Below are 69,717 nucleotides of genomic sequence, written 5' to 3' on the forward strand. Positions count from 1 at the left end.
CAGGCGGCTTTTTTCTCAGGCAGATTCAAGTGGGGGCTGGATGGCCATCCACTGCTCTGGACGTCTGTGCAGCAGCCCAGCAGAAGGGGGGTTTATCTTTTAGCCAAAGATCCTGCGCTGATTCTTCCTGTGTCTGACTGGCCCCGTCTGTCTCTTGTCATCATCTCTCCCCTCCAACCCTAGCCAATCACTGTGCTCTGCTGGCCCAGGCCTGAACCATGTGCTCCTGCCTCCTCCGAAGCAGGGCTGGAGAGAGCAGGCTGGCTACACCTCTGGCTTGGGAGGGATGGGAAAGTGCTTCCCCGGCAGAAAGCAGGGTGCAGTGCCCAGGGAGGAAATGGAGGTTGGGTAGGTGTACCAGCTAAGACAAGGCACAGCTGTTGGAACAAAGACTCCCAGCATGTGGTATGGCTTAAAGAAGAGAGAAGGGTGTTTCTTCCTCACCTAGCAGCTCTGGGTTGGCAGGTAGTTCTCCTCCATACAATCACTCAGGGACTGGGACCTCCTTTTTTAATAAATGTATTTATTTATTTATTTTTGGCTGCTTTGGGTCTTCGTTGCTGCACGCGGGCTCTCTCTAGTTGTGGTGAGCGGGGGCTACTCTTCGTTGCGGTGCACGGGCTTCTCATGGCGGTGGCTTCTCGTTGGGGAGCACAGGCTCTAGGCGTGCGGGCTTCAGTAGTTGTGGCTCGTGGGCTCTAGAGTGCAGGCTCAGTAGTTGTGGCGCACGGGCTTAGTTGCTTCGCGGTATGTGGGATCTTCCTGGACCAGGGCTCGAACCCGTGTGCCCTACGTTGGCAGGCAGATACTTAACCACTGCGCCACCAGGGAAGTCCTGGAACCTCTTTCATCTGTTGCCCTGGGACCTTGTGAACATGGGCATGGTTGGAGCTGGGGTTCTGGTTTTCAGCCAGTAAGAGAATTGTTCTGGTTTGGTTTCCTCCAGAAGCTGCTTCTGAGTCAAGAGTTCAAGTTCAAGTTGCTGGCTTAGCAGGTGATCCCAGAAAGCAACAGATGTAGGAAGGTGGGGAAGTGGGACAGGAAAAGAAAGACAACGAATGCAAGGGCTGTAACCGGAGGCTGTACTGATGTGGGCAGTTGGAGCTTAATCCAAGAGGGGATTGCTGGGAGACTGTTCCCCCACAGGAGGGGCATAGCAAGCCATGGTCCACTAGCTCCCCATGCCTGGGGGTTTGGTTGAGGGTGCTGGCACTGGAGGCATTCCTTTCTGGGCGCTTCCAACCTGCCCTGTGCACTGGCCAGGCATGCTTCCTGTGCCAGGAAAAGCCCTCAGGCAGAGTTCAAGGGCTTGGCCGTGAGCAATCTTATGTACCAACCCCATACAGCAGATGCTGAGGGGACATGGGTGGGGCAGCCCTGGGTCTGGTACAGGTGTGGACGTGTCACACCCACCCTCTGAAGCTGCTGCCCGGACGTGGCACACAGCCCTTCCACTCACATTCCAGGGTGAGGATTTTGCCATGGTACCTGGCAGACAGAAAAATGCAGCTCCTCAGCCACAGGCTCTTGTATGCCAGAGCCGGGGACGGATTATGGGAGCAACTCTGCGGTCTCTGGCGTGGCAGGCAGAGCCAGCTGACGATCACCCGAGCCTCTGACCCCCTCCTCCTCCCAACCCTGTTTGTTTGTCCTGCTCTCAGCCAGTTGTCAGGAAATCCAGCTACAGTCTCCAGGGTCATGATTTAGGGCACTGGGTCTCAGGTTGGCAGCCCTGGAACCTTAAGTCTGTAAGTGGTGAGGGTGGAGATGGATGAGCTATTGTCAGTATCTTCTGTCCCTCATTGGAAACCATCTACTAGCTTGTACGACGTCTACCCAGCAACGTCTTTGCTTTTGGTTGGTGTTAGGTCAGCACCTAGTATGGAAACTGATTCTTGTGCTCGTCAGAAGTGCCCCTGGTGGTTTGTTTCAGAGAGAGGGATCTGTTATCAACCTATGTGCTTTATTTGGTTGATGTCTTAGGTTGGGTTCCTTGAAGCAGCAGTGATTTACTGGGGGAGGCTCTCAGGAGAAACCAATAAGGAGGTGAGGGATGCAAGTTACAACAGAGAGAAACCAGGCAAGGCTGTGGGTTCCGCTGGAGTCTAGCCTCAGCCCGATCCCAGGGGGAGCTCTGGAGTGTGAGGTGCCATAGACAGTGTCCCACCGCGAGGCCAGGGGCCGGCCGTTGGCTGTGGCTTATCCCTGGGCCGGGGAGGGGGGAGGCAGGACCACCGGCTGTTCAGCAGCCAACCCTTTTGGAACCTGGGGGTGGTTCACGTGGAGGTTTCCAGGGTGAGGGAGGGAGAAATCACAGGAGTGGATTCTTAGGGGTGAAGGAGATTTGAGGTCCAATAGCTATACTTTGATAAGGGCCCTCTTTGGGAGCTAAAGGAGTGAATCACTTACTGCAAATTATGTGGTGTTTGGGGGGGAAATAAAAAATGTTTTAAAATGTATGCAGAGAAATGTCTTCCCCCCAGATTCGTTTCTCATCTGCCAGACCTCCTCTACTGTCATCATCAGCCACTCTTAGCTTCTTGTGTACCTTTCTTGGGTTTCTTTACTCATATAGAAGCAAATAGGAATATATGTATCCTTGTTCCCCACTGCTGTTTTTAAAATTAACATATAGCATTATGCGTACTCTTTGGAACCTTGCATTTTTCTTTTTTGAATTTTATTTATTTTTTATTGAAGTATAGTTCATTTACAGTGTTGTGTTGGTTTCTGGTGTACAGCAAAGTGATTCAGTTATACATATATATTCTTTTTCATATTCTTTTCCATTACAGTTCATTAAAAGGTATTGAATATAGTTCCCTGTGCTATACAATAGGACCGTGTTGTTTATCTATTTTATATATAGTAGTTTGTATCTGCTAATCCCAAACCCCTAATTTATCCTTCCCCCCTCCATTTTTCTTTTAATAATACATCTAGTAGCTCTTTCCATAGTAGTACAAAAAAGTGATCTCATTCTTCTTTATAGCTATCTATTATTGTATTGTATGGACGTACCATAACTTAGGTTATCTGTCTTCTACTGATGGACATTTATGTTGTTTCCAAAGTTTTGCTACTACGAAGAATGCTACAGTGAGATTTGTGATTTCACATATGTGCAGACATATCTGTGGGATAAATTCCCAGAAATGCAATTGTTAGGGCTAAGGGTGGACCTGCCATAACATTGATCAATATGGCCCAATTGCCCAGCATGGAGACGTACCAATTTGATTAGCAGTCCCACCAACAAAGTGTGAGACGGCCCTTCTCCCCACCACCCTGCTGACCTTATATTGCCATGGTTTGGGATCTGAACCAATCTGATAGGGAGAAATAGTTTCTCAGTGTAATTTTGTTTTACGTTTTTCTTATTCTGTGTGAAAGAGGTTGCATAGCTTTTCACATGATTAAGGGCTGTTTGTAGTTCCTTTTCCTGGGAGCTGCCCAAATGCCCAGTTTTCTGTGGGGTGGTTGGTCTTTTTTTCTGCCCAACCTGTAGGAATTTGTTTGTTTTGAATATATCAGGAAGTTTTGTTCTTTGTGGTCGAAGTTGCTGGTTTTCTCCCTGATCGTTGTCATTTATTCTTCAATTTTGCTCATGCTGTTTTTTTTGTTTTGTTTTTTGTTTTTGGGCCAAGCAGAAGTTTTGTGATGTTTATGTAGTTTGAATTGATCCATCTTTTTCTTTTATGGCTGCTGGAGACCGAGTCATACTTAGAAAGGCCTTCCCACTCCAAGGTTGTACCGGAATCCTGTCATGCTTTTTTCTAGGACTTTAACGGTTTCATTTTATCACGTATAAATCTTTGATCCATTTGGACTATTTCCTGGCGTATAGTGGGAGGTATGGATCCAACTTTATCATTTTCCAGATGGCTGACAAGAGATATTTTTTAACAGGGAGCTGGTCCAAAACACACCAGAAAACACTGTCTTCAGGAAAAGGTCTTATGCCTCAGCAGAAGGTATTGCAAATTATAGTGAGGAGCAGTTTTCTTTAATTAGCAGAGATTCATTTGTTCAGCGAGTATTAACTGAGCGCCCACTGTGTGTTCGGTACTTTTCTAAATACTGAGGCTGGAAGAAATGGACCCAAGTCCTTGCTCTCCGGGAGCGCCCATTCTACTGGGGGGAGACAGATAAGAAATAAGCAAATATAGACTGTGTTATTTTGTTTGTTTTCTGATTTTTTTGGGTTTTTTGGCTGCACCGTGCAGCTTGTGGGATCTTAGTTCCCCGACCAGGGGTTGGATCCAGGCCCAGGGCAGTGAAAGCACCAAGTCCTAACCACTGGACCGCCAGGGAATTCCCCTATGTTAACTAGTATAGAAAAAATAAAATTTGGTGTTCCAGTTACTATGGCTATAAAAACTGTGTCAAAACTTCGGGGCTCTCTGGGGCAGGCATTGGGACAGGGATGGCTCTCCTCTGCTCCAGGGCGTCTGGGCCCGTGGACTGTCTGAGGGCTTGTTCACTCGTGCATCTGGGGGCCGATGCTGGCTGTCACCTGGGGTCTGGATTCCCCTCGCCGTGGGCCTCTCCTTACAGGGTCTCTCTGTGGGTTTCCTCCAACGTGGTGGGTTCCCAGGGGCGTGTTCTGAAGCCTCCGGAGTCCTGCAGGGTCACTTCTGCCGCATTTTATGTCAGAAGCGAGTCCCTAAGGCTGGTTCACATTGAGGGGAGGGAAATGAGTCTCCCTTTTGATGGGAGGAGTGGTTCTAGAAGAGCTTATGGGAACCATCCATGTTGCTACGGCCCTTTTTAGAAAATGGAATCTGCCACCTACAGCAAGGAGGCTGGGACCAGGATGGACAGGCGATGTTGGTGGGGAGTGTTGGTGTTTTGTTTTTGGGGGGCAGGGACGTGTGGCTTGGAAGAGGTCAGGACAGAGGGAAGAGCAAAGGCCGAGGCCGGGAAGCAGGAGCGCGTGCGGCCTGCCTGAGAGCAGGGGGTGAGGAGAGCTGGGGCGAGTGTTGACAGGTCAGGGAGGTTGGGGGCAGCAGGCGGCCACTGCAGGCGATCTGAAGACATCAGCTTTTCTTCTGAATGAATCAGGAAACCATTGAGAGCTTTGAGCTGAAGAGTAACAAGATCTCACTTAGGTTTGAGCGGACTGGCTGTGGCTGCTTTGGGAACAGATTTGGAGGTGGGAGGCCTGGGTGGAGGTGGGGAGGCCAGCTAGAAGGCCACTGCAGAAATAAAGGCAGGACACAAGGAACGTTTGGACCAGGGTGATGGTGGAGGGAGGTGGCAGGAATGTCCAGATGCCGGATATGTTTTTTTTTTTCCGGTTCGCGGGCCTCTCACTGTTGTGGCCTCTCCTGTTGTGGAGCACAGGCTCCGGACGCGCAGGCTCAGCGGCCATGGCTCATGGGCCCAGCCGCTCCGCGGCATGTGGGATCTTCCCGGACCGGGGCACAAACCCGTGTCCCCTGCATTGGCAGGCGGACTCTCAACCACTGCGCCACCGGAAGCCCCGGATGTGTATTTGAAAGTAGTGCTAACGGGGTTTGTTGATGAGTTGGACGTGGGTTATCGACAGACCATACAGCTTTCTTTGTCTGGGGCAGTTCCAGCATATATATGAACGACACGATCATCACCCTGGTGATGAGAAAGAGAGAGGAGTCAAGGATGGCTCCAGAGTTTTTGTGCAAGCGTCGCAGTGCCACTTACTGAGGTGGGGCCGACCAAGCGAGAGGAGCTGGGTTGGGGAAGGGTGGGGTCAGGAGTTCCGGTTTTGAGCTTTTCAAGCTGCTGGTGAGCCATCCACGTTGCCTGGGAAGGTGGGAGCTCCCTCCTGAGGTCGGAGGTGGAGATGGGAACCTGAGCCTCGCTGGAGCAGAGAGCGAGAAGCCACAAGGCTGGATGCTGTCCTTCCAGCGAAGGGAAGCACCGCCGGCACGTGGGCACGCCGGCGTGGAGGTTAGGGAGTGGAGGGGGGACCCAGTGATGGGGACTTAAAAGGAGCTGTCATCGGACAGGAGGGACGCGGTGGAGGCAGTGGGGCGGGTGCACCTTCACGGGTGTTTTCCGTCACCGGTGAGCACCTGCTCATCCCTTTGAACGAAAATCTTTCTCAGTTGTGTGTATTTCCTCATCTTCAACGAAGGACTGTGAACACAATCCGATCTGTTACGAGTGACCCGGTCACTTTATAAACGTCGCCTGTGGTCACACCATTTGTGTGCAAGCCTTGGCGAGGCGCCGTGGCCCACCGGCTGCTTGTTCCCGCGCCCTGCAGCCCAGGCCGTCCCACCTGCCGCTGCACGAAGCATCTGCCCTCCCCCGGCCGTCACTTTCTCCTTGTCCTCTCACCGCGCCTCTTGCTTTCATCCAGGACTTGTCTGATGACCGGCTCGTGGGGCACCCTGGAATCACAGGTGACGTGGGGGCTGTCCTGTGACCTTTGGTCCCTGTTTAGGCTGCTTTCCTTACCTCTTCATTTTCCCTGGATAATTGCTTCCTGGAACGTGACTTTTGGATAAGCGGAGTGAACTGTAAAAGTTATTCTGATTCACCTGGTTATACAGCAGCAACTAACATAACAGTGTAAAGCAATTATGCCTCAATAACGATGTTAAAAAAAAAGTTATTCTGCTGCCAACTTAATTATGTTGTTCACTGTTTACTAGGCAGCCCCACCCCACGTGTCTCAAATGTCGTGTTAGACCCGGGGTGGGGGGCTGCAGGGAGTGACCCATTAGTTCACTTGTACAAGTATTAGTCGTGGGCCTACAGACAAAGCAGGCAAAAAACCCTGCCTGTCTGTTTACAGTACATTTTGATTTACAGAAGGTAGGACATAAATAAATTAGTGAAACATGGAGCGTGTAGGGGGCGCTCAGTGCTGTGGAGTCACACAGCAGAGAAGGTGCCTGCGAGAGCCGGGTGGTAGGGGGCTGTGGGTGAAACAGGTGGTCCTGGGCCTTGGTGGGAAGGTGACAGGGAGTCTGCACCCAAAAGCTTGGGATCCAGTAGCATCGAGATCACATGACTGTTGTGGGTCACGGCATGTCTGGTGCTTCCCGTCATGCCGAGGTCAACTCCCTGCTCCCCTTCCATGGCCCGCAGGCCTCCCCCTGACCCCGTGGCCCAGCGCTCAGCTCCAGCCTCGGTGACTTTGCTTTCCTCTCACACCCCAGGCACAGTCCTGCCTCAGGACATTTGCATGCCCTTGACTGCAACATGTCTCTCTCCTTCACTTTATTCTGGTCTCTGCTCGAATGTTGCACAATCGATGAGGCCTTCTGGGTGGCCGGCCCCCAGTGCTCTGCCCCCTGTGCAGCCCCCTCCCACGCCGAATCTGTGTTGGCCCCGTGACACTAACCAACACTGTGTCAGATGTGATGCTGTGCTACTCCAGGCCTAAGCCTAAAGATGGCCTGGCAGCTTCTGCTTTTGAATTTGGGGAGCCTTGAGCTGCCACGTGAGATGTCCGACTACCCTGCTGGAAAGGCTGTGGGAAAGGCCACATGGACAGGCCACCCAGAGAGGGAACAGCCCTGAGACTGCATGGAGAGAGGGGCCCAGTTCTCCTGACATCCCAGCAGAGCCCTGGCTTCTCGCCATCCTGCCAGGACACAGATGTGTGAATGAATCACCCTGGTTGTTCCCACCCAGGGAAGCCTGAGATGACTGTAGCCCCAGCGAAACTCCACAGGGTGGGGGGGGGGAGGGGGCAGAAGAACCACCCAGCTGAGCCCAGTCAGTCCACAGAATCTTTTTTTTTTTTTTAACATCTTTATTGGGGTATAATTGCTTTACAATGGTGTGTTAGTTTCTGCTTTATAACAAAGTGAATCAGTTATACGTATATGTTCCCATATCTCTTCCCTCTTGCGTCTCCCTCCCTCCCACCCTCCCTATCCCACCCCTCCAGGCGGTCACAAAGCACCGAGCTGATATCCCTGAGTCCACAGAATCTTGAACGATAATAAATTGATTGTTTTCATCACTTAGTTTTGATGAGGCTGCAAATAACTGGAACCCTGCCCCTGGCCACCCACTCAAATTGCAGCCTCTGTCTCTATTTCCTTTCTTCTGCATTATTTTTCTTCACAGCCCTTAAATTTCCTGACATTTATACATGCATTTGTTTACTATCCATCTCTCCCACTGCCCTGCAATCTCCATGAGGTGGGAATCTTGTTCGTTCTGCACACGGCTTTATCCCTGGAGCTGAGGACAGTGGCTGGTTCATAACAAGCCCTCCATACATACTTATTGAATGGATGAGTGGATTAGTATCCCCTCTTCTGAGATCAAAATGGCCTTGGTTTTAGAATGACCCTTTTCCTCTAAGAAAAAAAATCCAATCCCCACTCATAAGGGCACACACTGTTCTGTGAGTACCTCCTGTAATGGACCTTAGACATGAGAATCTGCACATTTTTATTGAACGCCTGCTACATGGAAGGCTGCTTGGAAAACTAACAGATAAACATTGAAAAGTAAAACAGCAACTTTAAACGAATCCAGTTGTGTTTGGAGAATCCCCTGTGTTCCCAAAGAGGGGACAAGGAGCAGTAGGTGATGGGAAGCCAGCCAGAGGAAGGGGCGGAGGTACCAGGCACCAGGTACCAGGTAGGAGATGCATGGAGGGCTGCTCATGCCTCCCAGGGCCCGCCCTGCACACCCCGCCACGGAATAATCCCCCGGAGAGGCCTCTCGGGCCCCAGAGTCCGGCCTCCTCTGCAGAGGGCCTGAGTCCTGCGGCTGCCACCACGGTCCACACAGTTGCTATTTCGGGTCTCTCCTTGGTTCCATCCGCCTGACGTTTTCTCATCGGATTCCAAGCCCAGTGCACCATTTTAGCTGACGTGGGGGAGTGTTTCGTGGGGACAGCAGATGGATGGGATGACAGCTAGCAGGCTGGTGAGGACAGCTGGGAAGTGCTTCTGCTGTGCCTGAGCTGTTGGCTGTGCACGTGCCCATTGGAGTCTGGACGTGCCTTGGGAGCAGCAGCCTGTGCTGGGGACGCCATGCGAGCTGCTTCCATGTCCTGTGCTGCTGAGCATGTTCGTCCATTCATCCAGTCGACCAACTAATTTACGGACTGACCCCGCAGCACACCTGAGACAGTGGCTTATTTGCCCCCAGGAAGTGTGAGGTGGTTGTGGGGAAGTGAAACGTAAGAGAAGAAAGCCCGGGGTTAACCGGGAGCAGGTTACCGCCGTGGGCAACCGGGCCTCAGCCCCACTGCGGGGCTCGGGGCACCCCAAGGGGTGGGGAAGCTGGGCTCTTCACCCACCACCTCCTATGCTCCACTGGCTGAGGGTGGACCCCCGGGCGTTACCCTCGTGGAATTCGGTCTGCCTGCAGCCCAACGAAACCTCCAGGCAGAAATTCTCAGGTTCTTACTAAGATGCCTTAGTCAGCTTGGGCTGGTACAACAAAGTACCATAAATAGGGTAGCTTAGAAACAACAGAGATGTATTTCTCACAGTTCTGGAGGCTGCAAGTCCAAGATCAGCGTGGTAGCATGGTTGGGTTCTAGTGAGGGTCCTTTTCCGGGTTGTAGACAAATTCTCGCCCAATTCTCGTGTCCTCACATGGCAGGAAGAAAGCAAGCCAGCTCTTCTTCCTGTAAGGCCACTAATTCCATCATGAGGGCTCCACCCTCATGACCTAATCACCTGCCTAAGGCCCCACTTCTAAACAACATCGCTTTGGGATTGAGGCTTCAACATACGAGTTTGAGGGGACACGGCCCATTGCACCACGGTTTCGAACAGCGAGCGCTGAGGGGACGCAGACAGGGCGAGGCGGGGTTTGCTACACCGACCAGCACTGCCTGCGCGTCCGCTGCAGGTGAGGTGTGGTGCCAGACCTGGGGGTAGAAGAAACACAAACCGTCTAGTGGGGGCAGTGGCTGTATGAGCAGATGAGGTGGACACTAACGCAGAGGCCTGGTTCAGACACCACGGGAGGCAGACCACACTGAGGGCCGCGAGGAGCTTCGCAGGGAAGGGGACGTGAGCCACCTCTTGACAGCCGCATGAAGTTCAGGGTCATGTGCGCGTGGTCAGCCGCTCACAGCGTCTCTGCCTCACGTGGCGGGTGCCTTCTGTGAGGCTGGACGGCTGGGATACTTGCTCCCCCAGGCATTCAGCAAAGGGGGCTGGACTCAGGCAGCCCCACATCCCAGGGTGACACCTTTGGTGCCAGGTGGGGAGGGACAGCAGCCCAGTGGCCCTGGTGACCAATCAGAGGGTCCTGGCATTGGAAGTGGTCGGAGAGGCCCCTGGCCCTGCCTCCTTGCCCAAGTCGTGTCTGGCTAGCTCCTTGCTTTTTTTTTTTTTTTTTTTTTTTTTAGCTCCTTGCTTTTAAGACCACACGGGTGGGGAGTGTGCCCACGCTTTGTCACCTGTGCCAGTGATTAAGGAGCAGACCATCCCTTCCTTGTGCCCACATCTTCATGCCTGGCCTCAGGGAATATCCTTATGACCTGCTCTGTTTACACAGTAGCTTACAGATTAAGAAGCAAAGTGACATACACGCTCATGATCGGTTCTTACAGCCACTCCGTAAGGCAGGTAAGAAGTTATTAGCTTTGGGAAACCAAGGTTTCCCAAATGCCAACGGATGGGCCCGAGGTGACGTAGCCAGGACGTGGCAGGTCCAGGAGGCACAGCCGGGTCCTTGTCGCATGTGTCTCCCTCGTTTTAGAGCCCCCCAGAGGCCCAAGGGCCGTCACGAGGGTGGGAGAGGGCTAAACAGGCCATTCTCTCCCTCTGGTCTCTGGTCGGGCCTCAGCATTTCCCAGATGGCTTGAGACCATATTGTGTGCTGCCCATGTGCTGCTCTAAATAACACGAGCACGCAGTGAAAAAGGCCTCTCTTCTCTCCGTATTGAGAAGAAAACCGCTGTAGGCTGTACCTTTTGGCCCTTCTTTTGCTCGAATACCTTCTTTAACCAAGAGAAAGCAGGCCTCAGATTTGGCCTTCGGAAAGCAAGGGAACTGAGTTAGAATGAATAGCATTGTTTTGTTTTTCTTGTATTTATTATACGGCTGCCTTCTGTTTACAGCAAGTCATAGCTGTTTTTCAAGGTGGTAGTGAGATACAGTTTGCTTTTGAAGTAAATTTCTTTAAATAAGAAGAGTGAACCTGTTGAAAGAAAAACATCGTGTAAATAATTGTCTAAGTGGGGACCTCCCTGGTGGCACAGTGGTTAAGAGTCCGCCTGCCAATGCAGGGGACACGGGTTCGAGCCCTGGCCCGGGAAGATCCCACATGCTGCGGAGCAACTAAGCCTGCGCACCGCAATGAAGAGTAGCCCCCGCTCACTGCAACTAGAGAAAGCCCGCGCACAGCGCCAAAGACCCAACGCAGCCAAAGATAAATAAATACAATAAATAAATTTATTAAAAAAAATTGTCTAATGGCCCTCACATATGGTAAAAGACCTGGTGGTGGCACAGGAGTGACTGAAGTTTAGGAAATACTCGTATCCAATAGAGATTAAACGTCTTCATTATTCATAACAATAAAACAGCTACTACTGAGTATCAGTTATATGCCAGGGACTTTAAATTTGTTATTTCTAATCTTTATAAAAACCCTATGAAGTAGTTATTTTTTTAAATAATCTTTTACTTTTCTTTTTTTGTTTTATTTTTTGGCTGCATTGGGTCTTTGTTGCTGAGCATGGGCTTTTTCTAGTTTCAGCAAGTGGGGGCTACTCTTCGTTGCAGTGCGCAGGCTTCTCATTGTGGTGGCTTCTCTTGTTGCAGAGCATGGGCTCTAGGCACGCGGGCTTCAGTAGTTGTGGCGTGTGGGCTCAGTAGTTGTGGCACACAGGCTTCATTGCTCCGCGGCATGTGGGATCTTCCCAGACCAGGGATCGAACCCATGATTCCTTGCATTGGCAGGTGGATTCTTAACCACTGGACCACCAGGGAAGTCCTAGACTTTGTTTTCTTTTTTTAACTTTCACTATCCCATTCATTTAGTGACAGTACTGACTTAAAGACATGTTATATGACATTTCAGCAACACTGCTTTTTTGACACCCTTAATCTTCCGTGGAACATTTTTGTACAGATCCATTAACAGGTATCTCTGTCTTTGATGAACAGTATCTAACATTTTCGTGCACTCATCTTCCTCAGCTGTGATCTTAGAACTCTTCACAGCAGACAGTCCAAGGCCCTGGCTTGGAAGGACGTTTCACTGGGGCTCAGCTCAGCCCTCGGAGGCAGTTTGCGGGCACACCTCTGACGCCTACCTGCTCCTGAGCCTTCTCCCCTGGAGGATGAGGGTCGCTCAAGGAAAGCCTGCCCGGCTGGAGCTACAGAATCCCGCCACTTTATAAACAGCCTCGTTCCTAATCTACCTCCCTGCTCCTTTCTGAGCCAGCGACCCAGTCCACTGGCTGGAAGATTCTGTCCAGAACTGTGCAGACGGGTCTCCATGCCGCTGCACCAGGAAAAGTGAGGACAAAATCACAAGCTGCCTCAAAAGGGGAGAAGAGAAGAACTCTCACGCAGTTGCTTCAATTCAAACCAGCTGTGAGTGACTAAAATGCCCAGTTTATCCCGAGGTATACGTGGGTCCACTCACATTTGGCTCTAGGCCCCCAACTGCAGTCCACTTCTCCCACCACTAGATGGCAATCCCGTTTTTTAAAATTAATTAATTTATTTATGTATTTATTTTTGGCTGCGTTGGGTCTTCGCTGCTGCGTGCGGGCCTTCTTTAATTGCGTCCAGCGGGGGCTGCTCTTCGTTGCGGTGCGCGGGCTTCTCATTGCAGTGGCTTCTCGTTGCAGAGCACGGGCTCCAGGTGTGCAGCCTTCAGTAGTTGTGGCATGCAGGCTCAGTAGTTGTGGTGCACGGGCTTAGTTGCTCCGCGGCATGTGGGATCTTCCCGGACCAGGGCTCGAACCCGTGTCCCCTGCATTGGCAGGCGGGTTCTTAACCACTGTGCCACCAGGGAAGCCCGGCAATCGTGGTTTTTTGTTTTGTTTTGTTTTTGTTTTTGCGGTACGCGGGCCTCTCACTGTTGTGGCCTCTCCCGTTGCGGAGCGCAGGCTCCGGACGCGCAGGCTCAGCAGTCATGGCTCACGGGCCTAGCCGCTCCATGGTATGTGGGATCTTCCCGGAGCGGGGCACGAACCTGTGTCCCCTGCATCGGCAGGCGGACTCCCAACCACTGCGCCACCAGGGAAGCCCGTCAGCAATCGTGTTTTAAAGCAGATTTTATTCAAGCAATAACACTGAAGTTAAAAAGTAAAAAATAACTGTTTTCACCCCATTATGTTGGAATAAGTCTTAAACCCTTTTGTGAGTGAAGATGAGGGAAAGCAGGACGTTTCAGCAGCCACTGGTGGGCGCGTGAGCTGACATCGCACTTGTCGGGGGACTGGGCAGTGATGCTCACGCCCTGCACGTCCTGGGACCTGGCAGACATGGCAGGTCTCACCCTTGATAAGGACGAGGACGGCCAACACGTACTGTGTTCCTGCTGTGTGCCAGGCACGAAGCCTCATTTAATCCCCACAACTCTAAGAAGTACTATTATTTCCCCTCAATTTACAAATGAGGAAGTCAGCCGCAGAAAGGTCAGGTAACTCGCCCAAGGTCACAGAGCTCGCAAGTGGCAGAGCCACAATCCACACCCTGCTTCCACTGCGCCGCACACGGCTCGTGTTCCAGGAAACAGGTACACCTGGGGGTGCTCACTGAAGCACTGTCTGCAGCAGGGAAACACTGTTGGTCTAACAGCCCACAGGCGAGACCGTAAAGCACAAGGGGACAAGGCAGGGCGCTTGGGAGCCGTGCGCTAGATTTAGTGGTGGTCAACCTGGATGATCTCAGAGACTGATGTTGAGACACAGCAGTAAAAACCAAGCACAGAAATTAGAACTGTGTTATTCATGACGACCAGCACAGGTATAAGTAGTAAGACCATAAAAGGATACGCTCGAAATAGCGCACCCCGTTTATGATGGTGTTTGTCTCAGGGGAGAGGCAAGTGGGATTAGGGAAAACGGCTTTTATCTGTAGTGTCTATTATCTTTTTTCTCTCTCTCTTCCTCCCTCCCTCTTGAGCAAAAAGGAAAAAACTCAAACCCTACTCTAACTCAGAAAAGCATTTTATGATTGATCTTCACAAACACATTTCTTTTTTAAAATATTTATTTGGCTGCGCCGCGTCTTAACTGCGGCATGCCGGATCTTAGTTGCGGCACGCAGGATCTTAGTTAAGGCATGTGGGATCTAGTTCCTCGACCAGGGATTTAACCCGGGCCCCATGCACTGGGAGCGTGGAGTCTTACTCACTGGACCGCAGGGAAGTCCCCACGAACGCAGTTCTTACACCTGACAGCTGTGACTGTCAAGGCAACAGGTGAGCCTTTGCTCAGGCAGGGTATCTCCCCAGAGATTCCCCCAGGCTCCCTCCTCGGGTGTAAACAGCTCATGAGTTCAGCAGGTTAGGCCTCCAGCCACAGCACATCTTTGTTAACCTGGAAAAGAAGGATGGAGGGAAAGGAAGGGAGCCCGGGAGTCAGTTCTGCCTTTTACTTAGTAATTGGTTTGCTTTAAGACGGTGCTTCTCTTTAGGACACCAGCTCCAAACAACTGAGGTGTTTCTTTAAACATAAAAGTTCCAACTGTTCCCTTGCTTCGCTTTTTGTGTGTAGGAGGAGGGTAGGGTAGGTTACAATCAAATGTTTAATTGCTCAGGTGGAAAGGTCAGTGATTAAAACAAATTTCCCCCCTCCAACTTCTTCTAAAGCTGTAGGCAAATTGGTTACCTAGAAACACAATGACTTATGACTAACCGGCCTCCTGTATTGACCAGGGTCAACACATATGAAACCATAGGTCATTCGTTGACAAGTTTTCCTAGAACTCTGAAAGGTTTATAGAGGTTAATGTTCCCAGATTAACGGGGGCTAATGGCTCTGAACAAGAAGCCAGGTCTGAGGGAAAAAAAATCGAAAACTGGTTTTTAGTGCCAGCATGGAGCTTTTGCCAGCTGCGAAATGCATTAATAAGAATGTGTAGGGAATTCCCTGGTGGTCCAGTGGTTATGACTCTGCACTTTCACTGCTGGGGCCTGGGTTCAATCCCTAGTCGGGGAACTAAGATCCCACAAGCCACACAGCGGGGGCGGGGGGGAGGCGGGGAAGAAGTGTAGAATTGCAGAGGAAAGGTGGAATAGCTTGGCGTGCAGATTAGCTTTGACTCTAACGGATTGCCTCAAAGCTCAGGACGGTAAGGCTCTGTTCTGCACTTCTGTGAGGAGGCCTCAGAAGAGCAATCTATACTTCCTTTTACAAATACTTTAATTATCCTGTTGCAAATCCTGTTTCCCTTCCCTGGAGTTTAATATGCCACATCGCTTAGGGGAACAAGTGGTTCCAAGTATTAGGAACACCCACGGTAGTTCTGGACGAGCTGTGACTCCGTGAGAAACTTCCTCTTCTGCCGTAGTAGCGAGACAAGCTCTTTTCAGTTGACCTCCCCCGCTCAGGGGAATGAGAGCCTCCTTCACTGGAGAGCCTGAGGCGTGTGGTGGATGCAGGGAGGAACCGGTGCAGTTCCGGAGGCCTTAACTGTTTTCACTCCCACCACGCCTTCCCGGTCGGACTGAGGGTCTTTCATGGAACAATTCGCGCCACCTCAGCTTGGGAGACTTGGGACAGAGTGACAGGTCCGAGGTGTGTTTATCTTAAGCCGAGAGAACCTGCTGGGTCTGGGCTCCCCAACTCTAGGGTGAGGCTTGGTGGAGCAGTGGCCACACCTGCTGGGACAGCTCCGAATGTTCTCACTTGGTTTCTGACTTTGGAAATTACAGGCTACAGGAATATACGCTGCTTGAAAAATATGTGAGGTGTGTGGAGTCAACACCAGGTCTCCCTCAATCCTCCCCCCTCCTACCCGAAGCTTACTTTCCATGTGAGGTGACCGTGGTCAAGGGCACCTCCTTCGTGTGTGCATGTACATACAACACACCCCAGAGCTACTGGGTCAATGGTAAAATTCTGAATTTAGAAACAAAATCTAAACAATTCCAGGTTTGTGAAATCACTCTAAATGCACAAATTTAAATGAAAAGCAAAACCAAAAGCCTCATTCCTTAATCACATCTTATATTTTCTTATAATTAATGGCTAACGAAGGAAAAAAGTGTTTGTAGCACCCTACTATTTTAAGACAGCAACTGTAACTTAAATGCTAATCTACTCCATAAAACAGGGAGCCTTCCCCCAGGGCTGTAGTGGGCGTTTATTAAGTCTCCCGAACCCAGGGGCAACTAGTCAGTTTTATTACTTATTAAACATAGGAAAAAATTACATGTTATTATTGTTTCCCATAGCTGGAAAATTCCACAAACAATACATTTTCTACATGTACACAATCCCTTGACTCAAACCAGAAGCTAGCTACCAAAATACCTACAATTACGATCTCAGACTGGAGCCTGGCTGCTTCTGAGGGTTATTTGGTGGGATGCCAAGGGGCATTGCCCACGATAATGTGAGTGTGCTCCATCTGTCCAGAGAGCAATGTCTACTTGAGGCTAAGGAATCATGTTTATTTTTCAAAAATGTCAAATGGAAGCTTTTTCCCCCAAATTAAATACAGGGAACCACATACATAAAACAAGTTTTAGGAGCCGGCACTGGCAGCAATAGTTGGCTGATACAAATTCTCACTGCACACATACCCTAGGGGTGCGCACAGCCCTACCCCCCCCCACCCCCCGGCGTACCCAGGGGAAATGCTTGGCACACCAAGCCTCACCGCCCTGAATCTCTCAGTTCAAAGACTGGGCGCCCTGCCTGGGACACAGAAAGGTCTATGGGGGTCCAAGAGCCGCCAACATTGTGCCAGTGTTGCTTGCCTTTTTTCGGGTAAATGCTAGTCAGAGGTAGCAGAGCTGGTCTTTTATGTGCTAAAGTCCAGCTCTTTAAATTTAACTTTTCTGGCTTTGCCTTTTTGGTTGCAATAAATTTCAACAAATTACTAGTTCTGCTTGTGTTACTCCAGCTCTCAGACCCTGTGGCACCTCGTTCCAGATCACAGGAAACAGTGATACATGTTCCCAAACTCTGAGAAAGCCCTGAACGTTCCCACACAGCTTCCTGCCCTTTAATCTAGTTTCTGAATATTCTGGTTCTTTTCCTTCTTTGTATATTCTTCTAGTCGAAGAAGCCACTTTGCCCAGTACTGGGAGCAGAGCTCTGCGTCCATGAAATGTGGGTGGGCAGGGGACCCGTCTTTGTAGGCAACCACGATCAAGCCGCACTGAACCTAGGAAGGAACACAGGGCAATTCCAGCATCTCCACCGTAGCAAGAGAGTTGAGGTCCATTTCCTTCTTACTCCAGGGCACACTCAGAACAAAACAATCTACAGTAACAGCTCCTAACTCAATTTCTAAGGTGGGTTGATGAAAGACTGGCCCAGGATACACAAGAACACAAAGATGACAGTTAAGATGCTAAAGAATGGACTGTGATCGTTAAAGATTAACAACAACAAAAAGCCCCGGAAGAGGGGGAAAGTGCTTTCTGAAGTGGTAGGACAGCAACAGAGTAAGCAGTGGGTTACAAACAGAATAAAACCCTAAGGAGGGAAGGAGCTATAACCCAGCATCGAGCAAAGCTTTAAGTAAGCAGAGGCCCGCATCCTGACCTGAAAGCTGTAGTTGATGTCATGGTTTATGGCACCAACATACGCCACGACTTGCAGCGGGTTGTCAAATGTATTCTGGATGAAAGGCTTTCGCTTCTCGGATGTCTTCCAATCAATCACACACAGCTTGCCCCTAAAGAGAAACCAGAGGAAGCCCTTGAAGTAACAGTGCACACTAAAACGCTATTAGGCTAAGCCTCTTCTTACACACAGTTTGCTACTTGTCACCCAACGACTTGCTTCAATTCCCCACATTCCAAGAAGTCGGCTCTCCTGAGCTTTACTTAGGGTTGAAGAGGTGTGACGTTCTCTTTCCTTTGAGCCCCTCATTCAGGTCAGCCACGAGGTATGACGGAAGATGCTTCCTAAGTGCACCCATGGGAGCTGCAGGTGTGGGCCCAGGTGCGAGTGCTGGGAAACAACTTCTCCAGCACAAGCTTCTAAACTTTCTAGACGTTTCTTTGGACCTCCATGGTTTAACATTTGACAAAGGAATTGAAACTATTATTATCTTAGTTGATTTGGCTTCAAACGTCTATCAGAACGAACCACAACAGACCAGTAGCAAAGTCCCCATCGTAAAGGACTAAGCATCGTGGTGCCTCAGAAACCAAAGCTGGAGTTCAAATCCATCAACACTTAACAGGCACCAACTATATGCAGAAATATAAATAAGAAGACCTTGGTCCCTGTCCTAAAAGTTTACACACAGGGTAGGGATATTCCTATTAGGGATATTGGGAAAATAGAAAAATTCCTGCCACTTTTTTTTAGTTAAATAACCAGTACATCCCCCACCCCGACCCCATCCCGGTGGACTTTTACACTTGCCAAGCACAGGTGTCAAAAGGGTCGCAGGGTGGGTGCACTGAGAACCGGTGATTCTCAAAGGGCTCTATCTGCTCACTTCAGCTTCAAAACCAGCAGTGTAGAGGGAGATCTGCACAGTTACCTTCCTGTCACCGTAGCACTAGATTACAACTTATGCAAGGTATTTATAAAATCTATAAAGTCTAGAATAGCGCCGTCTAAAGAAATAAAATGCGAGCTACACACATTATTTAAAATTTTCTAGTAGCTACATCCAAAAAGAATAAAAAAGTGAAATTTTAATATTTTATTTACCCCAACGTATCCAAAATATCATTTCAATATATAATTAATATTAAAAAGTTATTAATGAGATATTTTACATTCTCTTTTGTACAAAGTCATTGAAATCTAGTTTGTATATTTACAGCATACCTCTGTTTGGACTGGCCACGGTCACGTGCTTAATGATGGCCTTTTATGGCTAAAGGCTACTCTACTGGACGGTGCAGGTATAGAGGTAACATGTCATCTTTATAACTGTTTTCTATTGCTGTAGAGCTTGACAATCTATGCAAATGAAGAGAGGGCCCCAGCATCCCCAGGGCACTACCATTCCCAGTTCTCTCTCTTGAAAAAAATCAAAATACCCTACAGTAAAGACTTCTGCCACGTACCACTGTTTCTAGCAATGTACTATAACTTGTAGAACTTAATAACATGGAAAAAAAACTTAGTAGTATAAACCCAAATTAAAATTGTAATGAGACTGTCCACAAATAGCTCTTTAACAAATAAAAAGAGCTAATTTATTTTGCTCAGCCTAATTTATTTTGAAATGCAGGCTGAAATGACAAAACAGTGTTAAAACGCGTGTTCCCTGTGGCCCCGCAATTTCCCTTTTAGGTCTGTACCATAGAGCAACGGTTTGCTATCCTGGGTGCAAGTGACACATGCCTGGAAAATTTAAGAAGTATTCACGCCCAGGCCCACTTCAGATCAACGGAATTTATCCAAACCTCACATATCATTCACCAAAACAAACAAACCAACGAACCCGTGCGCCTGCCGAGAGAAATTCACGACAGAATAGGAGGAGACACGGTCATTGCTGTAGTTTGTAACTGAAAAACTAGAATAACCTGAGTGCTCCCAACAGGGAACTGGATATGGTTCATTCATACCCAACAGCAGTTAAAAAGAGAGAATAGGATCAAGAGAGAATAGGATCAAAATAATGTTGCTCACATTTACTGAGTAGATAGTGTGCATTTTAAGTACCGTACAGGGAATGTCTCATTTAACGTCTATAACAAACCTATGAGGTAGGCACTATTATTTGCCCTATTTTACAGATAAACAAATTGAGGTACAGAGAAGCCAAAGCCAAGTAAGTAGCCCAGGGTTAAGAAGAAAACCCAGAAACCAAACTCAGGCAGCCTGTCTCCAGAGCCCAGTAACTTTTAACTAGAGTTCCAAGGGTTTCACTCACAGATTTTCCCCTTATCCTGTTGTATCGCTCATATGCTTTTTTCTTTCCTTTTTTTGGGAATAGGGGTATCTGCAGGCTATATCTACCCTTGAAATTTGGAGTAAGTGGTGAAAACAGTAACAGAGCAGCAATTTAAAAGCCACGGGAAGCTTTATTAAGCTCAGAGTTCCTATCCATGTCAAACATGGCCTGGAAGCCAGGCAAAGAGTTGATTTTCAGGGCCAACAGATCAAGGTGCTATTTTTAGGGAAACAGGAAGGAGAATGCAGGAATCAAATTGGATCTCATGGCTGGTACTTTGCTAGGGGTGGGTGGGGGGAGGGGAGGAGAACATGCTGGAAAAAAGGCCATCCTAGGGATACTGGAAAGTTGTTACCTTTTCTCCACGAAACACTTTGACTTCGGAATGTAGATTTACAAGGATGAGATGGCTCTTACCTGATGTGGCTTTATAGAGGCCACACCTTGAAGCAGGAATTAAAAGGAAAAACTAGCACTGGAAGGGAACCATGTGTCCCACCCAGAATGAATTCACCTCCACACTTGATGTAAAAAATTGAATACTTACTGATAATCAGCTACACAGTCCAGCAGACCTACATACTTTAGGGTCTCATGTTTAACAGCGCTTTCCAGAGCCTGCACTCCACTGACATCTCTCAGAACATGCTGGATACTTTGGATGTAGCCAGATTTGAGGAGATTTTCATCAGGCTCTTTCAAGTTCCCCTGGGGTGACAGTATGCTTTCCAAGGCTTCATGAAACCGTTTCCCTTGTAAAAACATGTCTGAAAAGAAAATCAGGGGAAAAGGAAGACAACAGCAATAACAAAAAAACCCCAAACAAAGCTAATACTAATGAACAGATACTCTATAAAACTCTCAACGATCAAATTAAAAATTACATGAATTACCTTTAAGTGACAACTCCTAAGACACCGTATTTCAGCCTCTTGTGAAATACACTAAGAATGCACTTTGAAAACAAAAGGGACTAGTAGAGCTTAGATAATAAAATAGATTAAAATGAAATATTTCTAGTAGCATTAGGTCAAAGCTAGAATTGAAGATCTGGGCTTACAGGACCACACCTAGTGAATTCACACAGAATTTAGTGTGAATTTAAGTGTCCGTTTAACTTAGGTAACCAGTAAGTTAACTAGCTGTGATAAATATTAGGGAACTGTGCTTGTTTACAGTTCTTTTTAGAACCAAATCTTAATTATGAACATAGATGGAGGCATCCTTTTACCAACAGGCTTAGTGACTGGCAAAGAGTGAAAATCAAGGCACACACAAATTAATGTTGTGGGATTTGGGGCAGAGGGGAGGAAAATATATGACATTCTTCTCCTGCACTTTCTTTTAGGGCAAGAACAGCCTACGACAGTGGCTCTGTCCTGAATTTTTTTTCCTCGTACACTTTTTTTTTTTTGGCCTCCATGTAGCATGTGGGTTCTTGGTTCCCTGACCAGCGATCGAACCCGTGCCCCTTGCAATGGAAGCGTGGAGTCTTAACCATTGGACCGCCAGGGAAGTCCCTTCTCATACACTTTTAAGAAAAGACACAAACATATTCAACAAATGCAAGAAACACTACATATTCACTTGACTTTTGATAAGGGAAGGAGAGAAAGAAAGAAAAAGAGTGTATTGCTGTGCTAAGCAGTGGCCTTGGTGCTTTCAAACTGTTAACTTTCAAACACAACAACCTGGCAAGATAAGGATCGTCACCCCCATTTTAATGAAGAAGGCCTAGGCAGTGCTGTTAATCTGCCTCAAAGCAAAATGCTGGCCAGGGGCCTGGCACCAGAGCCCAAGGTCATTCTGGTCCCTCACACAGCAGAGTGAGAGATGAAAAATCAGGGACCGTCAGGAAGATACACACAGAAACAGAGCTTGGAGACAGACCCACAGAAAATGAGGAAAACCATCTCATCTAATGAGGTAATGTCAAACCATATTACCTTTGTCAAGTATTTTTTACAAAGATTTTGAAAGGTCAGTTCTACCATTGGCAAAAAGTGGAATTGCTTCAGGGAAATTGGAAAGTGAAGTGAAATTCAACTGAGGAAATAAGTTATTCTACTCCAAATTTACTTGGCTTAATTGGACTTATTAGCACATAAAAGGCCTACAGATTTAAGCCTTATGGAATTAAAACCTAGGGAAAAGAAGAGCAGTATTTATCTACAGACTAGTTTTACTGAAGCAGAACACAAACATATTAAAAACATGAAGGAAAAAAATTTGTTTATCAACAGCCAAGCAAATAGACAACTCATTCCCCACTGCAGTCTTAACCCCAGGGAGGTCTTCATATTTAAGGGGCAACAAACATGGGATCTGGGTTACAGAATCCCTTAGGACTGTAAAGCTGAGAACATTAAACGTGATTAAACTTGTGAAAATAAATCTTAAAAGATTCAAGAGTTATCGCAGATAGCATCAAGTCAGAGTATTCACTCAATAAATTAAAGGAATAAAAGTGAAATGTTTTCAAGTCCCAGTAAATAAAACGTATTTAAAAAAAAAAATGAGTTTCCTATATTCTGACTGACAGCGTGGATATTTTAGAATTTAAAAAGTCAGTGTAGGACTTCCCTGGTGGCGCAGTGGTTAAGAATTCGCCTGCCAACGCAGGGAACACAGGTTCGAGCCCTGGCCGGGGAAGATCCCACATGCTGTGGAGCAACGAAGCCCGTGCGCCACAACTACTGAGCCTTTGCTCTAGAGCCCTCAAGCCACAACTACTGAGCCCACGTGCTACAACTACTGAAGCCTGTGTGCCTAGAGCCCGTGATTCGCAACAAGAGAAGCCACTGCAATGAGAAGCCCGCGCACCGCAATGAAGAGTAGCCCCCGCTCACCGCAACTAGAGAAAGCCCGCGCGCAGCAATGAAGACCCAACGCAGCCAAAAGTAAATAAAATAAATAAATTTATATAAAAATAAAAGGTAATTAGCTCCTGCATATAGTCCTTGCCCCAGGGAGCCAAGGAATTTACATGGGGCTCCGGCCTTGACCATTTTTGCCATGTCCAAGTGCCACCTAAATACTTAATATTTTTTCTTTAAAACACGTGACCACAGGTTTACTGTGTTACGCATACACACAGGTTTTTTCTAAGATGCCTCAAAATAAGTGCATTGCTCTTAAATTAAAAATTAAAGTTCTTGTGTACCACGAGGGGTACATGTACTGCTCTCTGGGAAGCATGGCCTAAGGAATGCTCAGTGTAAAACTTAGCTTCAACAACTATAATCCCGATGGGGGACCAGCTAATTCTCCTGTACCATTGGTCTTTTCTTTCATCTTGCTTTTGAATGCAATCTATTTTAAGAAAGCTATTCTCCTCACTTGTCTAGGAAGTTAGTGAGTTAGGAGTTGAAGGCTGAAGTTTATCAATTCTCAGTTCCTAATGAAGAACATCTGATCATCTCAATTTACTAAGACCTAAATACAGATCACATGTTCTGGCTTTTTGCCCATCTTTAAATTTATGAGTCAGTCTCTGCTGATAAGCAGAGCAAGGGGGTATTTACTAGATTCTGAACAGAATGCCTAGCGAACAACTAGAATTCCATTATGAAACGACTGACTCTCCCATAATCAAACGAAACAGGCAATTCTAATACTTAAGTTTGTAGCTTATAAAATAAATGCATTTCATACATCTTTAGTCAAAGTACCTGATCTCTGTGCTTCAATTTTATCTGTGAAATGGGGATAATAGTATCTGTGCTTCCTAGAGTTGTCATGAGGATTAAATGAGTTAATATATAAAAAATGCTGTTAATACTAATTATCATTTGAAAGTAGTTCCTCACTAGTTAACGTTAGAAAAAGAACAACTCATCCTTTTGACACTGGTGCTCTGTATTCTGGAAAACATAATAACCATACAGAATCAGGATTAAGAAAATTACTTGAAGTATATTCTGCAAAGCCATCCTCTCCCAGTTCCAGAATCATCCGACGTTTCCACCTCTCCAAACAGGAAATCTGTTCTGAGGTCATGGTCTGCTGAAGGATTCGGGTCACACTTGGTATCGTATTCCTTTGCAAAGGGATTTTCAAAGGAATTGTAGGATCACTTGCTGCATTTGGTTTTCCGCTTTTCTCTGGATTGAAGAGAGGACACCAGTTTCGTGGAACTCCTGCTTCTTCTTGCTTTGGGGCCTTACACTTCCTCACAGGTCCGTAGAGTAAAGCATCTTCCTCAAACAAAGACTGTGGCGCCTGAGCATGGCCTCTGAATGACAAGACAGACCTTACTAAATCAGAGTACTTTTCTTGGTCCACTTCTTCATAGGGGTTCACTTTTTTCTTCCGGCCACACAAATAAGAGGAAGTGGAGAAGACCACACGGGGGGCTGGTTCTACAGAAAACCCCTTTGAACTTTTAAGCTGCCTGCAGATGGTCTGAAATACCTTCATCTTCAGATTTGTTTCACTTCCCTCTCGTCTACTTGTAATGTCGAGGACCTTTTTAATTTTCGCTTTCCTATCAAAGAGAAAAGTGGTGTTAGATATCAAATGTGTTAAATATTTGAACCATCAAAGCGAAAGCTGCAACTGTATGATATTGCACATTAAAATTGTATTCGGTACGCTTTTTCGACATGTTTAACAGAGGAAAACAAACCTGACTCCATACTGAATCTATTACTTTAGCTCTAACCTTTGTGCCCTGTTGCAGGGGGCTTAGTTTTTTCGGCTCTGCACCTTTTGGAAAAGTACGTTGCCTATAGCCTGAAATACACAGGAGAACCCATTCTCAAGGCTCTGACCTTTAAAGGTATTAACACTTTTCCAATCATATAGAGATTAAAAAGTTGCAGAACAGAAAATAACGATCTTGTCGCAGGTATACAGGAACACTGTGACCAGACCTGCGTGGACAGCTGTAAGAACAAAGGATTCTGGCACCAAGAAGTGGGCAACAAGCAGCCACACCCCCTCCCCTTTTAGTATAAAAGAAGCCTGAACTCTAACTGGGGAAGATAGTTCTTTGGGACACAAGTCCACCATCTTCTCTGGCTGCTGGCTTTCTGAATAAGGTCTCTATACTTTGCCCTAACAGCTCATCTGTCAATTTATTGGCTTGTCCTGCAGCCGAGCTTGGACTCGGTAATACTCGGACAAAACTATTTCTAAAGGACCGGCACCTGTTAAACGTGAAGTAGACAGCTTGGGGCCACATGTCCCCAGCTATGGAGCCATGTGCCGGCCACGAAGGTAGGCGTGTGTGAGACAAAGAAACACAGGACGCTCGAGGGGCGGCGACAGGCAGTTAACAGTGCCTCCACTCATCCCTAAACACCAGATTCTCTGCTACGTATCCTGCGTGGAGAGTTCTCATCTAACCCCTCACACCCTCCAAGGTGGGCACCACTGCGACCCGGCCCGCTCAAGACGCGGCACTCGCGCTCCTGAAGGGTCTCCGTTGACCTGCCGGCCAGAGGCCATCAGCAGGGCCCACCGCCCAATCCCCGCTCCGGCGGAGGCGCAGCCCCAGCGGGGACAGGACGGCGGCGGCCCCTCGGGCGGGCGTCAGAGTTAGGGAGGGCCAGCAGGGGAGGTACCTCGGAAGCCGGCGCGCTCTGCTTGGTCCAAGGGCGCGACAATCCCGCGAGCAGGTACTTTCGTCAATCCCGCGCTTTGCTCCAGACTTAGGCCCCGCCCCAGGCACGGCGGCCCCAGCATACACTGCGGTGCTCACGCCCCACCCCAGCCCCTCGTGCACCTCAGTGGACACTCGAGCGATCCGTGGGGAGACCCTCCCCGCACGCAGAAGCGCGGGCGCTTCCAAATCTCGCCTTCTCTCTCTCTCACGAGATTTCGTTTACGTCAGAGCTCGTCGCCATCTTGGACTCTGACTGAATAATAAATTCTCTCCCCCCAAGAGCGCGCAGCCTTTCTTGAGAAGCGCCTCGTTGGCAGAGTGTAAGGGGCACCGCGTCCCCGTGGCGGCCGGTGGTTGGCGGCTTCTGCGTGGCTCGGAGCGAGGGTAGGCCCCGCGTAGCTTCTTTGCCCGGCTCCAAGATGGACGGCAGCGGGGACGGGGGAGGCTGCCCTGGGGGAGCACGTGGGGCGCCGCTCGCCTTTCCTGGGGCTGCTGGGACGGTGGAGGAGTCGCGAGGCCTCCCGCCGCCGTCGGGCAGAGAGGCTGGCGGAGGCGGGGCCGCGGCCGCCCCCGAGACGAGCCCTGGCGGCGGCGGCGGTCCAGCCTCTTCTCTCCTCGCACAGCCAGGCGGCCACGCTCGAGGCCCGCGTCGCCATGGCCGCGGTTCCCGAGTTGCTGCAGCAGCAGGAGGAGGACCGCAGCAAGGTGAGGCCCTGGCCGCCCTCGGCCCCCGGGCCGGGAGGCCCCGGCCGTCACCCAGACTCCCACGCTCCTTGCCCTAGTTCCCGGGAGGGGCTCGCGGGGCAGGGGCCGGAGACGCGGGAGCGCGCGCTCGGCGTGGAAAGTTGCTAAAACTTCTCGGGGGAGACCGCGCAGTGCACGCGTGACCCGCTCTGCAGCAAACGACGGAGCTCGAAACCGCACCCCAGCCCTTCCAAAATACTGGGGAGATTCAGTCGAGTCAGGTATCGAGAGTGTCTCTTGCAACTTCATAAGCGCTCAGTGCGCCGCTCCGGGAGGGAGTGCTGTCATTTTTAGGAGGTGCTCAAATAGTTGAACTTAAGTTTCGCTCTTAAGATTTGCGTGTTGATGTAAGGTACCCCCATGCCGCTTGGATCTTGAGGTCTAAAAGGTGACTAATGCAGTCAATTTATGTCGCCATAACCGATTGAAGATTGAGGTAAGCCTCCACTTTGATTGGTCCTTTACTTATAAGTTAGTTTGAAATATACAGGGGTTGGTATGAGCCGCAACGTTTTGTGCAGAATCGTCAACAGAAACGTTTTTCTAACAGAAAATCAAAATAATCTAGAAATTCGAGGCGCTCTGACATTTAAGTAACGTGGAAGGCATCTCTTAAGAAATCAAAGGCATTTTTGATCCACAGCTCTTTGGAGAGACCTTTTCATCTAGTGGTGCTAAAGGTCGCACACGGCTGCGGGATTGTTCAGCAAGGGGGTCACTGCTGTATTAGTTACTGAAATGAAGTGTGAGGATAGGGTCTTGGTTGGGGTATTTTTATTTCTTTCAAAGTGGAAAGAAGTAATTTTTTTTCCTTCCCTAAAGCCGGAAGTGGGAACTTGAGAACCATTCTTTCTAGAACATTCCAAAGGTAGTTTTCTCTCTAGACGTTTAGATGGCTGAATAGAAATTTGGGTAGATGGATTCCCCCCCTCCATCCCCTACCTTCCATCTTCCTTCTTGGTCCAGAATTTATTTTAGACAGCTCTTTAAAACTTCAACCGATCTTCCTATTTGTTAGTATAGTATACCTGTGGTTGGTTTTTAAAATAACTTCCCCACCATTCTGATCCTTGAGCAAAAGAGGATTCTGAAGGCTCCTGGTTTTAGTGACTACAGGAAAGGATTATATAGAATTATCTTCCTGCTTTTCTTTTAATTGCAGAAATAAGGAAATAGTAAACTTAATAAAATATTACTGTAACACGTGGCTTCATTTTTCTTCCTGGTATCCGATACTAGTCCTGGGATGTGGATCAAGTCTAGATGATTTTTACTGTTCACCAAAGGGGAGTTTGGGACAAGAGTGGAATAACAGGAGGGCAAATCTTGGGCAAACTGTTCTCTTGCTGTAATTCAACTTTGTTAGTTAACTGAAATATTTTACGTTTTTGCCCGCCCCGCCTCTCGCACTGGCTGCATCAATGTTCTAAGGTGTCTGGAGTTTTTAAAGGTTGGGGGGAGAAATGGAGATTATGCAGAACCTTGTTCCCATAAGATATTTACCCAGGCTTCCTGTTTGCCAAATGGTCCTTTAAACAGTGGGCATCGCGTTTAGGCTCCCACTCACAGACTCAGTGTATGTCTATTGTGATGAGTCTTGGTCCCGTTAGTCTTGCCAACCTACGGCAAATGGAGTGTGAGTCCTGATTGTCTCCTGGGATTTTTATTATTCTTAACTTGTTAGTGGACTGAAGCAAATGATCACACAGGAGAATCTGTAAGGGCCCTCCCCAGCCTAGTGCTGTTACTTTCACCTTAACTTTCACTAGTTGGGTTACATGGGCTTTGGGTGGACAGTGTTTCCTTCCCAGAGCCAGTCATTAATGTTTTACATTTATGCTGCTGCTCTGGTTTGCAGATTGTTAACTGGTGTGGAAGATGTCTCTAGGGACACCACTCTCCACCAGCCTAGATGAAGAGTGTTAACATTTATGTTAGTATAGGAACAGTCCTGAATTTTCACCAATACTGCAGCAAGTCCAGAGTAACTGATTCGTGTGGACTGAAGTTTTGTACTATGTTTATGGCTCGACTTCTTAAATTCGGGAAGTGTGGCTTCTGAAAGCTGCCCAAGCCTTAGTTCTGGATCAGTAACTTGCAGACAGTGTCTGAAGATCCCCATTTGTGAATACTACTATAGCAGGTCATGATCTGCCCACTTTTTTTTTTGGCTGTAGGAAGAAATGGCTTAGGGCAACTATGAGAGAATTTTCTGGATTCTGAGATCCAAATTATCATTTGCTATGAGACGTAGTAAGTGACTAACATCTAATGTAGAGCTTCAGTTTAAACCAGGGTTTCTTAACCTGAGCATTACTGATTGACATTTTGGGCTTGATAATTTTTTGTTGTGGGGAATTGTCCTTCCTGCATATTGTAGCAGTATTCCTGGCCTTTATTGGGTGAGTGTAGCTCCCTTCCCTTCATCAGTGCCAGTCAAAAATAAATGCAGACACTGTCAAATGTCCCTTGGTTGAGAATCACCAATTTAAACTTTCTAAAATGGTGTGATATGGGTGGGTCAGATCGTTGACTGTCTTTGGTAGAATTAGCCTTCCCCCCAGTATTGAGGAGCCTTACCAAAAAATGGTAAAGGGTTCTGGGCAGTTGAGAGTTACAAACTCTGCTGTGTTTACCATGTTGGAGTTCACTGCCCCCTTTGGACAGTGGAAACCTGAGGCTCGGATGCCACAGTACTCACAAAGCATTGTGGGGCAGAATTGAAGATCACTGAGAAATGTGCTACAGGGTGGAACTTGGTTTAAAAATCCTGCTTTTTTGCTGTGTTGTCCTGATTGCTTGAGGATATTAGGATGTACTTCTGTAGGTCAGTAGTACCACTGGCCAGTGGTGAAAGGCACATACAGTGAAGTTAGGCTGTATTTAGGGAAACAACCTTTTAATGAACCCAGTTATTCAGAGAAAAGTATTTTTGCGCTTTATAAGTTCTGCCTTTTATTTTTGAAATAGCGAAGGGATAGTGGGAAATCTTGTCTTGCATGAATAGCAAATTTGTTTTTTACAGGTTCAAATTGAGAAGTTTCTCTACATCTTTACATGAGAAACTAGCTCCCCCCCCAAAAGAAAAAAAAAAAGATACTTCACCTCCAACACCTGTATATTTTCTGATTGGCCATTGAGTTAACTCTTAAGAAGAGAGATTTCCCCCTAAAAGGGGGATATGGAATTTCTCAACTGTTTCATACCCCAAAGGCAAACTGTAAATACACAGGGAGGAGTGAAGTTGTAGTTTGAGGTTCAGGAGAGACTGAACTTTAGTTTAGAGATTGGGTTCTTGGCTTGACTCCCCGCCTTCCTTTTAGAAATTTGGTGTAACTTTTTCAGGCACTGCTATATGGTCTGGAGAGAAAAGTGTAGTTTTCTCAAAATAGTTGCTTATGTTAATCTGTGGTATGCGTTTTCTGCCAGAAGAGTTTATGGTTTACTTGTTTTTGAGGGGCAGATCCCTAAGCCTTTGGGTCTAGTTAGTGTAAATGGTGAGGAGCACAAATGCAAATGTCACCAGCCTTAAGGCTTTCACCTGATCTTTAATGAAGAGCAGTACAAAGCTTACATGTTGTGCTAGTGGGGACCAGGTATCTGGTGAGGGATGAAGGGCTGAAATATTTATATCTGAAAGATCTGTGAAATGTGTGGTGCCTCTGACTAGCGTACAAGGAATCCCACCAGGAAGCAGGCAAGCTTTTCTTCTCTCCACGCTGCCATTTGTATCTTTAACTCATGACACAAGCTCAAGCTCAGCTCCATCCACGTTGCTGAATCATCTTTGTTGGTGAAGGTAAATTTTATTCTCAAATCTTTTTCTATTTCATCTTGGGTTGATCATAAAGTAAGACTGCTTTGTAGTAAGGAGCTGTGGACTTGATAGACCAGGAACTTTTGGAAGGGAGACTTGATGAAATCTAGTAGTAGGTGAAGGGCTTTAGCTTTGAATGGAGGAAATTAGTTTTTTGTTTGTGGCAGCTGCTTCCTCTGTAGCAGTGGTATGTTGATTCCCAATAGAATTTCTGTGCTAGATCATTATAGATCATGTGGTTCAGCGTTTCACTTTGTGAACTCCTGAAAATAATCCAGGTATCTTGCAATTAGATGGATTGTAATTAGATGAATTTCACAATGAATTTTATTTTAGCCAATAATTCAACTTAATCTCTTTCTGGTTCCATGTTGGGATTCCACTGGCTCGTGGGCTTGCAGCCTTGTGAAATGATGATTCAGTTTATCCATTCGCTGAGTGCGCTGCACTGACCTTCTTCCAAGCCTGGATTTCTGTTCTAGGAGCTCTGGGCTGCGTAGCCTCCAAATGCCCTGCAGTCTGCAGTGTTCTACTGTGGACAGCTTGTGTGTTGGTGGACTACCGGTAAGAATGGTTGGTGTCAGCAGGGATGGGTCCCTGTGGGTCTCATCTCACCAAGATGAGTGGTGGAAATCTGATCACTTGCTGCAGTTCTTTATCTAGTTGTTAAGCTTGTGGCTAATTTCCATAACTATTATCTATGTTAGTAGACTGAGATCTAGAAGTCTTTGGTTCTGTTGTCCTTGAGGACTATGATACGATACTGGCAGGCCTGAATTATAGGAAGGGGGGGAGCCAGTGGCGGGGGGGGGGGGGGGGAAGGTGAGCACATATACCTGTAAAAGCAGCTCATGTATTGCACACAGTCAGTTCAATTGTTTTTCATGCACCAGTGCCTCAGGGATAAGTGGGATAGAACACAGGCAAGTTTTGGTTACCTTCAGGGTGGGAGAAGGTAGTGAGAAATAATTCAGTACCATTACAGTATTTGAGCCATAAAAAGGGGTTCGGAGAAAGATACAGTATTAGAATTTCTTACAGAGCACTTCCTTCCTGTGAGCTGAAACAGTAACAAAGTAATATATGTTTCATAAGTATGTATCATGTGAGTCAGTTTTCAGAAATTACTGCAAATCCAGTGTGTCTGCTGCAGAGCATTTTTGGATTTATTTCCTCACTAGTGAGTATTGGATTAGGCAAGGTATCCGTACCTGTCTAGCTGAAATATGGCCTGGTTGCTTCTTGCCTGTTCTGGCTCCATGCTGTTTACAGACCATTCAAAGATTATTTGTCATATTGGCCCTCTCCCTGGTAGGGGTCTTTAGTACCTTAGCCATTGGGTGAAGGGAAAGCAAAGCAGAATCCTTAGGAGAGAAACAGTTTGAAGGAGAGGCACACTGATGTAGCATGTGCTGGTTAAGTACATTTCTGCTTCGGTACTGGAGAATGGAAAGTCATTTCAGTGTATACATGCAGGCTTTTCTTCTATCTGCAGTAGTTTCCTTGCAACATTCAAATTAAGATGGAAATATAGGGGCTGGCATATTCAATTTCTTGCATGTATACAAAACTGGTTAGACTTAAGTGGCTATTCAACTAGACGCCATTCTAGCAGATCAGAGTGACTGTGGAGATGATTTCTTCTCATTGTGTTTGTCATTTGGCTATATGGCAGTAATGTAAACTGGAGTCTGCAGCTGCCATAACGTTTTTTATACTTTATGTATCTTCTTCTGTGGGTTCTGAATTTCTGAATCTGGCTTTCTGTGTCGTCCAGCCACAGAGGTGCTCTTTGCCATCTGTGTGCCACTTAACCTTTTGAAGAGGAGGCTTTGCAATGGCGTTAAAGTTGTGTACCAAAGTGAGTCATAAGTGAGATCTGGACAAAAAGTGGTCTTTAGCAGCTCAGAGCTTTGCAGATCTGTCCTGTGGCCAGTGTCAGGTGCCCCAGCTGGGAGGTTGATGAACAAGTGAGGGAATGCACAGGGATTGATTTAGTTTTTCTCCTTTTCAGCTCTCTTACCAAGCCTTCAGATTTCTTAAAACAGTTAAAATTTTGTTTTCTAAATGAAGCGATGCTTGTTTACCCCCTTTTCTTCTCACAAAGATCACTTTAATCATTACTGTAAGGATTAGTCTGATAAGGAAGTATATTGGGGACTGAAACTCCATCTAAAACTTGGAGTATGTGATGTAGTGGTTTCTGTGGAAATCTACAAAAGAAAGTCTGTTTTAAAACAACATTGCACATTGGAGAGTAAATGTGTTTTAAATTTGATTCTCACTAGTGACCTAAGGGAATGGGAAAGGGAAAGTTAACGTGCCTAAGGTTAGACTCTGTTCTGAAGCCTGCCTCTCCTGCCTGCCTCTCCCTGCTGCTTTAAACAGCTGTCCCAGTCATTTTGACACCTGTGGCCCAGGTCAGACAGTGTTGGCCAACAGGGCTAAGGCGGCACTCTGGGCACTTACTTAGGCTAGGGGGCAGAGATGGTGAGTGGGCGAAAGTGTATGGAGGCATGTCACCCACTCGCTGTACCCTCCACCCTGTTGATTATTTAGCAAGTACTGTGCCATGGGGCTATGGAGTGTTGGTTCTGTTGACCAAGCAGAAAAAGGAATGCTGAGCTTTTAATCACAGTTGATGCTTCCGGAGTGAGGAGACAGTGCTGACTTAGAAGCTTTAAACATTTCACAACTTTTTACTCCTTGGTGATTTATGGGCTTCATTATCTGGAGGGTTATCTTGCTGCAATACAAGAAAGTTCCTTTGACTTGTGAATAGGGATCATTTGAGTTGATGATGGTCTGCATACTCAGAATTTTGCCACCATCCTTTTTCAGACAATTCTTTGAGGCCCAAATGCAGACTTTTTTGTGTTATCTGTTGTGGGTTTCTTTTTTTTTTTTTTTTTAATTGTTTTGTTTTCGTGGTGGGGTGGGAGTGTTTATCATGTCAGGTGGTGGGATTGTTGAGTCCCTTCCTAGGGTGGTATATTTAGGCAAAAGTGATTACTGCTGGAGAAGCTGGGTGCTTGGCATCTTGTTATAGTGCACAGTCTTTCCAAACCTCTAGTGGTTTTTGTTATTTTGTGTTCTCATCACACTCTTAGACTAAAAAACAAAATATCTTTGCTGACAAGAAGATAGTAACACAGTGAATAACCTGGGCAGTTACTTCTGTATGGTTGGAGGTGTGGGAAAGAGGTGACATCTGATGTTCGCTGGTGAAGTCCATTGCTGCTTTGACTGGTGCTTCAATGAGCCCCGTTTACTAGCTTACATTCCCCTTGGGTCTTCTAACCCTAATTCCCAAGGCAGTCCTTGTGGTGCTCACAGGCTCACTGGGCTGGGAGTGAGCTAAAATGGAATTGACAGTATGTTCAGAAATTGAGAGACTGCTGGAAACCAGGATTTGTGACCTCGTTAGGAAATGGAATCTCAGGAAACATGGCTGTTGTTGCTGAACTCAGGGAAATGCACCTTAGACACGGTCCCTGGGCCGGCCCCATCTTTCCACCAGTAACCTGACCCACTTTATTCGTGTACTGACTCTTGACGCGTACAAACATGAGATCAGTGGGGTGGCCAGTATTCTCTGCAGTCAAATTTAGTGTATATTTTGAGGTCTTTTTGAATGCTGCATTTGCCCAGTGGTAAATTATCAGAAGGAAGGAAGCTTTTATCAGAAATATGTCAGAGAGTCACAGCTGTGATAAAATGAAGTATCCCTGACCTTGAAGCTTTATCTTTCTTTGCAGAGATTTCATAAATGGACATGTGAAAATTAAGCCAAACAAGCAAATATTTCATAGGAGTCATCACAAGTTCACTTGGAAGATGTATTTAGGTTGACATGTAAGGAACTGTTAAGTATATTGTGATCTTAAAATACTTGATGTTAAAAATCAAGTTCGGGTGGCAAGAACGTGAGCCTTAGTTCTTAGAGGAAAGCCATTGTTCTAAGGGCTCACTCTGGTTTTTGCAATTAAAATTTTTTTCTTGGTCACAGTGCTGAAGGAAAAAGGGAAGTACTGACAGTTTCTGAGATACTACAAAGGAGAGAGAAGTAATCCATGTGTTCTTAGAGAATATGTTTAATCTTTTCATACCTAATAGAACCAGTTTTTCTATTTTCAGAAGTTCATCAGTCTTTGGTCTTTTTATTTTGAAGAAAGGAATTCAAAGGGAAATTTAAAGGGAAATACTCAGAATTCCCTGTTCTCTCATCCTCTTAACTCCAGTCTTCACTTGGCATTTTCCTTAATAGTCTAGAGGGTTCTGGCAACTTTAGCACTAGTTTACAATTGGGGGCTGGGGGAAGGATGAGATGTTTAATCCCTGCAATCTCTTATTTGTGTCAGGCCTTCAGATCCACTGTCAGCTTGTCTGTCTTAAGAATGAAAGAAATTATCATATTTTAGATTCAGTAGGAAAGCTTTTTTTTTTTTTTAAGGAAGACCATTTTAACCACTTTTTCCTAACAGTCCACTTCTTCCAAGAATTCTTTTTAAACAGTCAAAACTGGAGTTGGATATTATTTTCCTCTGAGTTTCCAACTAACAAAAATCATTTACTTTTGTTTCCAGGGCAGTGCTCACACTTCTTCCTTATGTGTAATTGCAGTGGAATTCTGATAATTCAGGCCTTTGTTGGTTTTTACAATTCACTTCTTGTGTCTAGATTTCTCATCTCCTTGACAGTCCCTGAATATCAATAGGTCCACTCTTGAGTGGATTTTTATCTCTCCACGCAAGATCCCATACCACCTGACTGTTCTCTGTACTTCCAAGTTTTCCCAGCCTCTAACTTTCAGATATACGTACGACTGTTAACGCTTCTTGAATGTTCTTGTAATTTGGGCATTTATGTAAGAAGTTCCAGATTTCGTTTTATCCAGTTGAAGCCTTCTTATTCTTAGTACAGTTCTTCAATTATTTGGTTAAATGTATTTTTCATGTACACATAAAGTATGTAATGTACATGATATTAGAATTATGTAGCTGCTTTGTTTAGATTACAGGAATTCACTGGACCCACCCATGCATTTAAGAGCAGGTTTCCCCACAGTTTCAAATACTATCTCAACTTTGTTCTAAATAGAACAATAGAAGTCTTGTATAGACTGCTTTTTAATTACTAGCTCCCCGTTTTTGGAAGGATACTTTTTAGGACTAAAATGAACTTGAGACTAATAGCCAAAAAATGTATTTCAGCTGAGATCTGTGTCAGTGGACCTGAATGTTGATCCCTCGCTTCAGATTGACATACCTGATGCTCTCAGTGAGAGGGATAAAGTCAAATTTACGGTGCACACCAAGGTAAGTGAAGAATGACTTCAGTAATAAAAACAGTGCCAGGTTGCAGCCTTGTTATTCACAGTGGGTGTGAGAAGAGACCTAGTGACCTGAGTGCAGTGTGGCACTCCTGCTAAGTGAGGCCCCTCCCTCCACTTGCTCCTAGTAAGCATCGGATGAGTGCTCTTCTTACAGCATTTTCTACTGTGGTGGAGCCCTGGGGCTGTGGGCTTTGCTGGTGTTTAGTGTGGCTTGTGCTCTGCTCCGTGGGGAAGCAAACCAGGCAGAGCGACAGAGCTGGAGCCACCTGCCACAGAACTCCACCTTTGTTTGTAATTTGCATGCGTGGGAAGTGCTTGCTTTTCCCATATTTACTAAGTTCTTGGCTGTCACCCCACCTATTATGATTCAGAAGAGGTTTTTTTCTTCCAGATTTTTAAAAAAATTTACTTTGAAGTATAACTGATTAATAATGTTGTGTTAATTTTTCTCCAGATTTTTAATTTGACAAAAGCAATATGCCAATCTGTGAAAAATATAGAAAGTTTAATTCCTTGGGATCTTTTCAGGAACATTTTTAGCCTCCTTTCTCCTTCCATACTAGTTAAAATATATTGAGTGCTTGTCTTATGCCAGGCACTTTTGTAAAGGGTTTACATGGGCTTAATTTTCTCTTTCTAACAATCTTATGGTATTCTGTTATCGCCATCTTACAGGTGAGGAACTGAGGTACAGGTTTAAATGAAGTAAATGGCTGAGGCACAATTTGAGTCAGGAAGTTTGAAGCTAGAGCTCTTGGTTTATGCCATCTCCAGCATAATATTGGTAATATGTTGTCTATGAGGTCCTCTCCCACGAGGTTTTCTCTGTGTACCTTGGTGGCTTGGTGGTGTTAACATACCTGTCACTCAGGCATCGTGAGGCCTACGTGATTATATCTGTTTGAGTTGGCCTGAAAGGTGGAGTTTTGTGACTAGAATTCCGTAAAGAACGTGTTGAATCTTAGCTTTGTTCTTTATTGGATCTCATTAAAAAACTGGATGTTCTATTATGCAGAATTTTCCCATAGTGCACTGCATGAAACCCAAGCCACTTTATATGAAAATAGTAGTTAACAGTCACTTCTTTTTTCTTTACAGACCACGCTGCCCACGTTTCAGAGCCCAGAGTTTTCTGTTACAAGGCAACATGAAGACTTTGTGTGGCTACACGACACTCTTATTGAAACTACAGACTACGCTGGGCTTATTGTAAGTACATTTTGGGTAATCAGATAATTACTGAAGCCAGTTTCTTCTACCTTGCTGTTCATTTTGTTTTGAGAGACTTTTACCCACTTTTTTTTATAATAGGTTGTGAAAAAAGTCTGATTTCATTTGTCAACTAGAGTATGTGTTAGCTATTACTGGTAAAATCTAAAGTATGTGAAAATAGCGTTTTAGCTGTAAGATGAAGCATAGTCTTATATTCTGTACAATAAAAGAGAGTAAGCAGTTTCTTGGTGTAAAGTCTTGTCTACCTTTGGGTTTAGCATTTCTCTGGCATTTCCTTTCAGCCATCAAGTGGAATTGATCTCTGCTGGTGGTAGTGTGTGCTGGGTTTCTCAGGTGTGTTCTGCTGAAGGCGTAAAGGGGGCAGTTGTCTTTGTGCTTGGCCCTTGAGAGTTAATGCGTGGCTCTGGGAAGAGACTTAGCTGATTTTATTTATTTTTATTTTTTGGCTGCACTGTGCAGCTCGCAGGATCTTAGTTCCCCAACCAGGGATTGAACCCGCGCCCTCGACAGTGAAAGCGCAGAGTCTTAACCGCTGGACTGCCAGGGAAGTCCCTTAGCCGATTTTAAAGGAGAGAGAAAAACGGACTTGAGGATGTGGGGAGGGGGAAGGGTGAGTTTTGACAGGGCGAGAGAGAGTCATGGACATATACACACTAACAAACGTAGTAAGGTAGATAGCTAGGGGGAAGCAGCCGCAGGGCACAGGGATATTAGCTCGGGGCTTTGTGACTGTCTGGAGGGGTGGGATGGGGAGGGTGGGAGGGAGGGAGACGCAAGAGGGAAGACATGTGGGAACATATGTATGTGTATGGTTGATTCACTTTGTTATAAAGCGGAGACTAACACACCATTGTAAAGCAATTATACCCCAATAAAGGTATTTAAAAAAAAAAATGCCACAAAGATGTCCAATAAAATTATCTAAGAAGTTCCAAAAAAAAAAAAGGAGAGAGAAACATGGCTTTTCCTGCCAGGCCAGCTGAAGAATCTGGCCAAATAGTTAAACAAAATCAGTACTGAAGCTTTTGTTTAAGAATGTCCACACAAAATTAGAATCTTTTATCCTCTGGAATAAATTCCTTTATAAATCCAGAGATTATTATCTTCATCGTACTTCATTGGCTTCATTTTAGCATTGATTGTAATATATAAATTAAACTGACAATTGAAGCAGGATAAACTGTCATACCTACCAACTGTCCAGTGATTAACCGAACAAATGATTGCAGTCAAAGTGAGTGCCCATTGTAGGGAACACTTCTTTTAAATGGCCGAAAGGAATAAGGTTAAGAGAAAAGTGCAAGTTGATTTTCAGGCAGCCCCACTGGGCTCCCTGCCTCCTGTGCACAGGCACTGAGTTGCACATCTCGGGGGCAAGAACCCTCACGAGTTACCGCCTTGACTGCAGATTCCGCCTGCGCCTGCAAAGCCTGACTTCGACGGCCCTCGAGAGAAGATGCAGAAACTGGGAGAGGGTGAAGGGTCTATGACCAAAGAAGAATTTGCCAAGATGAAGCAAGAGCTGGAAGCGTAAGTGCATTTTCTTGATGGGGGCTCTACCCTTTGAGAATAAAAGTGGTGATGTGTGCAGAAACAAGAATCTGACAGCTAATTTCAGTTAGTTACCTGGCTATTGTCTTCTCAAACCACATTTTGCAGAGTGTGGGTGAAGGGGCCTGGTCTTTGTACGTTAGACATTGATTCCCTGGGGACTGCTGACGCTGAGTAGATGATGGTTCTATCTGTAGATCATGCTTGTCATGGAGTGTTGGTTTGGCATAAAGTGAAGAACTAAACGTTTGTCTTTATATAGAAACAAGTCTTCAGGCTGTGATAATCTACAAAACTTTCTTCCCTGAAGTTGTTTACTGGAAGTATAGTTGAAACTAGATGGCAGTGAGTGCTGCTACAAAGAAGCATTCTAAGAATAGCCACAGCTATGGCTCTTTTAATCTGGTTGTAATTCTTTCAAAGAAAAATGGATTCTTTATTCTGTATCATAGTTGGAGGTTTGCATACAGTTTCTTATGACGCCATCCTTACACTTCTTTCCGTTGGCTCCCTCCCTTCTTCGGGGTCCATCTCAGCGAGTCTCTTCAGCATGCTGCCACAGGCCCATTAGCCTGGTACCCCGTGGACAGCTCTGAGGATAGAGCGCTGAACACAACAGACAAGTTCCTACTGTTGGGAAGTTTAGAGTCATCTCTAGTGTGTATATTAAGATGAAGCCACTTAGTAGTTTCTGATGGTTCCAGGCTTTGTTAGACTCACTGCTGTGTACATGGCTGCAAAATTAAAGGGTTTTCATGGTTATAAAGAAGCCAGTGTTTTGTGCTTAAGTACACGTGGGTTTAGGCTTCACAGATGTACCCTATCAACTCTGGTTATATTGCTTCCCCTTTCGGTGGCTGTTCCACAGATTCCAAAACGAGAACTGCCTTATTACCTAGTTGGATGCTACATTATACCAAGCTGCTTTGGGTCCAGTTGAGGTGTTCTGCATGGCTGCAGGAGCAGCGCAGTGAGGTCCCAGGGAGCAGTGTTGGGTGGTCAACTGAGCTGAGGCCTTGTGCGCTTCTCTTCCAGTGAGTATCTCGCGGTCTTCAAGAAGACTGTGTCTTCCCATGAAGTCTTTCTTCAGCGGCTCTCCTCTCACCCTGTTCTCAGTAAAGATCGCAACTTTCACATTTTCCTGGAATATGATCAAGATGTAAGGCATTTTTATTCCATTTCCATGATCCAGTTAAAATGTACAAAGAATATACTTGATATATTTTCTGAAAAATTGACTTTCAAGGTTGAGTTTCTTATCAACACAACAGAAACCTTTCTTAGATGCTCCTCCCCTTGCCTACCTCCCCCAGGGCAATAGATCCAATGTGTAAGGCATTTTTATAAAATGTTGCATGTAAATATTTTGACCTTTTTCCCCTCAGTTAAGCTTGGGATTATTCAAAATTTAAGTTGATCCACATTTGTTTTATTCATTGAAAGGGAGACATATGCTTGCTTTTTTACAAAAATACGTTACATTTCTTGCTGTTTAGTATGTATGAGCCAAGCCTTGACCTAGACATTTCCTCACAGGTCTTCTAACCAGTGAATAATCAGCGTAACAGCACAGTAATTCTATCAAGAATTTAAAGGCACTAAGACTTGATATTGATACCTAGATAGTTTTTGAAAATATCTCCTAAGTCACACTTTTAGAATTACAACCTGTGCTTAGATTTAGCTGTTTATTTGATATTTTAGATCTGTTGTTAACGATGGAATTAGAGGTATCTTAAGTGTATACTTATACTAGTAAACAGTTACTTGGAATGTGTTCAGGACTTGATGGGAAATATATGTACCGTTAACTGTTTTGGATTTCTCCTTAGCTAAGTGTTAGGCGGAAAAATACCAAAGAGATGTTTGGTGGCTTTTTCAAAAGTGTGGTGAAAAGTGCTGATGAAGTTCTTTTTTCAGGAGTTAAGGTAAGTGGCCTTTAGCTGTTTGAGAAAGTTCTTCTCTTTGTGTGAATAGGTGACATTTTGTTTCTTCAGAATAGATATTTGTGAAACAAATGGTATTAGCTTCTGAAAAATGTAAATAATTTTTTTCAAATTTGGTTATTTTTATCTACTCATTGAATTTTCACTTATTTTCCAAAAATACTCTGTTCTTTCCCAGGAGAAGGGATAAGAACCTTTCCACACTTAAATCTTCATTTTCTCCTTTTCTGTAAGGAGAGGTTACTCAGTTATTTTTTAAAAAAAATAAGCTACAAGACCAGTATTTCATGCTATTCTCCAGAATTGCACTGTCCCCGGTAGCCCCGGCCTCAGGTGGCAGTAGAGCACTTGACAGATGCAGTTGGCTGGTGTAATAAAGGAACTGAATTTTATGTTTTGTTTACATGCTGGATTTCAAGGACTTGATAGGAAGAAAGAACCATAAAATATGGGTTTTACCTGTTTCTTTTTATAATGTGGTTACTACAAAAGTTTTAAGCGGCACATGTAGCTCACATGTTTCTATTGGACAGTGCTGTTCTAGAACATCAAATAAATGTACAAGTTTCTCACTAGCCTTGTAGGTGTGGTTTATTTCTTCACTCCTCAGCGCCCCTCCCTTCTACCATAACAGTTACTGTCTGGTGTCTGACTTTGCCACTTCAGGGCTTGAGTAGGGAGCCCAGGGTGTAGTTGCTGAGAAAGACAGGGCGTTGTCAGAAATGTGGAAGCTCTGGGGCTGTCTCTGGCACAGCTGAAGGTGTGCTGTCCCCACGCATTGCAGGGGCGTTTGGCATCCCTGGTCAGTGCCCACCAGATGCCAGCGTTGCCTCCCAGTCTGGAACCAAACACGTTTGGCAGGTGCAGGTATCCGAGGCGAGGGAGCCACCCACTGGGCGGAACTACTGCTCTAGCGGAATTGCTGGAGGTTAGAGAGGATGCTGAGTTTTACTGGGCTGTGCTAAATGGCTCTTCAAAATGGTTCTCTCTGTTGACATTTCCTGCCAGCATTTCACTTTTCCTAATCCCAGGTATAAAAAGTGCATTTCAAAAAAATTATTTTTATTTCCCTAGTCTTTAGAGGTTAAACTTCTTATGCATAAGCTTGTTTTTTTAGTGTTTTTTTCTAATATAAAATACATATTTGTAAGAAGTTTTGCTTCTTAGACCTTTTTTTTCCTTCCCTTTAGGAAGTAGATGACTTCTTTGAGCAAGAGAAGCATTTCCTCAGTAACTATTACGATAGGATCAAGGGTTCCTGTGCAAAGGCTGACAGGATGACCAGCGCTCATAAAAGTAAATACTTTCGCCCATTAGCCCCTTAGTCTGCTAATGTGCCAGCTCTGCTCACATAAAAGGGCTATCCTTGTTCCTGCAGATGTAGCAGACGATTACATCCACACCGCAGCCTGCTTGCATAGCCTGGCTTTAGAAGAGCCCACGGTCATCAAAAAGTAAGTTTTTGTTGGAAAACATTTTCTCTAATCCCCTAATTGAAAACTGTTGGGTGGTAAAATGGGTAATGACTACACAGGTTCAGTTCCGCTCTTGAGCCAAGCCCATCTCGGGTGGACCATAGTCTCCAGCACTCACTTTATACTATACACCCTCTGAACATAAATACTTGTAAGACGTTTGTAGGGGACTCAGGGCACTTCTGTGCCAAATGTGATAGTTGTTGTCAAAGCCTTTATTTCTGTCAAACTTACATGTGTCTGTTGTTGATTCTTTTGATTTTGGAATTGTCTTTGAGAGAAGTTTGCTTTGTGTTTTCTGGCAAATGGTGCTTGCGCTTTACTCGGTAATGCCCTGGGCTGACTTGAAGAGATTTGGTTAAGGTAGCCATAAGGGTAAAGTAATGACCCCAGTCTGATTTTGAGCATTTTTTTATATTAATTTTTCAGTTTCTTCATTCTAGTTATTTCTGGTGTGAGATGGTATAGTTGGCCCCTTCCATGTCTGTGGGTTCTGCATCTACAGCTTCAAACAATTGCAGATCGAAAATACTTGTTTTTAAATTCCAGAAAGTTCCAAAAAGCAAAACTTGAATTTGCTGTGCATCAGCAACTATTTGCATAGCATTTATGGTGTACTTACAACTATTTACATAGTATTTACATTTTATGCGTGATAAGGAATCTAGAGATGATTTAACATATACAAGGAGTGTGCTTGTGCATTATATGCAAGTACACCATATAGATAAGGGACTTGATCAACTGTGGATTTTAGTCTCTGTGCAGGGTGGGCACTGTATCCTGGAACCACCCCTCACTGTTACTGTCAAATGACTGTGTTCTACTTACACCTAGGCTTGGTCTAGGGGGCGTTAGTATTTCAGACTTGAAAATGGGAGTCAGGCTGATGGCAGAACCAAGACAAACTAGTAGCGTATTTATGGCTTAGAACCTGACCTTGGCTAACACAAGTTTAACAGCGGATAAAAACTTGGGGACACAGGTTCTGCACAGCAAGGTGGCTGAGGGGCAGCAAGAGAGACCAATGCCGGTGAGTGCGGCACTGGAAATGTGCTCGGTTTCGTAACCATCTTCTCTGCTAGTTTGGGCCACTTGTGATGAAAGCATTGCTTTGATAAGTTAATTATAAAGCGCCACAGACTAGGACTCCTGAATTTGCCCATTCATGTCTTAGAGCATTGATAAGATCATATTTCATACATGATTTAAGACCGTAAGCCAAAATCGTGTATATTTGCAGGTACCTATTGAAGGCGGCTGAGCTATTTGAAAAACTTAGGGTAAGGATTTTTATGTTGGTCTTCAAGGTATGTGTTTTATAATCTGTAGATTTCTGCTTAGATGATGGTGGCCTTTGATTTTTTAACAGAAAGTAGAGAGTCGAGTCTCCTCAGATGAAGACTTAAAGCTGACAGAGCTCCTCCGATACTACATGCTCAACATAGAGGCTGCTAAGGTGAGGGAGTTCTCCCAGAAGAGGTCTGATGATACCGATGTATTCTCTTTGTTAAAAATGAAAGAAGATGGGAATTTGTCAGGATTGTTCATGTAAGTGATGTCAGCCTAAATAAAGAAGTAGACTGAGGCAAGCTCGAGTTTCTTCAGGAGTAGCAGAGGAGTTGCATGCAGTGTGGGAAACACTGTAGCAAGCCACAGGAGAGTCCATTGAGGGTGTGGGGTGGGATGTATTTTGGGGCAAGGAGTGCAAAGAGGAAGAGTCTTTGGCAGTAAGATGGTTGGCGTGAGGGAGCTGGTCCCCAGCAGTAAGCTCATTGGCTGGTGTTCACTGGTCAGGAGGTAAGTCTGGGTATCAGGTGTTTGTGGGAAATCAGTCTCTCAGTTCTTAAGTTGTATAGTTATATTCTGAGAGTGCGGGTGTGTATCCTCCAGTTCCGTTTTAGATTGAAATCATCTCACAGTGACGTGCCTTTTTTGTGACATTGTGTCCTTAGTTTGCATTGCTTAGGAACTTAGGGGCAGTAGGGCTGGTGCCGAGTAGACAGGTAATGGCTTGGGAGATTATATGCTGTTGGATGCAGAGATAACCGGACACATGCCAAAGGGGCTATTTCTGAGGCAGAAAAGGCTTTGGGGTTGTGATCTTTTATTGAATTGCAGTTGTCACTGCAGCCTTTGAGTCATAGAGCATTACTTAACCAAAAGCAAGGTGAAGTGGTCAGCAGAATGACCTTTGGGAATGGAACGTGCATTCTTCACTGTCTACACTGTCCTGAAGAAAAATGTTTAAATTATTTTTATATGAAATATACTAAACCTGGCAGCATAAAATTAGGTAGGGAAAATACCTAATGGGAAGATGTCATCAGGAAGTAGAAATTCATTCTTTCCCCCATAGTTTAGTTTTATTTTAGGTGACTTGTCTTGTGACATGTTTTCTTAGAGAAAAAAAATCCTGTAGTCGTCACTGTTTGGTTCCTTCTCTTGATCCGTATAAAGAATGCTGGAAAGGCCATCAGCAGTGCATTAAGCACTGCTATTACCAGCCTAATGTTGAGATTTAAAGCGGGGGCGGTGCAGGAGGTGGTTGATGTCTGACATTTTAGGCAGTGCCCCAAGGTACTTGTCTGTTTTTTAGAGTACTTCAGATAGTCTTCCTGTTCTGTTCTAGAGGTTTTTTGGTATTGGTTTAACTACCATGCATCATGTCTGTTAATTTTCTTCTCAGGATCTCTTATACAGACGCACTAAAGCCCTCATTGACTATGAGAATTCAAACAAGGCGTTGGATAAGGCCCGGTTAAAAAGCAAAGATGTCAAGCTGGCTGAGGCACACCAGCAGGAATGCTGCCAGAAATTTGAACAGCTTTCTGAATCTGCAAAAGAAGGTTGAGTGGGGCCACTTTTTATTTACTTTTTGCTTTTTATTAGGAAATAATCTCAAGCTTACAGAGAGAAGTTGCACAAATGGTACAGAGAACACCCATACATCCTCTGCCTTGTCACTTGCACACGTACATGTGCTCCTACTTGTGTGATTTTATAAACATATCTGGGTTTTTTTTTAACCATTTGAGATTAAGTTGTATCTTTCTTAGTCGTTTTATCCCTGAAAACTTCGCTGTGTTTCTCTTACATCCCTACAGTACAGTTACCAACTTTGGTAACCTTTGATACAATACAGAGTTGTCCTCTCCCCCACTCCTCCAGGTCAGCACTTGGTGCTGTCTGTCCTTTATTAACACAAGCCTTCCCTTCTCTCCCATATATTTTTTTTATCATCTTCATTAGACCCATGGATTCCTGTTTTCAAAAAGTTTTAAAATTCATGACTGTATGAAGTTATTTTGGTGTTCCTACTGTCCAGACTGAGCCAGTGAGAGCGCCCTTGAAGCTGGCGTAGCCTTATGACACCCCCATATTTTTGAGGATTAGATGTTTTGTGCTACTCTTAGACCTTTTCTACTCCAGCCATGAAAATCGCCATTTCTTCCAGGAGCCCAGATTGAGTGCTACGTGTGCTCATTTCTTCTGGGGTGCCTCTGCTTCTAGACCTTTCAGCCAACAGTGGGGAAATATCAGGATGTGTGCATACACATATATACTCTTCAGGGATCATGAGTCTGTGATAATGACTCAGTTGTATTCCATCTCCACAGGGTTGGTTCTTGCCTTCTACCATTCCAGAGTAAGGGGCTTTTAAAATATAATTTAGGACTTCCCTGGTGGTCCAGTGATTAAGACCCTGTGCTTCCAATGCAGGGGGCACAGGTTCAATCCCTGGTCAGGGAACTAAGATCCCGCATGCCACGCAGCATGGCCAAAAAAATAAAATTGGGAGATGGTGTACCATGTCCATTGAACATGAGTGTACTCTAGGTAGTCTTTTCCTTAGTGGGAATCTCCCTGCCCTGAAGTTCTTAGGGGCCATGGAACATGCCAGAGCAAAAAGTAAAGACTGTGTCTTCCAGAATGTGAATGTAAATTAGAGTGGACACTTGATTCACCCTCAGAACACCCTCCCCCTTCAAACTCAGGTTTCCATGTGGAATCCGTATCTCATTATAAGACTGTTTCCTCAGAACTTCCCCCTCCTCTGGCGTTGCAGTCCCGGTGTATCTGGAAGAGCTCTGCTCCTTTGTCTTGGCTTCTCTCTGTTCAGGACTCCGGTGCCCTCACTGAGGGACAGGACTTCTCTGTACAGTCTTTGCAAATGGCCTGCAGACATGCTCCCATGGCTGCCCTTTGTATTCTTTCAGAGGAACCTCTTTCTCGCTGCACTGTAGTTTAAATAAAAATTCTAGCTTTTTAAAAAAAAACAGCTAATTTAAATTTATAAGGAAAAAGAACACTTCAAAACTACTGAGTTGAAATCTTAGGTTATATAGGCCAGAGTTTAGTGGCTTTGAGAATTTTTTTAAAGAGAAGCCACAAAGCTTTACAATGGTGCCAGATTAGGCTTGTCTCTATTGCCCAAGGTTTGTCCCTTTGTTGTTTGATCTTATCCTCCTTATTCAAAATGTAAGCCTGGGTGTACACTATTTAAAAGTGCAGTACTCTGTAGAATAATGAGATAAATGGCTCCTAGCCTGTTTGTCTTAGGTTGAGGTTCTAAGGTTGTGGCTGAATTGATGGGAACTCTTGCAGAAGCACAGGGCAGTGGGCAGGTGTCCTGGGAGACAGATGGGTCAGTCTGGAGTTCTGGTCCTGGAGGGAAGGAGAAGAGCTTATTTTGACATCTGACAAAACCAGCCTGATGTATCCGAGTTACTATTGTTAACATCACTATACATTTTTTGAGTTTTTACTTTTTAATGTGGCTGCTTGTATTACATTTCTGTTGGATGGTGCTGTGTAGACACGATACAGGACTCTGAGCACCAGCTTAAGCTAAGGGAGGATTTTGATTACAGGAATGATGGTGAGAGCTGCAGGGTAGAGCCTGAGTTCATAAGTGTGTGGAAGGAATCAGAGGGAGTCTGATAGGACAGTGATCCTGAATTTTCATGATGGATATAGACACAAAGGTGGCATGTTCTGTAGAAATAGCCACAAAAAAGCAGTTTTCAGAGTTTAAAAATGATCCCTAAAAAAGGTCATTGGTGCAAGTATGTGTGGCCCACTACCTCCCTAGCCCACCCTCCACAAGCACTGGTTCCTAGAGGGAAAGGGCAAGGCAGCTCAACTCAGAAACCTCCAGGTGTTCAGGGGCCATTCTTGGTGACTGGGGGTGTGTTCCAATGGCAGAGATAACAAAAATGTGAGAAAATGTGGTGTAGGGTACCAAAGCTTTGGAGATCATTTTATTTGTAAAAATGGTATTTGGAAGTTAAAGATGAAGATTGTTCTGTTTTTCTTGGTAAACTTTGCTTTGTAGAGCTAATCAATTTCAAACGAAAGAGAGTGGCAGCATTTAGGAAGAATCTGATTGAAATGTCTGAACTGGAAATAAAGCATGCCAGGGTAAGTGTTATCTTCAAACTAAGTCAACTTTGGGGGGTCTTTTTCAAGTTATTTACCAATTCACTATTCCAGTGTCATCAAGCAGATGGCATTTGCTTTGTGGTTTAATCCCCTGAGGTGTGGGTGGGAGCCACTTGTCAGAGTATTTTTTCCACTGCAAACCAAAACTCCATATGTCTTGATGAAATACTGCTTTTTGAGAAGAGCATTCTTGGTGGCGCTTACCCAGCTTCTCTCTTGATGTCCTTGCGGGCCACACCCTGAAGGAGTTTTTCCAGTAATTTGTGAGCGTCCATCATAGCATTTATAAGCTCTTCGTTATCTGGAGTTTTCATGGAAGATTTTTTTTTTAATAGTTTTCTAATTTGCTAAGTGTCTTCTGATATTAATTCCCTTTTGGTTTAAAAAGGAGGAAAACTTCCTCATAATGTCTGTAGCATAATTTAGCCCAGGAAAGATGGAGAACAGTGGTTCTCAGTGCTAGAGCATATGAGAATCCTACTGGGGAGCTCTTAGGGAAGTTTTGTTTTTGTTTTTGTTTTGTGCCCAGGCTCGTTCACTCAGGGTTTCTGGGCTCTTTGGGTGGTTCCTGGGTACAGCAGATACTGAGCCTCAGGGTGCTGTCTGAGCCAGGGCAGTCAGGTCACTGTCACTGGCCATCTGTGCTGGTTAAAGCAGGAAGACTGAACGTTTGTATGTATTTTGAATTCCTTTATTTTGACCACAACGGAGATGCTTACTCACTTGCCTCTTTAAGTCCTGCTGTATATATGACCTTTTAAATTGGAGTTTTAAAGTATCATTTATGGGTCATTTATGATAGTGTTCTGAGTATTCTAGGTTTTTTGAATTCCTTTAAAGTGAGTACTTTGTACAGTATTTCCTGCCAAGTCCTATGTGAATATTTATCATTTGTAATCTCATTTATAATCTCACCCATAACTACTTTTTAACAACTTTTTATCCAGTATTTCCAAGGCTTTCAAATACCACATTTAGGTTAAGTCACATGAGTGGGATTGGCATGATTGCAGTGGGAGCAAACCTGGGGTGTGGGGTGGAGGTGCTGAAGTGCTGACCAGCCCTTCTGAGGGTGAGGAAATCCCCAACGTGAAATTGGGATGAGGGGAATTGTGGTTCAGGGGTCATTGAATGAAAAACAAGTACCCGGCCAGATGTCTTGTGACAAGTGAAGTCGGTGGGTCTGAGGTCCATGCCTCACCAGTGCCCCGACGTCTGTCTTCTAGAACAACGTCTCCCTCCTGCAGAGCTGCATCGACTTGTTCAAGAACTGAACGAAGGACGTGAATGTGAAGAAAGCCCGCATCACTTGCACTCAGATCATTACCACGGAAGATTTATTACCTTTGGCTTTAGTTTAAAATTATGTGAATAAATATTTTGATTTCTAAAGATCTTAACACTTAACCATGTTGGTTCAAAAATATTTCTATTGCATGCTACTTCGACATAACTAATCTTTATGCATTTAATACCTCAGAGCGGGTAGAATCTAAGTACTGGGTTCTCCTCTAATTTGTCTTTCGTAATTAAGAAAGGGTGCGGGAATCTTGCGCCTTCTGGAGTCTGTGTAAGCAGTGGTCTGGCATACACTGCCTCGCTGTTCCCTGTGCCCATGCCCCTACAAACCGGTTACTTTAGGGTAGGTGCCAATTACAACAGATGAGTCAGCCGCTTGTTACAGGTAAGGGACATTCCATCTCTTAATTAGGTAATTTCCCCCTTTCTTACTCTCCTGGTTCTTTAATCACCTTGAGTTGTTTGTACTATAACAAGAGCAAGAAAAATCTCATATCTTTATATACACCCTTTGCAACTCCATTTTTGTAGTTGGGAGATAAATATTTGAGGGAAGAGAAGCATCTTAAGGGTATAAGAACAAGTAATAAGGCCTAATTTAGAAGGTGGCCAGATCTACATTAAGAAAGATGTGAACCCCCTACCTAATGGGGGGGGCCGGTATGTGTGTTTGGACTTTTTATAAAGTGTACAATAAAATAATCCATGCTCTACTATGGAGTGTTTTTGTGGGAAACAAGGCCAGGTGCGCCCTGAGACTGCACTTGCAGCTAAGCCTTGGGGGTGGTGAGGGCTTTGGTATCTGCCAAGCGTTGTCCCAGCCTCTGTTCTAATCTTAACAGTTTAGAAGACTACAGACCTGTTTTTAAGGGTATATCTGTCCCATCATCGGTGTGACTGAGCCTTAAGGTGGTGCCTGCCAGGTTTATGTCTATCTTTTGTAATTATTCGTAAGAGACTTTGAGACTATGTAAAAAGTTTACCCACTTCTTTTAGCCTGTGTTTTAATCAGCTGTAACTGGTGTGAGGGTTGTAAAACTCTGGTTTTGGACACCATAGGTGACTTTTTCTGATGTTAAACTGATGCTGAAATCTTGCCCTCCCATCCAGTTACAGTGACTGAAATTTACTAAACGAGCCTAGACACAGTAATTCCTGCTCCCTTCACGTAAAGCGTTTGGGAGGGAGGTGTGGTGCCGGAAGCGAGTGCATTTAAACAAGCTGTGCTCCAGTCTGGGTTCCTAACCACATCTCGGTTCCCGCACACCTGTCACCCCCGGATCCCCCACAGTAACACAGGCGTCATGTGGTGTTGGGGTGTGCGACTCTGCCTAGTGTGACTGGGTTACAGCTGGTCCCAGGAGTTCTGGCTATGGCTCGCCTTGCCTCAGCCCTTGACTGGGGGCCACTTTGGACTAGGTCTGTTGCTGGATGTGAAACAGGTGGTTGGGACGCTGGGGTCCAAGTCCCGGCCCTGCTTGGTGGCTAAGGGGGCACCCTTCTGAACCAGACACATCTGTAAGGTGCAGCAGTGCTTTAAACTAGGTGCCCCTCAAGTTAATTTTACACGAGTGATCTCAGAGTGTTTGTGTTTACCTTCTGCACTAAAGTCTTTATGGACCTGCTGGTCATTCGTGAAACTGCACGGGGTTCTGGGCGGGTGAGGGTGTTTCTAGTCCTCCTTCCCTGCCCGAGTCGGCCAGTGGAGCCATTGCTGCCTCTGCAAACCTGGGCTCTTCCTGAGGAGCCAGGCGACCTGGCTAAGAGGGAGCCAACGCCCTGATGCAGGAAGGCAAGGCTCGGTGTGGGACTGGGTGCTGACATCTGTGTGCCGCCTGGGGGGCGGCGGAGGGTGCAGACCCAAGGGAGGGGCTACCTTGTGCAGCCTCAGCAGGAGGAGAGCCAAGTGGGAAACTTACAGCTGCCCAGGCACCTTCCAGGGGCACAGGTGGGCACAGAGCATTCTAAAATGCTTTTCCTCAAGCCCATGGGTGAATTGGGGCCACTTCTGAGTGATGTGTGGGAGACTTGTTGGGGTGTTCTGAAAGCTTCAGTGAGTGTGCCGTAGGGTTGAGGATTGCTCTGAGAGACCTGGTAGCTAGTGACCCTTCTGTACCACATACAGCGCATGTCAGGTGCTGCCTTCGAGGTTCATCTGAGGTGATGCCTAGACCCAGCTGTAAGATGTGGTTTCCATTTGGAAGTCACCTTGCACCGTCAGCTTCCACCTGTAGGGGCAGAGTCACCCAGACCCCACACGTGCCCTCAGCTTGTGGGACAGAGGGGCAGCACGGTGTCTGCAGAGTTGTTTCCGATGGTCTCTTCCCAGGGCAGCAGCCCTCTCTGGGTGACCCAAGACACTCTGTTGCTGAGGCTGCTCCTTGCGTTCTGGGACTGGTGTCAGACAGATGGGAGGTAATGGGTTCAGAGCTGGGCCGTGTGACAAGTCTGGAAGGAAGGCCGGGAGCACCACAGCTGGGCAGGGGCCGGTTATGAACTTGAGAGACAGCTGGGAGCTGAGCGGTCCAGGAGGAGCCTCCACCAGCCCTGTTCCCCATGCCCCTCAAAACAGATGCACGGCTCCCCTTGCTTGGGTGGGCAGAGCAAAGTGACTCCTTATTGCAGGTTTAGTTTGTTGCCATTCAAAAGGCATTTAATTTCTGTTTTTAATTTTTACTTCTGACTACCAAAAAGGAATTCAGACAATACAAACTAAACTAGGAAGTAAAAATCCTATTTTACCACATCCTATAAAAGTCAGTTAATATGTTTCTGATTTTCCCCCTACCTATGTAGGTAGTGTATTTTACAGTTCAGGATGCCAGAGTAGGGCTTGGTTTTTGGAGGTTCCTAACTGTTGAGTACCTTCTCTCTCCCTTTGGAATGGTCTCCGTGGTCCAGAGGCCTGAACACCTTTTGTTTCTTTGTCTTTCCACTGCCAGTCCCACCAGAAAGAGGGCAGGACCCCCGGAAGTCAAGTGTGGAGGAAGTGAGGGTTTCTTGGCCTTCCCACCTTCGGGCGTCTCTTAAGCAATCTTTTTTCCCGTCCCGCAGTCTTCATTTGTTAAACCAAAGACTTACATAGCCATTTTAGGAAGATTTTAATTTTAATTGGGTCTTACTTTCATGCTTTACAAAACCTCTTTTTAAAGCTTGTTAAATTGTGAGACCTGTAATCTTCAAAACACTCAGGAAAAAGGAGAGCCCATAATCCCAGCCCACAGCCATTTTATTTTTGATGGCTGCCTTCCAGCTCTTGCATTAATTCATCTGGTGCACCCTCAGCCGAAGGAGGATTTTTTAGCATCAGTCAAAGGGGAGAGGCTTGCGGGGTCGGGATAGGATTTCCGCTGAAGCTTGCTGCACAGATCATGTAGTGGAAGGCTGGCCAGATGCTTAATGTTTCAGGAACTGTTTACTGGCCTCATTTTTTAACTGCCACGCTGCAGACTCTTGTCATTTTGGTGGAGTTTGGAGATGGAATGGAGATTGTGTGTCTGTACTTTGCCATGTCCCCTCACTGCAGAATCACAGGAGGGGACTCTGCCTGCTCTGGAGGATCAACCTAAGACAGGGCAAGATTCCGGGACAGCAAATTAAAACACTGCTGCTGGGCTTAGGCTAGTACCAATTTCCCCAGATTCAGGCCTGGTACACGTGCTAATTCCTGGCCTAGTGGTGGGAGTCCCAATGCCACAGTGGCCTGTCCTGTCTGGGGAAGGGAGGTTCCTGCAAAGCAGCTGAGCAGGTCGCTCGAGGGTGAGTCAGCCTTTGGCTCCAACAGAGGCTCTTGGGGCCTCCCTGTCCTCGGGGTTGATCGTATCAGGAGCCCATTTGGTCTTGTTGGGAGGCATGCGGCATGGATTTGGGGGCAGAAAAAGTGGCCAGAGGAGGAGGGGGAGGAAAAGGGAAGCAGCCGGTGAGCGCCCACAAACAGGTGATGGATAAAGCCCATGTTGAGAGGGAAACTCTGGAAACGCCTGCTCAGAAGCCTGTGGGGCTTGCACAAGTGTTTTTTCTGGAGTCTGGTTTTTGCCTTTGGGCCCGTTCACACCGCCTGCAAAGCGCTTGTCCCACTGAAGGGGGCGGGGACAGGCCAGCGTGGGGTGCTGTCGCAAGGGTCCTTGTTGGGTAAGCAGAGAGGAGGTGGGCAGGGGCCTGGATTGTCAGGGAGTCTCCGCATCACCAGCACTGGCAGCCACTTGCTGGACGAGCTCACGGTCCCCCACTTCGCTCCTAACGTTTCAGTTTAAAACCTGAATCTGATCATTACCCTCATCCACAAAGCACCCTTTCAGCATGCCGCCATCTGATGCAACATAAAGGCACAAGTCCTTCCAACGACTGCAAGACCCCACCTGATTTGTAGACCCCACCCTGAGGTTGTATTTTCCAAAGGTGTCCACGTCCCCTGTGTGCTTCTGTAATGTGACTGCCTGGCACAGGAATTTACTTCCTCTCCCCTTGAACCTGGGCTGGCTTTAGTGACACGTTTGTAATCCATAGAATGGGACAGAGTGACACTGCGGGTGGGGTGGGGGTGGAACTTCCCGGTAGGGACCAGAGGAAGCCTTGCTCGCTCTTTTGCTTCTGGTCTCTGTCTCTCTCTCTCTCCAGCTTCTGTGCTGGGAGAAGCCAAGCCACATGCAGGAGGTCATGGGTCCCAGCTAAGCCCAGCCTTCAAGCCATCCCAGCCCAGGAAGCAGACAATAGAACTTTCCGTGTGATGGGAAGGTTCTGTCTGTGTGGTCTAGCGAGGTGCCTGTCGGCCACATGGTAGTTCTGGTGTAGAGAAAACACAGAACACCCTGTCAAATTGTTTCTGAATTCAACACTACTTATTTAGTGTTAAGTATGTCTAGTGCAATATTTGGAATATATTTATACCAAAACAATTCTGTGTTGTTTTTCAGATATCCAAATTTACTGGGCATCCTCCATTTTTATTTGCAAAGTTTGGCACCCGGAATGCAGCTAGTACAACTGAGGAAGTGACTTTTTTTTTTCTTTTCTTTCCCACAGCTTGTGGGATCTTGGTTCCCCAGCCGGGGATCGAACCTGGGCCACGACGGTGAAAGTACCGAGTCCTAACCACTGGACTGTCAGGGAATTAGCAAGAAGTGACTTTTCAATTTTTAAAAATTTGAATAAACAGCCACATGTTTCTGGTGGCTACTGTATTGGCCAGTGTCCTCTAGAGAAAGCCAGGTCCAGTCATTTACCCCAGGACAGTTGTGGCTCCCCAGCTGAGGCCCCAGACGATGTGTAACAGAGACAAGCTGTCCCCCTAGGCCCTGAGTCCTTGACCCACAGAATCCCTGAGCGCGGTAAGATGGTGCTTGTTTCATGCGCTAAATTTGTGGTCATTTGTAGCTGGAACTCCCTCAGTCCCCCAGGAACCCAGCTCACTTCCACCCCGGGCCCTGAGCTGGAATGTTCTCCCACACGCTCCTTCCCTCACATGCTTCCAATCTTTGTTCAGATCTTGCCTTTCATTGAGGCCTCCCTCACCATCCTACTTAATTCCTGATCTACTTTACCTACTTTATTGAAAAAATGTTCACAAACCTCTCCATCTTTACTCTTGATATGTTCAGCTCATTTTCTGTCTCTCTTTGCTGGACTGTGAGCTCAAGGAGGCTGGGCAGGGCTCCACACCTTTTCTGTTCCCTCATGTGCCTGGACGCCTGGAACAGTGCCTGCCACATGCAGTGGGTCCTTGGCAGACGTCTGTGGAAGGAGTGACCGCTGCTTAGTGGAGAGGCAGGGCTGTCTCTCCAAACGCCCTTGAGTATTCAGCACGGCTGATTGCTGACCCTAGATTCCCTGTAGGTGTAAGGTTTCGTTCTGTTACCAGCATTCATTCAACAAACACCGTATGCCATGTACCGTCCTAGGCCCTGGGGCTGCAAAGGTGGCTGTGACAGATGAGGGCCCTGACCTCAAGTAGCCTCTGTTCTAGGAGGGTGGGGATCTGGGAGGGCGACTCCAAATCGGCCACTTAACTTGGAGTTGGTGACACGAACCAAGGAGTTGTAGCCGCTTTCACAGGCCTGGTCTAGTCTCAACCTGCTGTTGGTGTGGGAGATTTTTAAATGCTGATGCCTGGGCCCACCCCCAAGGTTCTGATTTCAGTGCTGGGGGGTACAGCCTCAGTGCTGGCAGTTCACAGCACTCACCGTGGTTCTGATGGAGAGGCAGGATCAGAGCCACTTGTTTAGGTGGATCCCTGGTCATTGCCTGTGAGCCAGGTTCTCATAAGCCCCATTTCACAGATGAGGAAAATGAGGCTCGGCCGGGCACACAGGTCAAAGGGTCCCTCCGGCAGCCCCTTGGCTCCTCCCCTACAGTGAGGGGACAGGCTCTGCCCAGAAAGCGGAAGCCGAGGCTGGGGTGCCCTGGGCTTCAGAGGGGCCCTCAACCCCCTAGGAGGCAGGTAACCCCTCCGCAGGGCCTGGGCTCACACTGCACAGCTCACCAGCCTAACGAGAGGCGCTCTGAATTGCCCACTCCCACTCTGTGATTTGCTCACTGCCCTTCCCTCTAATTTTGTTGTCTCCCCAGCAGTGTCCCAAGGCCTGGGGGCTCCATTTGCAGTAGGAGGCCCATCCCTGCCTTAGTGAAGGGGCTGCTTTCCTGCTGCCTGACCCCTCTGGGGGAGAGCGGAGGGGGACAGTGGCTGTTTGCAGAGCCCTGCAAGGGGTGGGAAGATCTGTTGCGAACAGTTTAGAGTAGGCGGCAGCGGCCCCTCCATCCACCCAGTGCTGTCCTACGTGCCTTTTCAGACACTTGTTAGAAACCACAGGGTTGGTAAAGAGCAGGGGCAGGACAGCTGGTGCCCAGCGTCTGGCTCTGGGTGGCACCCTCTCCTGTGTCACTGCGTTGTGTTCGGGTTTAACTTCTCTTGCTCGTTTGCCTCCGGGGCTTGTTTCTCTGCCTGGACTGTGTCTCCTGTGGGTAAGGACTCTGTGACGCTTCCACGTCATCCAGGCCGAGTTATCTACCTCCCTCCCATCAGCTGTGACAGGGGTTCCGCTCCCAAAGCTCAGGCCTCTGCACATGTGCGCAGGGACGGGGGACAGGGTAGGGCTTGCTCTGAGCACAGTAGAGGGTCCAGCTGGGGAGGTATGGGCCCCCGCACATACCTGAGATGCTGGAATATCAGTGTCATCTCGGATGAATGTCATAGCTCCGACTAGCTGGAGGGGCTGTGAGGACCGAGGGAGATGGTCCATGCAAAGCCTTGAGCGGCGCAGTCAGTGCTTCACAAAAGTGAGGTCGTCCTGTTATCCATCCTGCCATCTCCTGGCTGAGGGCCGTGCACACAGCAGACTCCCAATCACTGCTGTTTGTTCCACTGGTTTGGAGCCACTTTCCTTGGGGCTAATTCTAGGAGTTCCAGCTCCGCCAGAATTCATATCTCAGGCGCCTCCAGGGCAGCCAGAGGCCACAGGCTTTACTCTGGCCAGGCGGGCAGCTCCCGAAGTGGCCTAGACCTGCTCCCCAGACTGGAGCTGCCCTCCGAGAATACTGTGTACACACAGGAAAGGCCCTTAGCCAGGTGGGCTCGGAAAACCCTGCGTTCGGCCTGGAGATGGAGAGTCAGCCACGTGAGCCCTCCTCCTGGCCCTGCTCTCCTCTGATACAGCCATTGGGGAGCCACTCTTTGGTCTCTGTCCCGCACGGCACTGCAGGTACCCTGGGTTCAGCCCTGGCCACCAAGGCCACCTGTTGCTGTTCCTGCACATACAGCTGGCCCTGTGCCCCCGGGCCTGGCTGCTCCCCTGGGAGGGACCCCACCCAGAGAGGGGCAGGAGCTGGGGGGTCCTTGGCCCTCGGTGGGATGAGTTAGAGGTGGGTCCACAGTCCCAGACCCCACTCACCTCCACACCCCCTTCCAGGGCTTCCCGGGCCATATCCCAAATACAACGTGCCCAAGTCCTCCCCGTACGCTTGGGAAGAGCCCGAACCACGGCAAACAGGACGGAGCGCCCACCCAGGAACTCCAGAGACTTGCCCTCGGTGCTCTTCCTCCCAAATTACTAGGACAACCCCGAGGTGCCCATGGGGGTGGGAGGGAGGTTGAGGTGCAGGTGGCAGCAGCCCCTAGGCTGCAGGGGACCCCCTCCTTGCCCCTCTTCCTTAGTCTCTGAAGCTCTCGGTGTAGAGGGACCCCAGGCCAAAGTCGAAGACCCCTGTGGTGTGCTTCACATTAAACAATGCTGAGGTCAGCGTCATGAGGCACTGGGGTTGTTGGAACTTCTTCTGCGGGGAGGGCAGGTCAGGCCCCAGTGCAGCCTGGAGCAGAAGAAGAGGCTCCAGCGCGGTCTCATGACCAGGGTTCCAGTGGGTCCCTGGGCTAGGAGGCAGGAGGTACCTCTGTCCAGTGGTCTGAGGGAGCTCTGGGCAAGATGTGCCTTGAAATACCCCCATCTCCTTTGGCAAGTCACTCAGACCCCAGTTTCCCCTCTGAAAAATAGAGGTGGGAGTGTCCCCAGTGGTGGATGGAGGGAAAGGGGACCAATAGATGGTGTGGTAAAGGGACCGTTCGAATGCAAAGACCAGGGCAGTGAGAATCCAGAGCAAGGCGGGCCAATGCGGGGCTGCAGGCATGAAGCCACCAAGGGTGGTGCAGAGCCAGCCGGGCAGGAATCACTGTCCTTGCCCTTGTGGAGCTTTAATCTACTGTGAGTGTTGGGGTGAGAGAGACAGTAAGCAAACAAGCAGGCAGGCACTTAAAGAAGCAAGGTGATGGCGCTCTGGTGAGGTACACATCTGGGAGGGTGAGTGGGGGTGGACCTGCTGAGGTGGCCTCACCGAGCAGAGACCTGAGGACAATGAGAGAGAAAGGCATGTGGGTATCTGGGGAAGAGGGTCCAGGCCGAGGAAAGAGCAAGGGCAAAGGTTGCAAGGTCGGGGCATTTTTGGTGAGTATATCTGTTAGCTAGTGCTGTGTAACAGCCACCCCAGCACCTAGTAGCTTAAAATAGCAGCTGTTTATTTTTACTGGCTGGACCCAGCAGTGCAGTTTTTCTGGTAGCTGGGCTTACTCAACTGCCTGAGGTCAGCGGCCAGGCCGGCTGGGTTGGGGGGCTTCAGATAGCCTCCACTGGGGTGAGTGTTCTCGGCTCCCGGCCCCCAGCAGGCCTTACCCAGCTTGTGCTCGTGGCCGCTGGACAAGCTTCCAGGAGAGCAAGTCTGGGCTTGGAACAGGCACGGTCACTTCGGACATGTTTTGTCAACATATAAGATTCAAGGGGAGGGCAAATCGATCCAATTTTTGATAGCAGGTGCTGCAAAGATTGCGGCCACGTTTGCAATTTACTATAATCCCGCACATTGTAGGTGAGAAGCCAGGGCTCAGAGAGAAAAAGGCACAAGTGACTTTCCCAAGGCCATGTGACCATGGAGATTCCAACCCAGCCTGTGTAATGTCGTGGTTGGTGCCTTTTCTCATGCAAACTGCCTCTTGCCCCCCAAGTTCCTTAAACTGATTTTTAATGTCCCCCAAATTACATGTTAAGTCACTGAGTGGCAGGATGGAGAGGTGAGACACCCACACAGCCTTCCAGCCTTTCCTTCTGCACAAGTGTGGGTCCCCCACCCCACCCCAAACACACTCACTCTCTCCCTTCCTCTCTCGCAAGTACTTTTTCGGGGGGTGGCTTTATTTAAGACTTTATTTTTTAGAGCAGTTTTAGGCTCAGAGGAAAAGTGAGGGAAGGTAATGACTGGTGTCTTCTCCATCCCACGTGGGAATAAAGAAGAAAAGAGTGGCCACAAGCAGGTCCAATCTCTATGAGGGTCAGAGAATCTGGAGATATTTACCTTTTTTATTATAAGTAATCAGAACAGGCTTATGGAATAATGACACTGCCAGTGACACCTTGGAGGCCAGATTTAGGTGGAACTTAAACCCCAGAGTGAGGATTCAGACGGCAGGTAATAGGGAGCCGTTGAGGGTTTGAGCAGGGAAGTGGCCACGTGCGAGGAAGGGCAGGTGTCCATGGCTGGGCAGGGGAGGGGTCTGCAATTCTAGGCAAAGGAAGTGGGAGTGCTGGGCCAGGGATACACCCGTGTGAGGGGAGTGGAGCCTGGGGTGGCTGGGGGTGGACACGGGAGCTGCCAGCAAGCCCGTTAGGGGGCGTCTGGTGAGCGAAAGGGATGGGCAGGAGATGCAGCCCTCACGGAAGGTGAGACCCAGGTCAGGAGGGGGTGGGCGGGGTGACAGGTGCTGGCTTTTGCTTCCCCAGCTGCTCCCTCCTCTGGGAGGAACCCCCCCCCCATCCCAGGAGCCTCTCCCCCACTCCCAGCCCTGCCCTCCTGCTAGGGCTGCCCCCATGCCTGGTGAGGCTGAAGCCCTGAGGTCCGGCCTGGGTGAGCTTCTCCCCTGACCTGGGCAGGCCGATGGGGGACGGCCCTGGGACTTGGAGGACCAGCTCCTTGTCTGTTAGAGCTGCTGGGTGGAGGTGGGCAGTGTGGCGCTGCAGAGCTATCCCTGAGGCTGTGGCTCCAGCACCCGTGTCCGTGCTGCTGTGGGGCCTCCGGGGGTCGTGGTCAGTCACACTCGCCGTGGCCAGTGCCGGGAGAGAGGGCCAGGGCTGGGGGCCGAGGACAGGCAGGGACTCCTTCCTGGGCTGGAGGCAGAGGTTGAGACCCCCGTGGCCCAGAGGAGTCATCTGTACAATCTGGGTGGGGGGAGGGAAAGACGTTCCCAGTCAAAGGGTGGAAGCAGCTGGCTGTTCCCGGGGGCTAGGAGAGGTGAAGCCAGGGCTCCCCTCCCTCTCTCACTGCCCCTCACCCGCCTTGCAACCAAAGGAAGCCGTGCCCACCCTTCCGGCTCTGGGCTTTGACTTACTCTTCTGCGAAATGGGTCTAACCGGCCTCATGCCTGAACCGGCATCAGAATCACCAGGGAAGGTGCTAAACATGCACAGTCCCAGGCTTCACCTCTGAGTGTATGGAGGGGCCCGGGGGGCCCAGGAATGTGCATTTTTACCCAGCGCCCCAGAGGCCTCTGATGAGAGCCCTGTACCCACACACTGAGACGCTCCCCTGACCCTGAGAATGCTGGTAGGCCTTTTGGACCCGGGACCCATGAGGCACCCGCTGAAGCAGGACTGTGTTTACCCAGGACCTTCTAGGCCTGGCACTCATCCTAGACCAGGGACAGCCCCTTGGGCTGTGCCTTTGCCCCTGGTGTGGCTCCCATCCTGGCCACTGACCCCAGGTCCCCCAGGAGCATCAGCTGAAAGACATTGAGGACGTGTGTGAGGGCCCCTCTCCAACGCCCTGGGGAGAGGACCTCAGTGGTCTGGGGATCCTGAGAGCTCTCTCCAGGGGACCCTTTCTAGGCCAGGCTCCCTCTGCAGCCTCAGCCTCCTGGCCTTGTGCTGCTCTTCACCTTGGTCAATATTTATTCCTCAAACAGGCTGGTATTTACTTAAAGGGCGGCAGCAGACATAGCAGCCCTCGCCTCCTTGCCCTCTGCTTCCCTGTCCTTCCTTGGGGGCTCCCCCTTCTCTGTGAGCAGGCTCCCTGGGCCCAGCATGGCTTTCCCAGGTCACTCGACTCCACCTCGAACCTGTCCTCTGGCTCCACACATGTCGGGTCTGGTCCACGGGCCTAGAACTGAGGTCCCGAGAATATTCTAAATGTCCCAAACTGCTCCTGGCTGCAACACGGGCTCCTGATCCCAGTTCGAACAAGCCACGTAGAGGTTGTGGTGAAAGGACGTGTTGTCTGAAACAGTTTTGCACGTTATTTTCCAGGAAATCAGCTCCTGGCCTTGGCGGATGCCGTGCACAGGCCTAGGAGACCCCAGTGGGGAGCCCAGAGCTGTGAACGCTGTTGGTAAAAGTGTGACCGGCCCTCGGACAGGCCACCAAGCATTTTTTCTGCCAAGTTTATTCAGATGCGATCCTGCAATTTTTGCCTCCTCTGAACCTGGGGGGCGCGTTGCAGAGAGAAAAGGCCTTGGCTCTTACCTCCCCACTCACACGCAGCAGAATATTTTGAGGTCTGTCGTCCCAGTTTTGAGCATTGCTCCGATCAGCACAGGTGTGGCGATTGTTCCTTTTCTAAGAAGGACATTGCTGGCAAACTGGACATTGGCTGCTGTTTTCTAAACTTTTCATTTTGAACTACATTTCAAAAAGTAGGAGTAAAACATAGTAAGTATAGTATTAAAGTTGCAAAAACAGTACAGAAAGTTTCCTGTCCTCCTCTCCCAACTTCCCCAAATTTACAAACCCGCAGCCTAGCGATCAAAGCCAGGAGGTTAGCTCTCGTCCTAACACCCTTAATCCAACCCAAGACCCTGCGTGAACCTCACCAGCTTTTCCACGAACGTCCTTCTTGGCTCCAGAAGGATGCATCCGGGATCCCGCCCGTGCATTTGGTTGTTCTGCATCTCTGCTGCTTTGCTATCAGCAACAGTCCCTAAGTTGTTCCTTGTCTGCCCAGACCCGGATACCCGCGAGGAGTGTTGACCGACACCCCTGAGCCCAGGCTTTGTGGGGTCCTCATGCCTGGGTGGAGGGCGTACATCTGGCAAGGGCACCGCTGCCGTGGAGCTCCGGACCTGGGACCATGGGGTCACGATGCTGGTTTGTGCAGCGATGCCTGGCTCTCTGGTCAAGTGGTCCTGAGGGGCTTTTCCTCTGTAAGGTTATATTCACCTCCCATCCCCACCCCCAGCCCCATCGACAGACATCTCAGGAGAAATTTCTTGAGGCCGAGCAGATGCCTTTTCTCCTTAAACCTTTCAAGATTCTAGCCTCCATCAGATCTTGTCTGCAGCGTCACTTCTTTGGCTTCCCCTCCCTCACTCCCTCCCTCCTTTCTTCCACATGTGTTGATTGGATTTCCACTGCAAGAAAGAGCTGTCCCAGGACCTACTGTATAGCATAGGGAACTCTACGCAATACTTTGTAATGGCCTATGTGGGAAAAGAATCTACAAAAGAGTGGATATATGTATATATATATATATAACCGATTCACTTTGCTGTACACCTGAAACTAACGCAACATTGTAAATCAACTATACCCCAATAAAAATTAAAAAATTAAAAAAGAAAGAGCTGTCCCTTCTGCTCCGACTTATTTAATCAAATACTTATTTATATCTGTGTGGACTTAGGGATATTTTATTCTGCGGGTGATAATCTCATTTTTTATTTTATTGTTCACATTTCTCAGCCCTGGCTGCTGGGAGCTCCTTCAGGGCCCCTGTACCCTTTGGACCAGCCCCGTGTTTTCTGGTTCCCCTCGGTTTTCTAGGATTTGCTGCTGCCCTCACTCGGCTAATTATTAGATATTCTCCTTGGGTTCTGTGGGCTATTGAGGCCACAGGTCACATCTTCTGTTTGAATCAATTATGGGCCAGATTATACCTAAAACATATATCTTAGTTGTTTGGTGTGTTGGCAGAGCTGGGTCTTTGCAGAAATCCCCACCATTTGGAGGTTGGAAGTTGTGATTGTTGTGTCGGGAGCCATTCAAACTAAGTAGGACCTAGTTTGGCTCCAAATTATTGTCTTTTATGGTTTCTGTTCCTTCTACCTTAGAGTCCCCCCAGGGAGCCCCTAGGGTTCAAAAGCTGGAGAACACCCAAGTCATGCTGACCAGGAGCTCCCTTTGCGTGGCAGACAGAAAGTGCCAAGATATCACGATGATAACCTTGACCTTTGTCTACGAGCTTTGACTGAGCTTACCAACAACTGAGAATGTTGTTGGAAGGGAGGTCCTTCATTTGGGTCCCTCAGAAGCTGACCTTGTTATAACGATTCAAGGGCAAGGCCTTTCTGTGGGAAGTGATCTCGGGGGTGTGGGGAGGTGAGACAGGGAGAGAAGGGCAGCCATTGCCCTATTATTATTGTATAATCAAGCAAATCATCACCATGAGCAACTGGACTTCAGTCCTGCTGGAGAGCCTGGGAGACAGTGTGGAATTCATACCTGAGTTTTCCGGCCCCTCAGGAGCAGGGGTGCTTATATACCGATTCCCGTTAGTTTGGGTTGATGGCTGCTCCTGGGCGTGTTCATTCTCTAGTTCTTCTAAGGATGCAGGCAGAGCGGGCTATGGTGGCTGGAGAAAGTCCTCAGGCAAAGTTGTGCCCGGGAATGGTTACGGGCAGGACACCCACAGCATCCACTCCAGGCATAGCCCCATTTTACGGGTGAAGAAACTGAGGTACAGAGAAGCTAAGTGACTTATCTGGGGTCTAGAAACAGTACTGAGAGCTGGCGCTTGAAGATATGAATTTGGGTGAGGACAGTTCTAAGTCTCCACCGAACACCCTAGAGCCTTCTCCCTTTGCCCCTGCTTCTCACGGCAGGTTCCTCCTCTGCAGCCCTCTTGCTAGCCTGGAAACTGCCTCCCAGGCTGGGCAGGGTGTGTGTTTGTGATGGTTCCGCCTAGTGTCTTGGTAGTTGCAGGTTCGATGTTTGAGTTGGTTGGGGAAAAGCCCCTGCATTATTTCAGGAGGCTTGAGTTACGTCAACCCTTCCAATAAACAGTGTTAAAAGATTAGGTGAATAGACAGAAGAAACGCCTGGCTTCTTATTGACTTAGACTGTCGGGCTGATGGATAGTCCGCTGTCTCTCTGGCCCCAGGCAGCCCCTCTGACGGCTCCAGAAGAGGGAACCGAGTCATGCTTTGTGTGTCCCAGCTCTGCACTGTTCCCCTGGCCCTCCTGACCTCCTGCATCTAGTTCCTGTTTCATGTTCTCACTACTCCTCCGGCCCCTCCTGTATTCCCAGCCTGTTCTCCTGGTGAACTCTTGGGCCTGGGCTTTCGTTCTGAGTCCGGAGGGAGGGGACCTGGGCTTTGCCAATAAATATCCGTGGATGTGGGGCCCGGGTGCAGCCCCCGCCTCCATTACCCACAGGAGGAAATTTAAAGAGGAAATTACCCTCGCCTGGTCCCCCTCCTAGGACTGCCTAGGGCTTCAAAGCAGATGAGGTGACAAAAGGGTTGTCACAACTCAGGGCCTGGATGACTTCCTGGCCTCCAAGGAACAGAAAGGGACAATAACCATACAAAAAGAAGCTCTGGGACTTCTCTGGTGGCCCAGTGGTTGAGTCTGCCTTCCAATGCAGGACACGTGGGTTCGATCCCTGGTCAGGTAACTAAGATCCCACATGCCCTTGGGGCAATTAAGCCCACGCACCACAACTACTGAGCCCGTGGGCCACAACTAGAGAGAAGCCCATGTGCTGCAACCAGGAGCCTACCCGCTGCAGTGGAGGATCCCAACGAAGAACCCGTGGTGGCAATTAAGACCTGACACAGCCAAAAATAAAATAATTAAATAAATATTTTTTAAAAAGAAACAATCTAAAAAGAAGCTCCACCTCACCGGTTTTCAGGAACATATGAATTAAAAATACTAGTGAATGTGCTTCCCTGGTGGCACAGTGGTTAAGAATCCGCCTGCCAATGCAGGGGACACGGGTTCGATCCCTGGTCTGGGAAGATCCCACATGCTGCAGAGCAGCTAAGCCCGTGTGCCACAACTGCTGAAGCCTGCGTTCTGCAACTACTGAAGCCCGCGCGCCTACAGCCCGGGCTCCGCAACAACAGAAGCCACCATGATGAGAAGCCTGCGTACCGCAATAAACAGTAGCCCCTGCTCACCACAACTAGAGAAAGCCCGCGCGCAGCAGTGAAGACCCAGCGCAGAAAATAAATAAATTCTTAAAAAAAAAATACTAGTGAATTAAAGAGGCAAGTTGAGACTATCTATTGCAATAAAAAAATGTCCAGGGCTTCCCTGGTGGCGCAGTGGTTGAGAGTCCGCCTGCCGATGCAGGGGACACGGGTTCGTGCCCTGGTCCGCGAAGATCCCACATGCCGCAGAGTGGTGGTTGGGCCCGTGAGCCATGGCTGCTGAGCTTGCACGTCCGGAGCCTGTGCTCCGCAACGGGAGAGGCCACAACAGTGACAGGCCCGCGTACCGCAAAAAAAAAAAAAAAAAAAAGTCCACATCCTATAACCCAGAGAATCACGTCTTTGAATCTGTGGGACAGAGACCCTTGAGCAGGAGGGTAAGGTCTTGGGTGTGCGTGAGGTTGTTCACAAAAGCAGGGCTTCTCAGCGGTCCTGGGCTAGCTCTAGCCTTTATTTCCAATCTGTCACAAACTCATACTTTTTTGCTTTTACAGTAAAAATGAATCACTAGATAAAGTTTTAAAAATGAAAGGCTTACAAAATACAAGCCCATGATTTTTATTGTGAGATTTGACATAACATCACTGCCAAATCGCTCTAAAAGCTTCTCAGTATTTACCACTCCCTCCCACCCCCTGCCTCACAACTCGGGGCCAGCCCTGGTTGCTGGACCACAGACTCTGAGTCACGATGCTCAGCTGTGCTGCTTGCAAAGCAAACTGGAAAGAGCTTGAACACTTATCAATAGAAGAATGACTTGTATAAACATGTTATGTCCATAGCATAAAATCCGTGTAGTAGTAAGAAATAAAGATGGGAGGTTTATAAGACCTGACGTGCAAAGGTGGCTGAGACATGTTATTGAGTAGAAAAAGGATATACAGTTTTCTCAAGTGTTAAATGTAAAAAAGAAAATCTGCAATAAAACAATGCTCTATGGGCTTGTGAATATGTATGAAAATGTATAGAAAAGGGACTGGAAAAGCATCCCTCTGGTACAGGCACACCTCGTTTTGTCGCACTTCACTTGATTGCACTTTGCAGATATCGCATGTTTTACAATATTCACAAAAATTCAAGGTTTGTGCCAACCCCACGTTGAGCAAGTCTATTGGTGCCACTTTTCCAACAGCATTTGCTCACCTCGTGTCTCTGCGTCACATTTTGGTAATTCTGGCAATATTTCAAACTTTTTCATTATTATCATATTTGTGATGGTGATCTGTGATCAGTGACCTTTGATGTTACTATTGCAAAAAGATTATGACTCCTTGAAGTCTCAGATGAGAGTTATTTTTTAGCAAGAAAGTACTTTTTAATTAAGGTGTGTACATTGTTTTTTGGACTTAATGCCATCACACACTTAATAGACTCCAGTAGAGTGTAAACATAGCTTTATGAGCACTGGGAAACCAAAAAGTTCATCTGACCTCCTTTATTTTATTTATTTATTTATTATTTTTTTTGCGGTACGCGGGCCTCGCACTGCTGTGGCCTCTCCCGTTGCGGAGCACAGGCTCCGGATGTGCAGGCTCAGCGGCCATGGTCCATGGGCCCAGCCGCTCCGCAGCATGTGGGATCCTCCCAGACCGGGGCACGAACCCGTGTCCCCTGCATCGGCAGCTGGACTCTCAACCACTGCACCACCAGGGAAGCCCCTGACTTGCTTTATTGCCGTAGCCTGGAACCGAACCTGCAAGGTCTGCCTGTATTGGGAATGCTGGGTAAAGGCAGAATCTTTTGTAAGGGCTTAATTTTTATGAAAAGAATGCATCCAAATATTACTCGTATAATTAAAAAACATGACATCTAGGCAATGTTGATCTAAGGCAGGCAAGTTACACTGGAAAGTGAATTTTCCAGACTCCGCCCCACCTCCCAACCGAGGGATAAAGCACTCACTCTGCCATGCAGGTGAAATGTGGACTAGACAACAGTAAGAGTCAGGTGTGAACTCCCGTGAAGAAGGCACAGTTGCAGACTGAGAGGCTGGGAGGGGACTGGCTTGTTGGTTGTACATGAGCCTTTTGTGAGGTGGCAGAGGAGAGAATTTAGATTTTAGGTTCAAACACAGAGTAAAATTCTAGCACCTGACGTCTGAGTTGAGGGTAGACCGAGCACAGGTATTAGTGTCGGCTCCTTCCTGAATCCAAGTGACAGTAAAGGGAGAGAAACCCTATAGAGACAAGAAGCTGGAGGGGCTGTTACTCGACTGAGCAGCCAGGACACAGGGATCCATAGTGGCCGGCAGTGGGGAAGTGGAAAGTACTGACACCAAAGGATCCCAGAGACACTTGTTTTCTCCTTCTCTGGGTTCTTCCACCCTAGAGTCCTGACATTCGTGATGATTTACATTTATATGAATCTTTCAATAGGAAAATCACTTCCTTTCATTCTGGTCATTTTGTTGTATAATTTCCTTGATAATTTCCTACCCCACTGTTTTTCTCTGTTCTTTTGTCTGGAACTCATCTTAGCTGGATGTCAGACCACCTGGATGAATGCTGTATTTTTCTTACGTTTTCTTTCCTAGTTTCCAGGTTATCATGTTTTGTTGCCATTCTACTTTTGGAAAATGTCATTGACTTTATCTCCTAATAATTCAACTGGAATTTTTTCAATTAAACTTTATTTTGAGATAATTGTGGACACACATGTAGTTGGAAGAAGTAATACAGAGTGATCCTGTGTACATGGGGAGGGCTCTCATGTTGAGCTGTTATAGCTACACCCACTTGCCTCCTGCAGCCATTTCCTCCTTTTATATATATATATATTTATTTATTTTTGGCTGCGTTGGGTCTGTGTTGCTGCACGCAGGCTTTCTCTAGTTGTGGCGAGCGGGGGGCTACTCTTTGTTGCAGTGCGCGGGCTTCTCATTGTGGTGGCTTCTGTTGTTGCAGAGCATGGGCTCTAGGTGCACGGGCTCAGTAGCTGTGCATGTGGGCTTAGCTGCTCCGTGGCATGTGGGATCTTCCCGGACCAGGGATCGAACCCATGTCCCCTGCATTGGCAGGCAGGTTCTTAACCACTGAGCCACCAGGGAAGCCCAGCCATTCCCTCCTTAATCCATTTCTATAATTTTGCCATTTCAACAATGGAATCATAAATGGAATCACACAATGTGTAATCTTTTGCAATTGGCTTTTGAAAAACTTTTTGTTTTTTTTTTAATATTTTATTTTTATTGGAGTATAGTTGATTTACAATTTGTTATATAGGTGTATAGCAAAGTGATTCAGTTATACATATATTCATTCTTCTTTAGATTTCTTTTCACAATTGGTGTTTTTTTTTTTCACTCAGCATTCTGGAGGTTCATCCTGGTTACGGCTCATATCAATAGTTTGTTCCTGTTTATCGCTGAGCAGTAGTCCATGGTATGGATGTACTACTGTTGCTTTAACTATTTGCCCCTTAAAGGAATTTGGGTTGTTTCCAGTTTTTGGCTATTACAAATAAGGCTGCTATAAACATTCATGTACTAGTTTATGTCTGAACATAAGTTTTCATTTCTCTGAGATGATTTACCCACAGTGCAATTTCTGGCTCATAGGGGAGTTGCATGTTTAGATTTTCCAAGACCCAGTTGGGCTGTTCCATTTCACATTCCCTCCAACAATGTAGGAGGGATTCATTTACTCCACATCCTTGCCAGCTTTTGGTGTTGTCACTGTTATTATTTTAGACTTCTGATAAATGTGTATTGATATCTCATAGTGGTTTCAAACTGCTTTTCCCTGATGGCTGATAACGTTGAGCATTCTTTCAGCTGCTTACGTGCTATCCGTATGTCCTCTTCAGAAATCTCTCTTCATGTCTTTTGCCCATTTTCTAATTGTATTGTTTGTCTTTCTTATTGTTGAGTTTTGAGAGTTCTTTATATACACAAAATAATGGTTCTTTGTTGGATACATGGTTTGCAAATATTTTTTCCCCACTCTGTACCTTGTCTTTCTACCTTTTAACAGGATCTTTCATAGAGCAAAAGTTTTTAGTTTTGATGTTCAATTTACTGATTTTTCCTTTTATGAATAGCGCTTTTAGTATCAAGTATAAGCCCTAGGTCCTAGATTTTCTCCTATGCATATTTCTAAAAGTTTTATAGTTTCACATTTTACCTTTAAGTCAGCAATCCATTTGGAGTTAATTTTTGTATTAAATGTGGGGTTTAGGTTGATGATAATTTTTTTTTGCCTGTGGATGTCTAATTGCTCCTGTAGGAAAGGCTCTCTTTCCTTCATTGAACTGCTTTGGCACCTTCGTAAAAAATCAGTTGGGCAAGTCTGTGTGCATTTATTTTTGAATATTCTACTCTGTTCCATTGGTCTATATGTATATTCCTCTGCCAATACCATACATCCTTGATAATTGCAGGCTTACAGCAAGTCTTGAAATCTGATAGGCTGATTCCTCTCTTTTTGTTTATCTTTCTCATGACTCTTTTAGCTATGCTAGTTTCTTTGCCTTTCAGTATAAGTTTAAAAATAATCTTGTCTGTATCTAAAAAAAAAAACCCTTTTCTGGGAATTTGATAGGGTTTGCTTTAAACCTGTATATCAATTTGTCAAGAATTGACGTCTTAGCTATGTTGGGTATTCTAATCCACCATCATACTATGTCTCTCCATTTATTTAGATCTGCTTTCATTTCTTTCACTTGCATGTTGTCACTTTAGCATACAGATCTCGAACAAGTTTTGTTAGATGTGTACTCTTGAGTATTTCCTTTTCTTTTTGTGCAATTGTAAATGGTATTGTATTTTTAATTTTGGTGTCCACTGTTCATTACTAGAACATGGAAATACAGTGGATTTTTATATGTTTAACTTGTGTCCTGAGATCTTGTTGAGCTCACTTATTAGTTCTAGAATTGTTTTCTCAGATTCCTTGGGATTTTTTACATAGACAGTCATGTTCTCTGCAAACAGGAACAATTTTTTTCTTCCAGTCATATGCATTTTACTCCTTCCTACTTTTTTTGCTTCTTTTGTTTTCGTATTTGCCTTATTGCACTGACTAGAACTTACAGCACGATGCTGAATACAAGTTGTGAGAGCCTTTACTTGCCCTTTTTCCTGCTCTTATGGGGCAAACATTCAGTCTTTTGCCGTTAGGTATATCATTAGTGGTAGATTTTTTGGGTAGATTCCTTTTTCAAGTTAAGTTCCTCTCTATTTCTATTTTTCTAAGAGCTTTTTTTTACAAATCGTAAATGGATGTTGAATTTTGGCAAATGCTTTTTTCCGCATTGATTGATATGATTATGTGATTTTTCTTCTTAAGACTGTCAGTATGGTGGATTGCATTGATAGATTTTTAAAATATTGAACCAACCTTGCATTCAAATATTTTATTGTTTGAAATAAATCTTACTTGGTCAATATGTATGGTTCATTTTATATATGACTGACTTTTCTTGCTAATACGTTGTTTAGGGTTTTTGCATCTATGGTCATTAGGGATATTGGTCTCTAGTTTTCTGTATTATCTTTGTCTGGTTTTGGTGTCAGGATAATACTAGCTTCATAAAATGTACTCCCTACTTTTCTGTTTTGCCTGTGGATGTCTAATTGCTCCTGTAAAAGTGCTCCCTACTTTTGT

The 69,717-nt window shown here is 46.8% G+C and overlaps 2 protein-coding genes and 1 non-coding gene across 9 annotated transcripts; 2 read left to right on the top strand and 1 right to left on the bottom strand.

The window, feature by feature from the left end:
• Nucleotides 1–11,034: 11,034 nt before the first annotated feature.
• MGME1 (mitochondrial genome maintenance exonuclease 1) lies at nt 11,035–25,753 on the bottom strand. Of its 4 annotated transcripts, none has more exons than XM_032604857.1 (5): nt 25,136–25,477; nt 23,894–24,471; nt 20,533–20,752; nt 17,663–17,795; nt 11,035–11,121 (listed from the first exon to the last, which is right to left on the bottom strand). In XM_032604857.1, the coding sequence occupies exons 1-5, from the start codon at nt 25,168–25,170 to the stop codon at nt 11,059–11,061; spliced, it is 1,029 nt and encodes a 342-aa protein (XP_032460748.1). In that variant the 5' UTR covers nt 25,171–25,477; the 3' UTR covers nt 11,035–11,058. The 4 variants fall into 4 exon arrangements, with proteins under 4 accessions (XP_032460748.1, XP_032460750.1, XP_032460751.1 ...); XM_032604859.1 differs by lacking the exon at nt 11,035–11,121 and adding an exon at nt 13,098–14,482 and having other exon boundaries at nt 25,136–25,476; XM_032604860.1 differs by lacking the exons at nt 11,035–11,121; nt 25,136–25,477 and adding exons at nt 16,098–17,279; nt 25,553–25,753.
• A 59-nt stretch (nt 25,754–25,812) lies between these two features.
• SNX5 (sorting nexin 5) lies at nt 25,813–49,151 on the top strand. 4 transcript variants are annotated; one of them, XM_032604852.1, is made up of 14 exons: nt 25,813–25,977; nt 26,217–26,298; nt 35,368–35,472; nt 36,588–36,698; nt 38,131–38,252; nt 39,309–39,432; nt 40,106–40,201; nt 41,410–41,515; nt 41,598–41,673; nt 42,938–42,977; nt 43,067–43,153; nt 44,384–44,543; nt 47,033–47,118; nt 48,366–49,151. In XM_032604852.1, exons 2-14 carry the CDS (start codon nt 26,248–26,250, stop codon nt 48,411–48,413), a joined length of 1,212 nt encoding a protein of 403 aa, XP_032460743.1. In that variant the 5' UTR covers nt 25,813–25,977; nt 26,217–26,247; the 3' UTR covers nt 48,414–49,151. The 4 variants fall into 4 exon arrangements, with proteins under 4 accessions (XP_032460743.1, XP_032460746.1, XP_032460744.1 ...); XM_032604853.1 differs by having other exon boundaries at nt 25,863–25,977; nt 26,221–26,298; XM_032604855.1 differs by lacking the exon at nt 26,217–26,298 and having other exon boundaries at nt 25,843–25,977.
• Nucleotides 30,560–30,796, top strand: LOC116741041. The gene has a single exon (XR_004346017.1). It is a non-coding gene; the product is annotated as a small nucleolar RNA SNORD17 (small nucleolar RNA).
• Nucleotides 49,152–69,717: the final 20,566 nt, after the last annotated feature.

Source organism: Phocoena sinus, chromosome 15 (genome assembly GCF_008692025.1).
Source record: "Phocoena sinus isolate mPhoSin1 chromosome 15, mPhoSin1.pri, whole genome shotgun sequence".
NCBI classification, from domain to species: Eukaryota; Metazoa; Chordata; class Mammalia; order Artiodactyla; family Phocoenidae; genus Phocoena; species Phocoena sinus.

What these genes read in the sequence shown, in the direction of transcription:
- MGME1 (XM_032604856.1), bottom strand. Translation starts at nt 25,170, where the DNA reads ATGTGGCCCCAAGCTGTCTACTTCACGTTTAACAG. An exon ending in GTCTACTTCACGTTTAACAG is followed by an intron (nt 24,472 to 25,135) that starts GTGCCGGTCCTT and finishes TCTCTTTGATAG; the next exon opens with GAAAGCGAAAATTAAAAAGG. An exon ending in ACATCAACTACAGCTTTCAG is followed by an intron (nt 17,280 to 17,662) that starts GTCAGGATGCGG and finishes GTTCCTTCCTAG; the next exon opens with GTTCAGTGCGGCTTGATCGT.
- SNX5 (XM_032604852.1), top strand. Translation starts at nt 26,248, where the DNA reads ATGGCCGCGGTTCCCGAGTTGCTGCAGCAGCAGGAGGAGGACCGCAGC. An exon ending in AATTTACGGTGCACACCAAG is followed by an intron (nt 35,473 to 36,587) that starts GTAAGTGAAGAA and finishes TTTTCTTTACAG; the next exon opens with ACCACGCTGCCCACGTTTCA. An exon ending in GATGACCAGCGCTCATAAAA is followed by an intron (nt 41,516 to 41,597) that starts GTAAATACTTTC and finishes TTGTTCCTGCAG; the next exon opens with ATGTAGCAGACGATTACATC.